At 49.5% G+C, this 60,948-nt stretch overlaps 1 protein-coding gene across 7 annotated transcripts; it reads left to right on the forward strand.

The window, feature by feature from the left end:
• Window positions 1–7,084: 7,084 nt before the first annotated feature.
• Window positions 7,085–49,907, forward strand: ZBTB40 (zinc finger and BTB domain containing 40). Of its 7 annotated transcripts, none has more exons than XR_012635026.1 (19): window positions 7,223–7,337; window positions 14,810–15,597; window positions 16,225–16,358; window positions 23,174–23,369; window positions 23,901–24,043; window positions 29,343–29,535; window positions 32,361–32,497; window positions 33,001–33,190; window positions 34,250–34,383; window positions 35,344–35,512; window positions 40,861–41,268; window positions 41,760–41,966; window positions 42,711–42,875; window positions 43,324–43,538; window positions 44,115–44,277; window positions 44,548–44,634; window positions 45,610–45,830; window positions 46,584–48,811; window positions 49,752–49,907. XR_012635026.1 is itself a non-coding variant. In XM_074924921.1 (18 exons), the coding sequence occupies exons 2-18, from the start codon at window positions 14,871–14,873 to the stop codon at window positions 46,773–46,775; spliced, it is 3,681 nt and encodes a 1,226-aa protein (XP_074781022.1). In that variant the 5' UTR covers window positions 7,085–7,199; window positions 14,810–14,870; the 3' UTR covers window positions 46,776–49,653. The 7 variants fall into 7 exon arrangements, 3 of the variants coding, with proteins under 3 accessions (XP_074781022.1, XP_074781021.1, XP_074781023.1); XR_012635027.1 differs by lacking the exon at window positions 49,752–49,907 and having other exon boundaries at window positions 46,584–47,078; window positions 47,937–49,653; XM_074924921.1 differs by lacking the exons at window positions 7,223–7,337; window positions 49,752–49,907 and adding an exon at window positions 7,085–7,199 and having other exon boundaries at window positions 46,584–49,653.
• The last annotated feature ends 11,041 nt before the right edge of the window (window positions 49,908–60,948 follow it).

Genomic DNA, 60,948 nt, shown 5'->3' on the forward strand with positions numbered 1-60,948 from the left:
AACCTGCCACCTCTGGAAATTGCTCTTACAGAGAACGGGGTTACAGGCATGGAGTCCCCTTCCCTTGTGTTATTACGCAGCACATGATACATGAAACATTTTGGCAACGGTCAGTCTAGGGAGAGCTGCAGCAAGGGAGGGAGTGAGATTAATAGGAAAACAAATCAGCACCTAGAAACGGAGCAAACGGACAACATGGAGGGACACAGACCACCGGGGATGCTGGATCGCAGACAAACCCATGCACATGCATGGAAGGAAAAACAGGCTGTGAGCAGAGCTGGCCACCAGGAGTAAAGTCAGGAAAATGAAAGGAAAAGCCTGTATTATCTATATGGGGATATAATTTCTGGAAGAACATTTCAGCTCAGGAATGGTGTCTGAAGCACTAAAACAGCTGAGAGAGCTGTTGATGGGTGCTGTCACCAGAAAAAATGAGAGTACAGAGATTCTGTGTTTTACCTAAAGCCAAGACATGGGGGAAGAAATAGATACTTGATTCTGGGGTGGGGAACTCTGCATCAGCATGGGCCTGCGGAGGTAGTAAAGCAGAACATGTAGGGGAGATGCTGAGAGAAGCAGATCTAACAGAGAAGAAATGTCACAAGACTAACAGCTATGAGAAACGATCAATAATGAGTGGCAGCTGCTGGTGTTTGAGACATGCTGGCTGAGAGTGATGTACAAGGGGCACAAGGGAATAGAGTGGACAGAAAAATGTGTGGCTCTGGGCAGCAGCGGAGGAACCGCTCTGTGCTCAGTGCAGTCTTCAGCTTGCAGATTGAGGAGCAGGGATCCTGCCAGGGCAGAAACTTGCTGCTTTGCTAACAGAGCGTCTACAGACAGGAAGGAGGGTGTGCTCAGACAGAAAAGGAGCTGCTGACTGTGTCCTCTGGAAGGGGATGGGCCCTCCAGCTCAAGGCAGTGCATACTGCCATAATCCCTGGTCACCATGAAGAAGCCCCTGCTGAGGAGCTTTGGAGATCAGCTCTGAGAAAAAAAAAGAGTTCAAGTGAGTTGAGCTGGGCTTACTTTGCACCACACACGCAGATGGATCTGCAGTCTTTTAGCCTGTTACAGCACTAGCATGGCTGGAAGGAGAGGCTTAAGGGATGTTACAAAGATCCCAGCAGAAGCGGGTACTGAGACAGGACAACAATTAGTACGGCAAGGTTGGTGAGATCACAGAACAATCAATGTGACAGATACCAGCAGCTCCTACCAGCAGGTGAGGGGTGAGTTCTGGGCCACATTTTGGGTGGGATTTTGCTTAAAAGAGGCCAGGCACTAATACCAGGGGACTGAAGAGCTGACATCATGGACAGATGCCTAGGCATGCTGAGTTGAGCATGAAGGCATGCCTGGAGTGGTTCCAGGGCTGGATATTGATGCTCAGCTGAAGACAAGTGCTGTGCCCCATCTTGAAAGGAATATCTGCAGCCTCCTGAAACTCCAACCTGTCTGTAGAAAGACTGGGAGAAACCTGATCACATTTAGTAATGGATCATAGATACGTGATTGCTGCAATAGCAACCACAGAGCACGGGAACTGGACTTTCTAGAGGCCACTGGAGTCAGAATCTAATAGAGAAGGTGAAGATGCACTGAAGATGCACTTCAGAAAGCCTGATGTTCTCAATGTGTTCTGCTCAGACACTGGGCCACCACACTCAGCAACAGAATGGAGACAGTCTGACATCCTGTGAGAACCTGGACACAAGATACGTTTCCTCACATACCACACAGAAGAGAGCAGAAATGGCAAATGCCAAGGAGATAGTCCCCCTAGGGAATCACTGCAGTAAAAAGGAATGAAGTCAACGCCAAGGAAGCTGATGAACCAGAAACTACGAGAGGACATTAAGGAAGTCAGTTTGGGTGCCAGTAGTCCACCTCTTAAGTGAAAATTCACTTGGGCTGGAGAAACACAGCAGTGAAATATTCCAAACCCATTTACAGTCCCCTCTTCCTAATGTGAATGTCCCCTTCCCCAAAAGACCTCATCAGACTCAGTTCTGAGGGCAATTTAGCTGGAATAAGGAGGGCAACTTACAGCCTCTGACTGCAACCCTGGAATGTGCTGGCAAAGGCAAGAGGATGGGGCAGAAGTGGGGACAGAGACTCCTCTGCCATGAAACAGCTGCTCCCCTGGGAGGAGGGGGAAGGACTGGGGTGGGAGGAAATCTGGAGTCTGGTACACGGAGAGTGCACTTTGCTTGGTAACTCCCAGTGTCTCCTCTGGGACAGCTTGGAGGGGTTGTGCATGGTGTTCCACTCCATTAGTAATTACTTTATGCCAGCACATGTAAATAATTATTCTGGCACAGCTTCCCAGCAGAGTGCTGCGTGCAGTCCTTCTGAGCCGCTGTAGCATTGACCCCGGAGCACAGCCTGCTCTGCTGCCTCCCTTGGAGGCCGGTACCAGGAGTGATGAGATTTGTGTTTGCACATGGACAGGCTGCAAGTCCTTGCATCGACAGCACGTTGGAAACTTCAAGCATCTATCTGTGCAGGTGAAGTGTGTTCCCATGGGATCAAACTCACTGCTTCCCCTCCAGAACTCATTGTACAGCCCACACCTTTCCCTGAAATCAGACCCTCAAGAGAGAGAAGCTTTGGGGTCAAAACCATGGAAAGGAGAAAGGCTTACAGAAAAAGGAAGACAAAAGTCTCCATCACTTGATATTTTCTGTGAAAGGTTTTGCCTGAGACAGGACGTTCATGCCAAAGTTATAAACCCCTGTGAACGGCAGGGTTTCCAGTGGAAGCCAGAGAGTCCTTGCAAAATGATGTGCCTCTGCATGGTATGACATGAAACAAATCTTTCGCCCCAGAAATCTGCCTCTCTCCAAACTCCAACAGTGCCCTCAAGTGCTCAAAGGAGAATCCGCAAGCCAGGGACCAAGCTTGCTGCCACCCAGGCTGCGGTGCAGAGCAGAGATTATGAACTAGGAGGGGGAAGATGCAGTTGCCTGTCCTTGAGCCCGGCTCACTGCTGTGCTTGTCTGTGCTAAGCCGAAATGGTTGCATGGCCCTGTCTTACTTCTCCTCCCCTGTGTGGGCAGATCTGCGCCCAGCTGTCACCAAGAGATGCTCCAAGAGGATCCAAAGCAAATCTGTGATGCCTGGAAAAGATGCACAAGTCAAAAGCTTGTGAAAACAGTGTGGTTTGGATTTGATGGGTGGAGCGATCTTCCCCAGCCAGACCTCCTGGACCCACCCCTCCCGAAGATGTGACCTCCTCTGGAGAGGAGAGGACTCAGTGTCCCAGCTTTGGAGTGGAGGTTGTGTTTCACCCCATCTGACTCCCTGACGGGAGCTTTCAAAGCTGTGCGGAGACAGTTTTGGCACAGCAAGGCAGGGCAGTCCTCTCGCCTGTCTGGACCTGTGGAACCTGTGCCTGCTCCCAGAGAGAGAGCGGGAGCTGGAGACACTGTACATGCTCACCTGGGCTCCTTTGTGTGACACAAGTGATCCCTGGCAGGATGGTGATCTCAAAACCCGCTCACCTCACTCAGGTCTCACCCTGCGGGTTCCCTGGAGAGTCACCTGGTGGAGATTTATCCTACGGTCCTACACTTCGGGGAAAGAAAACATTCAGTGGTACACCTCCACCCACCAGTACTTGCTGTACAAGAATTAAGACATTTCCAAGGGACAACAGGGGGTTGCTGTGATGGGAATTGACAAAGCTATATTGGGACATTGTTCTTGTCCCCTGTTTCCTCACCCTTTTCCTTACTTGGGGAGGCTACTCTTAACCTGGGTCAAGGCACTGGTTTTCAAAGCATGGCCTCAAAACCTGTTGAGTTATGCAGCAGAAGGGACAGAAACAGGCAGATGGGGAAGGGGACTTCTGAGTGTGTTTTTGTCCCTGTAGTCAGAGTATCATGGGACCGTCCCCTCTGAGCACCCTATATTCAGCCCATGGAGGAAAGCCTGCCTGGCTTCTCTGAAGGTGTGTTTGTTGTTGTCTTCTGCCACTTCTCATCATGCTACTGTCCTGTCATCTCCATATACCACCTGTGATGCAGGAGACAGTAGCTGCTCTCTCAGCTGTCATCATTCCATCAATCTACCCTGAACCACAGACACTGCCAGAAAAACAGCGGTTTTGACTCCAGAGCTGGTTTCAGCAACAAGCCACCCTTTTATCACCTTTTACTGTGCTGCCTTGATCTGGGCATGATGGGCATTCAGCTTTTTCTACTCTATAATTCTGGCGAAAAAATGCCTGCTCCAGGTGTTTGCTGGAAGTAGAACCATTTAGGTTGGAAAAGACCTTTAAGATCATCAAGTCCAACCCTAAACCTAGAACTGCCAAGTCCACCACTAGTTTCCCTACATGTATGCAGAAATTGCTTCTGAGAAAATAATCTATGGATTTCAAATGCAAGGAAAGGACAGTGAGGGGGAGTTGGCTTTGCAATCCCTTCTAGTTAGGCCATCTGTTGCGTTACCATAAGACAAAGACAAACCAGACACTACACAGGCAGGCCCACAAACATGGAGCCAAAACTTCATGCCCCACTAGACCCCTTTCAGTGCTAGACCTGCAAGTTACTTCCCCAAGGGTCAATTCTCAAGGTACCAGAACATCAAGAGTCTTCTCTGCCATCCTAGGCTTTGCAGGAAAGGTTCTGCTCCGGAGAAGGTACCTACTGCAAAGCACATCTCCTGCTCTGCTGTGATACATCACTGCCTCAGACAGCACATGATGGCCCTGCCAGCAAGTACAGACCTGATGGCGATGAGGATGGTCGTTTTAGTGTGGTGGGCAGCACTCGCTGCCCTTCTCACCAATGCTCCTTGGCAAGTGCCAGCCTCTCCCTGAGGCAGATGGGGAGCAGGTTTTTCATCTGACACAGCCTGGTCATCATCTTCAGGCCAGCTGCTGTCAGCAGCCACAGAGCAACAGACATGAATGACTTCTCAGGGCTTCAGCATCAACTCGCTTTGATCATCACTGGCCTGAGGATAAAAATAACCGGATCTGGGTCCAGCACTTTTTTACAGGGAACTCTTCAGCACATAAATAGGAACACTTAGGAGAAAACTGGTAGGGTGGGAATTGACAGCTGTAACAGAGACAACTAGTTGCAGGAGAGCAGCAAAGGACCATAGTCTGAGCAGGTCCCCAGGAACCTCTCTCTACACCTCCACACGAAAACGGCCTGCCCTGCTTCTCCTGCATTCACCAGAAGTGACCTTCAAACCTGCTGCTGCAATGCCCACTCTATTCTACTGGCCTGAATAGCTGGCTGTTGCCACTCATGACTGATGATCCCGGACAAAAGGCACTTCCCTGGCAGAGCACAGAGGCCCCAGAGCAGAGCAGGTCTCATCATGACATTGTGGGTTTCTAATTAATACGCATTTGTTTGCAAGCTGATCTGCCTGACCACACGCCAGCCCCAGAATTTCATTGCATCCCTGCAGAGGCCTTCACAGTCGCCAGGACCCACAATCCCAGGCCCTGCCTGCCTGCCTGCCTGCTGCTCTCTACTGGGTCACACACAGCCTGGTCTCAAAGCTACATAGCCGGGGATATTACTCTCCTCACCTCCATGCACTTCTCCCGAAATTAGCACTTTATGCAGATGAGTCGGCTCATTAGGTCTCTCCCTCAATCCATCAATAGATGGCAGCAGATAGCCCCCTTCCAGGCCTGGGAATACAAATGGCAATGCCCGAACCTGCTACTCCCTGCACTGTCTGGCGATTTTTTTTTTTTCTTCATGCACAACACAGTCCAAATCTTTCCACTTCCACAATGACACGAATCAGACAAAACTTCCCCAGAGCACTGTCGGAGCTGTGCACAAAGCTTTCAGGTGTGCATGTTGGCACTGTGCAACTGTACAGAAAGCAGAAAACGCCCCATTGACGTTAACACACGGGAGAGGGATCACATCTTCTCTGGCCGGGGCATGATCCGAGCACAGCCGTGATTTAGCGAGGCCAGCAGGGACACTCGGTGGCCTCTGACTGTTCGCTGCACTGACTGTTTGATGGCAGGGGCAGTTCCACTTACTGGGGCCATCTGGAAGCTCTCAGAGCCTGCTGAAATGAAACGCACCCAGAGGCCCTGTCTGAGCTATGGGCTGGGTCAGGTTACTGACAGAGAGACAGGGAACGTAAACAGACCAAGGTCTTGGGGCGAAACAAGGAGCACTCCTGCTATGCCGGTGCGTGTCTGCAAGAAATACAAATTGGGGTCATATTGCTCTGCCCCAAGAGCAGGCTGCCTGTGCACAGGCTCAGTGAGGACAGCCTGCTCCTACCCCTCGTCCTGCCATACGCACGGCATACATACACAGGACCTTCAAAGGCCCAGTGGCCCTCGGTACCTGCCAGCTCCACTGTGCTGGGGACAGCCATACATCCTGGGGGTCCCTGCTAGGATTGCTGGCACCCCCCCCCCCCCCATTCACTTTCCAGACCTGGTAACCCAGGTGGCCTTCCCACCTGTGGCAGGGCTGCGAGCTGGGCTGCAGGCTGGCTGGCAAGGCTGCCCTCGGGGTGGCTAGGGAAAGTGGAGGGGATCACCACAATGTCGAGATGGCTGCTAGGAGGGAGCAGGCAGCCGTGCCAGCGGTGTGTTGTGAAGCCAAGGGCTAGCAGCTGGGCAAATGGCTGAGGTGGCAGAAGGAAGATCGGGACCCGCTGCCGCCCTCCCACAGCCAGCGCCCCCAATCCCATCATCGTGGCTCCGGAAGGCCAGCACGGCCTAGATGGATCCTCCCCCAGCCCAGCCCAAGGGCAAGTGACTCAGAAGCAGAATTCGCTCCCGCCGGAGACCCCCGCCTCAGCCCGGGCGGGCCCCGCAGCCACCCTGCGCCCTCCTCAGGAAGCGCACCGCGGCTCTACGCCAGAGGATGATGCTTTATGAACCCAGGGGGCTCCGAGGGCGCCTGAGGCGGCCGGCGGGGCGGGAGCGGCCCGGCGGGGCGGGGCCTGGAGGGGCGGGGCCGCGCGCGAGAGCTGCGCATGCCCAGCTGCCGCCGGCCGCTCGCGGTCTTGCCCGCCCCCCCCCCCCGTCACGTGCCGCGGGAGCCGGCCCGCTGCCGCTTCAAGATGGCGGCGCGCGGCCCCGCGCCGCGGCGGGGGGTGGGGCGGCTGTTGTTGAAGCTTTATTGTTCCCGCGGTGGCGGCCGCTGCCGCCGCGCGCCGTGTCCGCCGCGCCGCTCCCAATAAAGGTAACCATGGCGACGGGGGCGCCGGCCGGGCCGCGCCGCGCTGGGGGCTGCGCTCAGGGGGCGGCCGGGCCCGACCCGCCTCGCTCGGCCCGTCCGCTGCGGCTCCGCTCCCCGTGGGCGTCCCGGAGGGTCTCAGCGGTCAGTTCCCCCGCACCGCCCCCTTCCATCCCCGCCGGGCTGCCCCAGCTCCCGCCTCCCCCGCCGGGGCTCGGCCTCGCTTCCCCACTTCGGTGCCAAACCCGCGCGGGGGGGCCTTGCTGGGCCGGGGCTCCGCCGCGCCGGGGATGGGGCGGTTTGCCTCGTCCCGGGGAGCAGGGGAACGGGAGCAGGGAGGGACCGGCTCCCGCGAAGCCTTTGCAGGCGGGTGAGGAGGTTGAAGGGAGCCTGCGGGCTGCCCTTGCCTACAGCCTGGCCGGGAGGTGGATCCCCCACGGGAGTGCTGTGTTAAAACGAGGTGTGCTTGATAGGTGCTCCACGGGAGGCCAGAAAATTGAAGGACTGTCGTCCCTATCATTTAGAACACTGCATGTGTTCCTTCTGCCGAAGGGAGCTGCCTCAGTGCATCACTGCTGTGGAGAACATGGCAGTAGTCTTTCCTTCTGTAACCTACGCTGACACGCAAAGATGCTCCCACCAGAATTTTGGCTTTCAGCTAGGTACTACTAACCCCCCAAAGATGTTTCTCATTAGATCCACTTTAGGGGCTCTTTGGGTGGTGTCTCCTGCTTGGACAGAAGTTCTGAACCTTCCAGAAAATATTTTAGACAGGGAAGGGAATTACCTTGCTCTTCCATGCCTTTTTTGCTACAGATTTCTCTTCTTTGCTTTGGATCAGTACTCATGTCTGTTCATATGATCGGTTAGAAGACTGACTCATCAAGAGACAAATAAATAGTTTTTTTGCACTAAGCAGTCAGCACTCTGATCCAGTTCCTTGTTGATCACCAGCTCGACAGAGCTGCTGCAGAGGAGCTGGGAGGAGGGAGGAGCAGGGCTGCCCCTTTCTGTAGCAGCCTGTTGTCTGGTTGATGTGTTACAGGAACGTGCAGTGATGGGTCCTGCTCAGTAAAACCCACCTCCTCCCCAGGGAGGGACAGGTTTGTACGCGAGTCTCAGGGGTAATTTCTTCTATTGTGGAAAGGAAGGCTGGCACACCTGGTTTGTTGGCCCATTAAGTCATAAGGCAGCATAATTCTTCAGGGTTTTGGTTAAGATGTACCAAGTGTCCTGCCTTTGAAGAGGAATTTGGGTTTCACACCTCGGTATGAGGATTGGGTGGTACAGGAATAGCCAGTTGGAGTACGGACCAGAGCAGAGGTCCTCTCCCAGCTGACCACCCCAGCTTATGTGGCCAGCTCATTCGCTCTTGTTTCATCTCTCTTTCCAGTATATTTTGAGTTAACTGCCATGACATAACCCTTAAACAAGGTGCTGAAAATGCACCTGTGTTTGCCCTCACTGTAGCTCAGCAGTTATAGAAGTTTTCCAGGAGATAAAGTGAGTTGGTTTCCTGGAGTAAATGCCGTTACACTTTTACATTGCAGTATCCTTCTCTGTCTGTGTTTTAAAGCAGCTGCACACACATTTGAAGTTGTTGTAGGTCCTTTTGCCTTAATGGAGTTTCGGGGCTCTGGTGGTGCCTCTCTGCTGGCCTAAAGCAGGAGATGACAGTAGTGGAAGTCCAGGTCCCTCCTATCTGACTGTCTCAATAGATTCAGGGTGATTCTGTGTACTTTACTAGTACTAGCCCCATTTGGGCTGACCACACTTGAGAAATGTCATTCTAAAACTTTTTTTTTAACCCTGTGTGCTTGAAGAAGCCTTTGGATCAAGGCACCTTACAGGTGCATTGTGCCTTGTCTGGTTGTAGGTGTAGGAACAAATGTCTGCTGCACTTCTGCTGACAGCAAAACCGATCAAAAAAGTTGGTCAAAGCAGTGTGGTTTATTTTTTTTAAACCACTAATAAATGACAACATGCAGTCTTCTCTGGTGTAAACCTGCCTGACAAACAGGGATTCAGATGTCCAGCTTTTGTTTTTTGAGGGTGTTATGGGAACCTGTAAAATACAAATGACACTTTCACTGTTGGGCAAAATGAGACATGTATGAGCAGTGACTGGAGCAAACTTTGGCTGTTGCTTTGGGTTTATGTTGGTTTTCCACTGTGTGATTTCATTCTTTTGTTGGGGCAGCGCTATTCCAGGAGGGATAGACAGCAGCCCTCGCTTCGAAGAGTAATGGAAAACGTGCTGTTAAGAGTTGGAGCATACCTATTCGTTTTTCAATCTATTATATTTCCATTCATAGCATCAGTGGAGAAGAGATAGCCAAAGTGTTGCATGTTTTTTGAGTGGTATATTCTGCTGCCTTTGGAGACTGTGGAGGACTGCATTTAGTCAAAGTGTTGCTTATTTTCCTCTGTTATCTGTCTGCACTGATGCTCTGAACTGAAATAAAATAGATTGAAAAACAAATTGGTGTGCCCTGGCTCCTTGTACTGGATTTTACATTATCTTCTGGGAGAGCTGCTTGCTCTGGCTCTTTGGAGCACCCCAGAGAAAGGTAATGACCCCTCAGCCTCTTTCAACACTTCAGAGACTGAATTACTTTTGGTGGGAGAGGTAAGAAAATTGAATTGCAGTACATGATTTTCTGGCTTTGCAATAACCCTCTTTGTAAGGTCATTATCTTAGTAACAAGAAAACAGGAAACTAGTAAACACGCACAAAAAGTATTCAGATTCTGATTTAGGGCTGTCACTGTCCTTAACTCCTCAGAGCTAAACCCAGAAAGTTGCCCATCGCTTGGAGGCTGTTATTGCACCCTAGGGACTGCAGGTCCAAGGAACAGGAGAGAACGAATCTCAGCTTTCTGTCCGGCTGCATTTACTGATGTACATGGGTCTTGTGCAATGAGCCTCTGAGTAAGTGCAGAATGGGCAGTGGTGGGGTGAGCCCCTCTCACAAGGGCAGGGAGCCTTTCCGGGCTGGGACCTGCGCTGACTGCAATGAGCGCTTTGGACTGCAGCTCCTTTGAGCAGAAAGCTGCGAGTGCAGGGAACAGGCAGGTTGTTGGGCTGCTCCTCTGAGACCCTCCAGTCAGCTCTAACAGAAGTAGCATTTACTTAAGACAGAGAAGTTGGATTCTTCCATTTTGCTTAGCGCTTTCTGTCCACATTAGTTCTTTATGCCTGCTTTATTTTAGCTTTTTAGAGCTTGCGTAGGACTTGCTTTCTTCTACTTTTGCACCGCGTGTGCAGGTTGCTTTTAGTTATTTTTATTACCGGTCTGTGCAGTGCATTGCACTGCGCGGTGCTGTCAGCAGAGGGAGCACAAGGCTGTGGGTTTGTGCTTTTAAAAAGCAGTGTGATGGTATTGTTTAATTTCTTGGCAGGGCAGCAATAGTTGTTGGGGTTTTAAAAAAAATTTTTTGAAAGCTAAAAAACGCCTGCTCCATGTGCATCCCAAAGAAGAATTTCAGACATGGAACACATCTTCCAGCTGGCTACTAATCAATGCAGGATGTAGCTTTTGGTGTTATTTTATTAATGCCCAGCAGGTGTGTTGACCAACACCTTGTAAAAGCCCTTAATTATGACAGTGAGAGTTATACAGAATCCTTTTGCTAAGGCCGTGGTGGCATTAAAATTCGCTCTGTGCCTTGTGATGGACTTTCTGATGATGTGAGGTACTGCAGCAGCCTCGTAACTGTAAGGGAGGGATGGTGTCACCTGGGCATCTTTGGAGCACCTGTCTCTGTAGGCTCTAACTGCTAAAGTGCTCAGTCCTAAATAACAATTGTCTTTTGATGAACCTAGTGATGTGGATGGCTTCTGAATCAATTGAATCTGGATTGAAGTAACTGTATGAATGATGAAGAGAAGTAATTTAGTTTGGAAACTCATATTCAGTCATGTAGGTAGAATTGGGTATTCCTGTTTCCTCGCCCTCTGTGAAGAATCATTGTTGCGATCAACATATCCTGTTCCTATTCTAATGTAGCTTAAAGAAAAAGACATGATCCCCTTGAACTGTGGAGGTGTACAGGATAGAAGTACTTGGGGAAAGGAGGAAAGAGCTGTAACTGGATGGTGGAGGGTAATGTTTGGTGCAGACCTGTTCTGGATCTCCTGTACTTGGGAGGTTCAGAAGAAGGGGCTTCTTTGCTGAAGTGGGTGACCTGAGAGCAGTCTCAGATGATAATGGCTGCTTAAGGAGGACATTTTGATAAATGTGGTTAAGCAGAACCTTAGGAATATTAGACACTTTTGAAAATGTGACTCAATTTGATTGACTTTGCAGTCTCACTGGAAGTCAGTGGAATGAAAACTCCTAAGACACCTTAGTGTTCTCCCTGAGAAGCTGGTAGGACAAGGCTTAAGATGTCCCTTGGTGTTCCTCAAAAGATTTATTCTTCTTTTGCAAAGCCCATCTGGAAGGTAGCTAAGCTGAGCAAATATCTCTGTCTTCTCTCTCCCCCCTTCTGACTCCAGTGAGATGGTATTTTGTCATAGTGCAGTGCTGTTGTTTCTCAGATGTCAGAGACCCCAGAAGCAGCCCACTTACCTTAAGTTTGAAATTCATAAAAAACCCCAGTGATCCTGGCTCCAAAGAGGATGTGGAGAAGCAGCTTTAAGCTGAAAAAGTGTTTTTTTTCTCACCAGTGGTGCTCGCAGAGGCAGATGGCTTGTGCTCTGTAAGCACTCATTGCTGCTGAAGTATTAGTTACCTGCTCTCAGAGAGATTGTCAGTTCAGCTCAGTCCTCCAGCCAAATCTCCCAAAATCCGTCTTGAAGATGCCTGGGAAATGAAGCCAGACAAATTCGGGTAAGAAACAAGACCTGTAATTTAACAGTTAGAATAGCTCTGGTGGTGGAGGCTCCTCCCCCTAAAAAGCAGTTCTTACCGTGACTGGGAACCTTGCTGGAGGAGAAGCTTTAGCCAAACCCAAGTTACTGAGTCCGGAAATCTAGGAGGCAGTGACGGATGAGAAATCAGATTGCTGGTGGTGATCCCTTCTGCCCATCAGATTTGAATAAAACCCTGAAGCATGTTCAAAGTAGGGGGCACTTGCCTTGAGGATCGTCTTGGCCATCACCCCTCATTAAAAAATGTCTGTTCTCTTTGGCAGTACTGAATCTTTGGGTCCCCATAATTAAAGAAGTAAAATGTATTGAAACAAATGTGGGTGATCTAATTGCTCAGGACACATTTTCCAGTGCTCTGAGTTGCTGTAATAAAAGGGTTGTGCTGCTAGGCTGCTTAGAGCTTTACTGTTTTGAGCTGTCATGGGCAAATATGTCTTCTATATTCTTGCCAGGAATAGAGGGAGCAGACGGTGCTGCTGCTTCTTCCAGCTTGCCATGATAGAAGCAATAGGTTTTATGCAGAAGGCTATTCATGGCGAAGTGAGCAGACAGCTCTTCCAGGACATCAATGCTTCTTCCTTCTTGCCCTTTTGTAGGAAGAGCCACAGCTATTATTATTTAACCACCAGACCCAATTTAATCTCGGATACTGGAAGTCCTTCAGCTCCAGGGAAGGAGTGGGTGGACTAAAACTGCTATTACATTGAGCCTGGCAAAAGAAACGTGTCTCTTTCTTCTCCCACGACCAGCAGCAACTCCACTGATGGCAGCTTGGTTGCTTGTGGTTTACAACAACGTGGGAGAATAACAGAGCCCGGGTGTTTAATAGGGTGGAAGTGCAGGTGGCCAACCCTGTGCACAGGCGAGGGGGTAGATCTGGTACTTGTGCAATAGCAGAGGTGACCTGCAGACCAGCCAGCCTTTGGTAGCGATGTGCCCAGAGAAGCTCTCGTTCCTGGGAGGCTGGAGGGCGGGGTATCAGCAGCTTGTACTGGGTCTGGCTTCGCTTCACTTATATTAAAACTGCTTTTCTTTTACCCACAAGGGCTGGTTTGGGTTTTTTTTCCTGTCTTATTTTCTTTGCCCTGTTGAGAGAAAAGGGGGAAAGGGAGGGAAGTGATAGAGTGACTTGGTGGGTACCTGGCATTTAGCAAAGGTCAAATTGTCACACAGCTACTTAGGTTTCCTTGCCCTCCAGAAAAGGACTCACCTACCCCGTGCTTTTGCTTCAAAGGTATTCAGATGGGGAGCATGACACCTCTGCTCTGAGGTGATATCAGAACCATCTGTGATCTTATCCTGTTGAAAAGCAAATTACATAGTACTTCATCTTTAAAGAATGGGAGAGCTCTTGGCTGAGCAGGAGAGCTCTCCTGCATAGGTGGTATCCACCAACCAGTTGCTCAGCCGTCTGTAGCTTTGGTATGAAGTGGTGTCTCTTGGCTCCCTCCTGTCTTCCCACAGCCACCGCAGGCAGTGCCATGCAGAAGGACAGCTGGAGTCCTGCCCGCCTGTGGGCAGGAGGTCCTGCTTCCCACAAAGTCTGAACTGCAGAGGGGTTGGCGCCTTGTGGGCGCGAGGCGAGATGCCAGCTCAACCTGCACCCAGCGTCTGCTTGCAACTCACAATTTGGTGTAAGCTGGGAGTTGCTCCGAGCCTGCTTTCGTATGAGGCAGTGCCTCAAGTTGGTGTATGAGCATTGGCTCATTAAAGCTTGTGCCCTAACAGGCAATATTACTCCTGTTCTCTGCAAGAGAGTAGGAAGCTGAGTGTGAAGATGTTAAGCAGTTGAATGTCATGTAAATCGTGTCCATCCAGGTGCTCTTCCCCTAGTGCTCACGCTGTTTTGTTTCAGCATCATTGCCAGGACCAGTGTTAGGCATCCTAGTGTGTAGACAAGGCAGTAACATCTTTATCTTGTCTAGCTTGCATAAAAACTCCAGATATCCCGCTGATAAAAATTCAGTTGGCAGATGTCCTATCTATTCTCACTCCTGCAGTGGGGTGGGGAGAAAAGTAAAAGTGAGGCTCTGGTAGATGGGATTAGGGCTGTGGACTTAAGCAAGAAATTACAGCTTGGGGGAAAGGACTTGTAAATTGATGAGTCAGGACCGTGGTGTGCTGAGAAGGGAGATGCTGCAGGCCCCGGGCTGCAAGCAGCTCTCTATCTAACACTCCCGTGCCTCTGTTGACCTTAGCAGTGATGTGGGGAGAAAAGGAACTGGTCCCAAACCACTTAGTGCTTTGCAGGTCAAAACCAGGAGCTCAGATTCTCCTCTGTGTTTGGTAGGTGTTCTGAAGAGGTCTTCCTGCACTGCTTCCACACCTGCCCTGTCAGAATCCAGCTTCTGAATTCAGTCTCAGCTCCGGCTTCTGGAGGCAGGGAGAGCCTGGCACTGCAGTGCCTGATCTCAAGAGCATTCACACCTCCTTGAGCTCTGTGGCAGGAGGCACATCAGGGAGTCGCTTCACCCTTTTTGTAGCTCCTGGGACTCAGCACTCATTCCTCAGCTCTTTCTGAAGTACTTGGAACAATATCTAGACTCTCAAGCTCCTCTAGGATAAGTTGCTGAATTTGGGGAGTGTGAGTTTAGAATGGGGCCTCTTGCTGTAACCATGAACTGTGGCATAGTAAACTACTAGGAGGTGTAAACTGAAAAGAAATTTTTGCTTACTCTTTCTTTCTGTCTGGCTACGATCTGAGCAAAGTGCTAACGGGATCCTTTATTTTTTTTCACTAGCTGGACTTTGTGAAAGCGGTGTGGAGACCATGTCAAGAGGAGGCTAGTAGACCCTGGTGCCATGGAGCTTCCCAGTTACAGCAAGCAGCTGCTGCAGCAGCTGTACGCTCTCTGCAAAGAGGAACAGTTCTGTGATTGCACCATCTTCATTGGGAATGTTCATTTTAGAGCACACAAGGTGGTTTTGGCTGCTGCCAGCCTGCTTTTTAAATCCCTGTTGGACAGCACAGACACCATCTCCATCGATGCTTCTGTGGTGACCCCCGAGGAGTTTGCACTCTTGCTGGAGATGATATACAGTGGCAAACTCCCACTGGGGAAACACAATTTCACCAAAGTTATCTCCGTGGCAGATAGTCTGCAGATGTTTGATGTGGCTGTTAGTTGCAAAAACCTCCTCAGGGACCTCATCAGCTGTTCTACTCAGGGCCAGGTAGTGAGAGAAGTCTCCAGCCAGGCAGCAGACTCATCTGGAAACTGTGCTGAAGCTAATAACCTGCCCCAGTCTGAAAAACCTGGTGAAGGAGAAACAGATATTATCCTCCCTCGGAGAGTTTCCCCTTTTCCTGGTGCTGTAGAAGCAGAAGTAGAAGCAGGTGTTTCTCCTCCTGGCCACGAATTTACTGTGAATCACACCTGGGTTCAGCAGGACATGATGTCAAGCGACTCCAGATCCCTCCAGGAGGATTCAGGCTCTCGTCCTGACCAGCCTTCCCGTGACGAGCAGGGTGGCTGTGTGGAAGAGGAGCTTGCTGAGCCTCCAGAGGAGAAAGGAGTGAAGGATTTAGGTGAGACTTCACAGGTCTGGGCACAGCATTGCCTCTTATTTGCAACCATGTTGACTCATGTTTTCCTGTTATGGGGGATCTTTTCCTTTTGTGTTTGTTCTTTTTAGTTTGCCCTGGGTTGGCAGCAGCACCAACACGTACAGTTTTTCTGCAGGGACTTCCTTTCTTTGGCACCTTGCAATACTCTCCTTTGGCCTTTGCAGCTGCTTTACGCTCACCGCTTTACCAGAGCTGTAGTGAGCAAAACTTTTCTTACCCGTGTACCTGATTGCATCTGACGTACAGTGGGATCTGCATTAGTGCAGGACATGAGGTTGATAAGGCAATCTTTATCACAGTAAGTGAACAGAGTTGTCTGCTAATGCTACCTTATCCTTTAAACTCCTGTTCAGCATGGAAGGAAAACAGAGGCTGTACTGGGTTTAAAATAAATGTTCCATTTATAACTGGTGTTAAATAAACTGTTGGTTTTCCCTCCAGGCTGTGCGATATCTTTAGAAGGGATTTGAGAGTCACAGTTTCCCTATTATAGCCAATGTGCTGGTTACAAACTGATGCCTTTCAATCACATCATGCTTTCTGTGAATCCCTTCAATTAGCAAATAACTCATCTTGTTTCTTACACAGAAGCAGAGAGCAAAAGCTGTAAACTGCATTTCTTTCTTCAATATGAAAGTGTTTTCTCTGAGGCCCTTTCTGATGCCCGAGCTGTGCTGAAAAGACTAGAAGAGTGCAGAGAAATTGATGCCTCTCAAAAGGAGGTAAGTGTGTTTACCTGGGTAAATGATACAGATTTTTTTCTTCACCCTGCTGAAGGCTGGAATAGTTTGTGCCCTGTTTAGGAAATCGTTTCATGAGCAACTGGGGAGCCAGTGCCTGGTTGTTTGAAGGGCAACACGTGCTCACCTGAACAATACCCTGGAGAGAAGCATCTGTAAGAGCAAGCTGCTCATGCGTGTAGGTAAAGAAGTGTGTGTCCTACCCTGAAGACATTGTGTTGTAGGAGAGCTCCAGCGCTGATTTCTCTTCTGTTTATGGAATTTGCTTTGGGAACTGTATCGACTTGTAGATAACTGACATATGAAATCCCAAAATAGACTTCCCGAGCCCTCAGTGAGGGCTTGCTGTGGAGCATCTGCTCGGCTCTGCGTATGGCAGCCTGCTCGTGGGGAGTGTTCTGGGAGGGCTACGGGTGCTGCCCTCAGCGCTTCTGCTGGTGGTGTGCTGCTTTAAAAGCAGTTGCTGGTGAATGATGCTCAAGTTACTGTTACAGGGGATGTTTGAGTCTGGTGCTTGGTTAATGCTGAAGGATACTCTGGGCTCTGAAAAATGGTAGCCTGGTACCAGCTGTACACACCAGCTTGAAGCCACCACAGAAACAGCAGGTTATGTCCGTATTGGTGTAGCTGTGGCGCAGGAGGATGCGGAGCTTGGAAATGATTGTGGTGGCTCCATGTGGGCACTCATGCTGGCTGCATGCTGCTGCATGATCGCGGGGTCTGGGAAAAAAGCTGTGACACTACAGAGTAAGGGTGGAACTGGACTTGCTCTCCTCACCCGGGTGTTTCTGATAGAGCGTTTTTCATACCAGGGTGCATGAACCGCCCTGTGTACTTTTTCTGTGTGTGTAAAAATGAGAATGTGACTGTTTTACTGCTGGCTCTTCAGTGGCTCCATGGTTAGCTGGGCCTTTGAAGCCAAGAAATGCTGTTCCCTTGGTTGGGGGGCTGCGATGCTCTGTAGGTTCCCATGTGTTTGCTGGCTGGGAAGCTGTCTGGATTTGAGTCACTTGGTCCCTCCAGTACCATTATGACCATGAGACATGGGACATTCTGGCTGTGATGGCATTCTCTTTTAAAAACCCAAGGCAACCTGTTTATTAGACAAAAACCTGTATTACAGCAGGGAGAATTCCCTTGAGTTGGGGAGTGCAGGTTTCTTTTTTGATGAGCCTTTAAATGTTTGTGGAGGAAGGCTCATGTTCTTTTACCTGCTGACCCTCCTGGTGGTGTTGAACTTAACATCTGTGGGGCTTTAGGAGGGGGATGTGTGTTCTAATTCGTGTTTGTAGCAGCAAGCCTGAGTGCATAGTTCTCAGCATGCCTGTGTGCCCCGAGAAGGATTAGGTTTTCGTATGATTATTCGTCGCCCTGATCAGAAAAATATGTCAGGTTTAAAGTTTTACCTATTCTGCACCTTGGCAATTGGAGCGGTGCTGGGGAGGGTGCTGGGCGATGCGGATGAGCACTGCCAGAAAGGATTTGGCAGCTCCATGCACTCATGCCGGCAGGGATGACCCGTGCTGGCCTGCCTTCCCTTGCCCACTTGTGCTGCCTCCACGGTCACAGGGCAGAACCACACCTGCAGAGTGCTCAGGCAGCGTGTGACCTCGCTTCTGCTCTGCCTAACAGCCCCATTTTCTATTGCTTTGTGGTGACTGTTGCTTCATGTTTCCTCAGCACCTCCAGGACCCAGCAGGTGAGGTTCACAGACTCGAGCCTGGCCCTTTATGCTCCCAAATGAGCTGTTGCAGCAGGAGCCAAGCGAGAGGTTGTGGAGCTCAGAGACAGTTCGGGTGTCTGACCGCAAAATGGCAGCTGGACAATTTTTCTGCAGCTATAAATAAATGCTGAATAAATGAGAAATGGATTTTCTTTAAGCCTTCCTGAAAAATCGCTTCTCAGCTGTGACAAGCATGAAAAGTGTCAGCCCCAGGGCAGTGGGGGGCACAGACTGCAGCCTGTTGTGAGCAAGGGCTCAGCCAGATCTGTCCCTCTGAGCTCCCCTCTGAGACAAGCAGAACCTGTGGGCACCGGCGCCGAGCCTGGGCTCTGTTTCCAGCAGACGGAGCAGCTTTTTCCCACAAGAGCCCAGTGTTTTCTTCAGGGGAAGCACAGCAGTGTGTTTTTTAAAAAAGTCATGCTTTAAAGTGCAAGTTCAGCTCCAAAGAGCCCAGCTTAGGATGCGTAATTAAGGCTGAGATTGTGCCAGTGATAGATGTCAGTGGATTTTACTTTTTTCCTCTCTCCTTTTATTTTTCCCTCCCCCTTTTTTGTATTATTTCACTAGTCATTTGCTTGAAGTCTCTTGGGTGCCTCGGGGCAAGTAAAAGTCTGGAAGCCTATGAGATGCCATTTCTTTGCACTGAGCAGTCTTGCTGTGCGTGCTTGCCCTGCCGCAGGGGAGATCTCCCATCCCTCATGCACACTTCTTTCTGCTCAGGAGCTTTTTGTGTGTGGCTTATCTCTACAGGCAAGCAGCAGTATGTTTTGGACAACAAAGTCTGGGCAGTGTGGGGGCTTGCAGGTGTTTGTGGGGGTTTTGCAAGCCTGCCTGTTGACAGCGAGGCTGTCCTGGTGTTCAGGCTCCTCTGGTTACCACAGGAGTTTACCTTGGACATAGCCTCTGTATTTGTATTCCCTTGCTCAGGAGCTCATCCCTGCATGGGTGCCTTGTTCTGCTCCCCTCTGGTCTTGCTGCCTTATTTCCTGCTACTTCCAGTGGAGATTTGTTAGGTCATGGGGTTTTTCCCCAGGGAGGTTTGTGGTGCAGGGCTTGCTTTTGTGAGAATTATTACTTTTCTCCAAGTCTGATGTTGCATTCTGCTCCCTGGGCTGAAAAATGTGGATGAGTTGCTTTTCTGTTTAGGGAGATGTGATTCTTGTTTTTGTTTTAGAGTCTCTCTGTGTATCTGACATAAACTATTCCTATCTAATTTGGCTCTGGCTTGGATGAAACCTGCTTGGAAATGAGAACAAGACTGAAATTGCAGTAATTTGGGGAAGCGTAGAAGAGCTTTGTTGGTGTCAAGTCTTATCTTCCTGTGCTCTCTTAGAGAAACTCAATTCAAATTATTGCACAGCTCATTTGTTCCTTCTACTACTGGGTTCAGATGAAGTGGGGGAGCGTTGATTCTCCCATGTAAAAATAAATGTCACCGTGCTTATGGATCATTACCATTGTCTGTGGGCCTGTCCAGTTATTGTTGTCCTTCATTTGCAGCTGCAGGGATTTCTGGATGCGGCAGAAGAAAGAAGTTTCCCATTATCTTCTGCATCCTGATGGGAAGTAATAGGTTGTGAGGGTTCTATTTTGTGGTGGCAGAACTGGAGAACATTTTTCCCCCATTCTAGTGTAGTTGTGTGGAAGTTTGGACTGAACTTTTTCTCCCATTATGTGGAGCAAGCAGTGGTCAGCATTCTCCACAGAGCCTTCCTGGTGCTGGTGTCTCCCTCACCAGTCACATACAAATGCAGGCTTGAAAAAAAAGCACTTAAGATATCTGAACCAGAAATGGGAACCTAGTTTTCTCCAATTATTGTATGCACAGTGATAGCTGACAGACTTCATGACACGGGCATAGCCTACGAGCTTCTCTGTGGTCCAGACGTGTAGAGCCAGTCCCTGTGCGGTCTGTGCCGCTGACTCTTGCGGGCAGCAGCTCTGTCCATGCAGGTTTCCAGTGGCTTTTTTTATATTTGCTTCCCCTTACACACATCAAAAATGAATCAGTAGAAAAATGCAAAGCAGTTTGTGTTCACAGAGGACTGGTGGCTATGTCTCTGGAAGTTTCCCTGTGGTGACCAGCCTCCTGTGGTCAGGGACTTTGCAGCTCGCTGAACAGCCAGTGCAGCTCTCCTCAGGGAATGGAGGAGGCATTGAGGTGCTGCCACAGGAGTTACCACATTCAGGGGTGAGTATTCTAACTGAATGTGCCTCCCTTGTGAGGGAGGTGTCTGAAGGGAGCTAGCTTCTGTCAACCTAGACCCCATGGCTTTCCAGCCTGTCTCTTGCAGATCCCTCCCCACCACCCTTTGGGTGCTTGCATTCACTCTAAAGCCAGTGTTTGAGGGAGATCTCTCAGTAGTAGCCACTGAAGTGGCTTTTTGCAGAGATGTGCTCTCACAGCGGGACCAGAAGCATGGATAAGGCACAAAAATCTGCTTGCCCACCTGCAGGGAAGAGGCTAGTGTCTAGCTGGGCTAGTGGCTGCACTGACCTGCCCTTGTTCTCTCCCCACATCCCTGGGTGAAATCCTCAGGGTGCCCGGGCCATTGCACTCCCTGGTAGATTGTACATTACTTGCCCATCTGGTTGAGGTCCTCTCTGGGTCCCAGGATGTGCCCCAGCATGGCACACCCGTTGAGTTGAGCCCAGCCCAGGCTCAGGACTGCTCCTTGCAGGGCCAACCACCAGCTGTTCTTCGAGCAGCCCTGTCCCCACCCAGAAAAACTTTATCTCACCATCGTGCTGGAGGGGGAGGTGGAGGTCCCAGAGGCACTGTCTTCCTAAAGGGTTGTGGATTGGTGTGAGGAGGGAGATTAATGCCTGGCTGGGAGGACACAGTCCTGATGCAGCTCCTGCCCATTTCAAAAGCAGGTTGTGGCTCTGCATGAGCAGCGTCGTGCATCTTCCTATCCAAAGTGGCAGAAGATCTTGGAAGGAGGAAGCAGAGGATAATAAGGAGTGAAGGGACAGAGCTAGAGGTTCTGTTGTGGGGCGAAGGAAGACAACAGTGTTGGAATCAAATGTATTAGGAAATCTGGAAAAACGTGGAAAATCTGGAGATCGTATGAAGATAGGAGACCTGTGGGGATTCCTGTTCGGAGCTTGCCTTGGAAATGGGGAGGTTTGAGATGAACTGGGAGGGCTGTTCTATGGTCTGTGACTGCTGGGGAACTGAGGAGTGCTGTGGCCACCAGAACTGACACCCCCAACTGGGACCAAACTTCTCAGTGAACATTGAACCTATTTGGTGGCACAGCTTAAGCTTAAGATGTGTCTTGGTGACTCAGTTTCCCTGCTCAGAGAGCCTCTCTTGCTCCAGTCTGGAAGTTGGATGTGTGCTAATTTCTGCCAATTTGGCCACGAGCGGTTTTGGAAGCATGACGGATCGGGTTCTGATGTGTGGGCACACGATGACTAAGTGGAAGCTGGGGTTCCAGCTAATACCAGTATTTCTCAATTTTTTTCCAGGGTCTTTGGGAATTGTTAGTGCTTCAAAGTCTAAAATGTGCTGTGTGCTCTTTCAAAACACTGCTGAAAGGCGGCTGTTCCCACTGAGCAACATGTCCGAGGAAAGGTCTTCCGGAAAGAGACTATAAATAGCAGAGCCTTTCAGTTTCTGAAAACTCATTTCCATTAACCAAATCCATGCACTGAGGAAGGGATGTTATCTGGAGTTCTGGGTAGCAATGCTATGCTGATTTTAATTTGAAAAAATAAAAATTAAAAAAATATTGTGACAACACAAGTTACTTTTCATCCCTATTAGTAAAAACATGTATTTGGCAGAGTGCTGAGCACCTTTAGGATGGTAAGAGTCAAGATATTTTGCATTTTACAGGATCATTGTGATCTGGAAGGGGCCAGGCATGCAAACCTTAAGAACAAACATGATCTGGTTATCAAGTCTCATTACAAATTAATGTTTGTATTAAAAAAATACCTTTAAGCTTGTTCTTCAGCACGTCTGCAGCAACTCCTTTCTTCCTTTATAACAGAGTCCTTCATGTCCACGTCTCTCTGTTCAGCAGGAAAAATGCCGTTAGCGGGTAAGAGCTGGGACTCCTGCAGCTTCCCCTCTGTGGATACTCTTTGCAATAGGTCACTGCACTGTCACGCTGCCCTAATATATGAGCATTTACACCTGCTAGGAAAAGCAAGTCCACCATCCCCCTGGTGCGGCCCCAAGCAGTTGCATTCAGTCTTTTTATCATAGAAATAAAAATGACAATGACAGCAGAAAATGGCCGCTCTCTCTGGAGCTGGGCTAAGCTCTCCACTTCAAAGGTACTTTTATAGCATCCCTGGAGTCTCTAATAAAGGACGCCTGCTCTGAAAGGCTGGCATCTCTCCTGGAGAGCTGGGAAGCCTGTGTCTTTAGGGGCAATATTTACAGCGTTAAAGGGCTCCAGGGAAATGGGAGCAAGAGTTACAGCTTATTTCTTTTCCTTTTATTTCCATAACTGTGCAGGCATGTTTGCCTCTGGTTGCTGTTTTGGGTCACTGGAGTGGGTTTTGGAGCTCTGGGTGTGATTGCCAGGTGTGCTGAGAGCCCACGACAGTCGGAGTTTGCGTGCCTCCTCTCCAGAGCTTTTGCTAGGAGACGTAGCTCCATTGTGACTTGAGGATGGAGATTCCTGAAAGTCCATTTAAAATGCTCTCTGCTTTCTGTGAAGTGATCTATCCTTGTTGTGCAGTGAAATATAGTGTCCTCTGCCCTAGCCGTGGGTTTCCAAAGTAATTAGACCATGTTTTATTAGGTCTCTTAGACTTACTGGCATTTTGCTGTTAGGGGGAGAAATGAAAAGATGATTCAGCTCTGGTTTGTGGGACTTGCTGTAAAGATAAGGGCTGGCAGTCGTGGCTTGCTGCCCTCTTTCCCAGGACTGGTGGCTGCACACTGGAGCTTGAGTTCAGTGATGTGTGTCTATGTGATTATTTTTTTGTTTTGTTTAATTTTTTTGTCCCCTGAACAAAAATCCCAGGATTCTGCTTTTCGTGTCTGTTTGTCTAGGGCAGTTGGCTCTGTTATTAAAATCTTCACTGCGTTTACCTGCCTGTTCTGTTGTAGGCTCTGGTTGCCTGTTTGGCAGAGGCAGGGGATCAGTCAGTGTTCAAGAAACTGCTGAGCAAAGTGAAGGATGCTCAGACCCTGGATGCTCAGACCCTCATGTCTTTACTGAAGCTGTTTCAAGACGGAAATCCCAAGCTGAGAGCAGCTTTGCTGGAGAGGGAAGAGGGCAGTGGAGAAACCCTGCAGCAAACAGGTACAGAAGTGGATGCAGCCTCTGGCAAAGTGAGCAGGCAACCTCACAGACAAAGCAGGTCTCCAGAAACCCGTGTCCTTGCTGGGATGCAGGAGATTTATCATATGCTGGCTGAGATGCTGGAGCTTTTCCATCCCCCAGCAGCGGGGTGTGGGCAGTGCAGGGCTCTCCCCATTGCTGCCTGGAGGGCTGGATCGATGGCTGCACAGCCAGCGTGAGTCAGAGCACAGCTGAGCCTCAGGATTGAAAGCTCCTTTCTTACTTGAGTCTAACACAAAGCAGTGGCCTTGCAAACCTGGTGTTAACCTCCAGCTTGCTTTATGGCTTTGTGCTCTGTTAGATAAATGAGACGTTTTCCTTTCATAGAGTTTAAAGAGAATAGTAAAGTGGTTTTCCTCTGCTGCTTGTGCTTGGGATGAGCTTTGCTATTCACTTAGATCTTTCACAGAGTCTCACTCACTTCAGGAGCCTGTCAGTTCCTTCAGACTGACTTGTTTCTTCTCTTGTGTTTCTGAATCCTTTTCTCCCCAGAGAGCACAGATGAGGGAGAGACACTGACCGCTCGCTTGCTGGGACGCAGGGAGGAGCTGATCCAGAGCGTGACACAGCTGAGTCCCATCGTAGAGTTCCTGGAGGCAGCAGAAGAGGGATTCCTGACTGACTCGGAGAAGCGGGTAAAAAAAATCTGAAATAGGGAGAACTTTGAGGGCGAGGGGGTGGGTGCGGTATGTCTGCAAGGAAACATCTTACCACATGCTTTGCCAAGTGATGTGCTAGCCTCACCTGGCAGTTTCACCTCCCTTTTGCACAGCACGGACTGCACATGTGTGTTGTCTCAGGTCCTTCTGTGCGGAACCGTGGGAACAGTGAAAGCTGAGCTGTGAAGGCAGCCTCGAGACCAGGAGGAACACTACGCTGCCAGACACAGAGTCAGGCTGCTCCTGCAAGTGGAGCCTGGCGCAGAGGAGGTGCCTGGTACTTCCCGTAGGCCCTGAAAATACCTTTTTGCGAGCCCAGAGAAGGCTCTGTGATGCAGTTTGGTTTCAGCAGAACCACTAATACCTCTGTGCTTGCCAGTTACCTCCTTGTGTACATGGTCCTCAGTTTGCCTTTCAGCTGACTCTCCCAGCTTTAACTCTTTTCTTTAACTCTTATCACACAGTTGCCTGCAGGAGTAGCACATCCACTGACTGATTTTTTTTATTTTTTTTTTAATGTGTTGAATGCAGCAGTTGGTGGGGAGGATTTTTGCTTTCCTGTAAGCAATTACATTATGCGCACTGATTTGCAGAAGCCATAAAGGACAAAATACTGTGTATAACCTGCTTTCCTTTGTGTTGGAGGGAGCTGGCTATACCCTGCCTGTGCAGCTGAAACTTGCAGGGTGCCCTAGCATGCTGCGCTCCGTACGCAGCTCGCAGACCTCCTGTCCTAGCTTGTCACATCAGTTAGTTCCCCTGACGTGGGATTATAGTGAGTGGAAAGCACTGTTGTGCTCAGCAGCATGAATGATGTCTGCTTTCTGTCTGAGTGAGCCTGACCAGAGCCATGACAGGTGGGCTGAGGATCTCTGCCCATCTCATCAGTCCTTCAACTAATGCTGTGCTCACTTGCATGCAGTCCCTGACCAAGTGTCTGGTGTGGAACATCCCCAAGCATGGGCACAGCTCGGGGCAGGAGGGTCAGAGAAGGTGCTGCCCACAGAAGCATCTGCCTTGTCCTTGTGGGCTAGGGTGTGGCAGCTGATGAATTCTCCCCTCTGAAAACAGCATGGCTGAGCCTGGAATGTAGAAGTGAGAGGAGAGAGCAAGATGTGAATGCAGCAAAGGACTCAGCATCTGCTGGGGATATTGTGGCTGTCAGCAGAGACCTGTGCAGGGTGCCTGGCGCTGAGCTCCTGGCTGTGAAAGCTGCATCAGCAGTGGGGAGATTAGGATTTTTCATATATGCCTGGTTATGTTGCAGTGTGGCCTTTCTTTTAAAGGCTGCACCTTTTCCCTGGCTTTTCTTTTTGTCTTTATGGAATTAGGTAGTAAAAATGCAGCCATTTTGTTTGTCCTTCCCATTGAAAAAGAAAAAAACAACAAACCAACCTTTTCTGCCATCGCTATTCTGCTCCTTGGCCACAGGATACAGCCTTTAATTGCATCATCATATACTACGGGACTCCTGCCTCTTTTGGTGAAAGGGCAGTGTTATTCAGTATTTCTTTTTATCCTCTTCAGTCACTGTATGATCCATTTGCTGCAGAGCCTCCAAACGCTGCTCCGAATACAAAGTCCTTCTCCTATCAGATCTCTTCATGCTCTTGTTTTGGGCCACAGGTTCCCAGCAAATAACAGATGTATTTGGGGGGCACTCCCCTGAGGCTGGGTGCATTGCTTTTCCCATGCTGTGCCACAGGAAAATAAGGCAGAAATTACTAAGTGTAGGCTGACCTTGGGGGGTTCCCTTTTTTTCAGGCTTGCTTTATTTGTTTTTTTCCTCTTCCCTGCCCTCCCCCGCCCCACCCCTCAGACGAGTGGAGAAGTGCTTTATTATTTCAGAAGTTAAATTGATTAAAATGATGGGCCTGTGGCATGTGTGCAGCTGACATCTCTGGTGTCTCAGGTGCAGTACTGGGAAAAAGAACATGGAATTAGTAGCCACCTCTGAAGGTTTCATCTTACCTGATTCATCCAGCATTGCACTAGAGCTCTTGACTGGAAGAGGTAGGATCTCGTTCTCCAAGGGTTCATAAAGATGAGGTTTTACTTTTTCTTCTCACAGTCACTGCCTCATTAGCTACACATTTATTCAGCAAGACAAGCGCAAGTTTTACGTGTAACAGCCTTTTTTTCTAGGCAACCGGGTTCTTTCTGTGCCTGGTCCAAGCTGTGCATGGAGCAAGTCTGATTTTCTTTGCTGGAAAAACAGTACCTGATGTGTTGTGAAGCCTCTTTGTAAATCCCTGTTTTTTTTACCTACCATTTCTATTTTTTGAGTGCTTAACTTTGTGGCTTTATTAGTGTTTCTGTAATGTGGGGAGGTAGGGTGGAAGATTTGATGCTGATTATCACTTAACTAAACTTGGATACAGAGGAAGAGCAGGTAACCTCTCATGCATGGTGTTCCATGGCTTAGGTTGTTGCAGAGTTCAGAGCAACCAGTCCACAGTACAGCCCTGAACCCAGAGCATCAGAGTAGCGGTAGAAACATCTGTCCTTCTGTCCAGGCTCTCTTCTAGAGGGGACTTTGGTATTTTGAGCTATGTGCTTTCTCTTCCCTTTGGCTCCAGTGCCTCCATAGCTTGATGCTCAAAGCAAACTGCTCCAGAGTTAGGACAGGTATCAATGACAGCACAAGCAAGGTTACTGGCTGTTGTAGGAGCGGTCTTAACGGGGGATGGAGAAGCCCTGTTGCAGGGAGAATGGGGGGATGTTTTCTGACTTTCTCACCTGGTGTTGTCAAAATGAGTCTTGAAATGTCAACGCTCTGTCTCCTGCTGCCAGGGACATCACTTCTGTGCCTGTCGACACTTGCCTGGGAGCAGTGGTAGGTTACAACAGGAGCTCCCCAAAAGGATGCTGCTCTGATACCCCTTTTTGCATCCTCTTAGGACTTCAGACTGAGTGATCCAGAGTCAGCTCAGTGTGAGTTAGATGGGAGGATATGTCAACAGGTTTAACAGAGTTTTGGCTATAAAAGGACAGATCTTTAGAAATGAGAGAAACTAATTAATGAGATCAGTTGCTCGTAAGAGCACAGGAGGAGCTGCTGGATTAGTTTCTTTTATGTTGAAGGTAGGAGAACTATCTGAAATTTGCATCCTCAACGAGAGAGAAGAATTTGTATGAGAGGTTACCGACCTGAGTGATTGAATAACTTGAGGAAGAGTATTAGGACCTGCAAGGAATGGCTGAAATGGCCAACAGGCAAAGAAATGTGCTTTAGAGGTATGAAGAGAGTCCTGTGGTACGTCAGGCTGCTGGGCATCACAGGCTGTATTGTGGCAACCAATGTTTGTCTGATCCAGTAAAGATAAATAATAATGAGAAGACATGACCATCAAACTCACGACTGAGCCGAGGGACAAATCCAAGAGACATACAGAAACAGGAATTTCCTGCAGCTGAAGTGAAACCACAAGTCAAAGGTCATCCCCCAGCAGACTGGAGGAGCTGACACACATGGCTGTGAGAGCAACGACAAGGTTTATTGCTGTATTTTCCAGGTTGAGAGTGGTCCCTACAATTGATGGCCAGGACAGACACATGGGAGTGATCCAGGCAGCCAGCTCTGGGTTGCAGAGGAATGTGTGTTGGGACAGGCTGGAGGGCACATGCAGCTGAAGCACTGCATATAAGCCAAAAAAATGGGATAAAATGCAGGAAGGGTGTTCAAGTAAATTGTGACTGCCTGACCTGGAATCTTTGTTTGATGAGATAAAAATGAGTTTTTCTGCCCTGATCTAAACTTGAGCAAAACATTTGAATTTCATGTGAGGAAACTGTTAAACTAGAGAAAGCGGTGATATTTAAAAAGGGTGTATGTTATTGGGAGATAACTACAGATTGTGCTGAAGGCAGGACTGATGGGTTGAAGCAGTGTTACCAGTGAGATGCTTGGCATGCACTGAATATGAACACTAATGTTATTGACGCAAAAATATCAAAGCATGCTTAGCAAAACTTGCTGAGGAGCAAAACCGGGATCTTTTGTCCACACAGAGGAGGATCTGCAAGGGGGAGAAGAATTACATGGCTGCAGAACTAAGTAGTGAGAATTGAACGAGGTGGTAGTATACAGTGAAGGGCGTGCGTTTAGATGCAGTAACAAGAACTAAGAATTAAGACCTCATCTGAAATTTCTGTGTGCAGTTCTAGTCTTCCTCAAAAAAGATGAATTTGTATCAAAGCAGAGACAGCTGCAGTCATAAGATCAGGGGAATGGAGAAACTGTTTTACGAGAGGAGCTGCCTTATTTAGACAAGTGAAATGAAGACTAAGAGGGAATATGATCATGCTCTTATAAAGAAATTGGAGAGGAAGGGTAGGGTAAACACCTCAGAGACTTCAGAAGGCTTTTTAAGCTAAAAGATAATGTTGGCACATGAACAAATGGGTATACACTGGCCATGAATAAATTTAAGCTGAAAATTAGAAGAATCAACAGGGGAATGAGACTGGAAGAGCTTTCCAACCAGGGGAAAGGGAGCAAAAATGTAACTAGTTTTAGGACAGATCTTAATAATTGTATTCATGGGACTGTGTAGTGCAGTGCTTATGACAGCAGGGAACTGGGCTGGTGACCTGCAGAGTTTCTGCCAGTCCTACATTTCAAATGCTCAGGAACACAGCGTTTGCAGAGAGGAGGTCAACCTGTATTTGTTAACTGGCTTTCTGTTGTAGGAGCCTTGTAGGTATTATACTGACATACTAGAGCTTTTCTAAGCTACAGTGACTGCACCTCACATAAGAGATGTCTCATGTGGCCTCATCATAGAAATAATCGTTCAATTAATAGGATGCTTATTTAAATAACAAGTCTTTTATTTTTTTCTGTCCATCTCTGTCTTTTGATGAGAAGCAGAAAAATTGGGGAGACAAGGGAAAAGACTCTGCCAATTTAAAAAGTATTATCTAAAAATATTAAAAGAAATATTGTTTTGAACCCTGTCTTTAAGTCTATTTTTGTTTCCTTTGAATAATTTTTTTTTGCTTGTCAGCCACTTCCAAGAGCTGAGCTTGGTGGAAGAACCTACCAGGGTAGTTTTCAAGGTGACACGTCAGACACACCTGGGACATGTTTAGATGTTCCTGTAACTAGCACGCCATAACACCTCCTAGTTAATCAAATCTGTGGAAGCAGTGGATATGGATTTATTGCAGTACTGTGGACTGTGGTACTGTTCCTATTTCTCCAGTCTCTATTCAGATCCAGGAGTTGTAGAAGGCTCTCACAGACAGGTTCTTGTCTGTTTCTTTGTCACAGGTAGTTTTGGATTGCTGTGAAGACAGCTCTCAGAGGGAAGCCATGGACAATCTGCTCAGGAAGGTGGATGAAGAGAAAACCCTGAAAGCAGAAAGCTTGGTCAAACTTCTGGGGGCTGTGAAAGCATCATTCCCTGGCCTCCACCTTCTGCTAGACAACTTGGTGGCAACAGCAAACATCTCTGACAGCAAAGGTATGGGTAGACTAAACTTCAAAGCCTGGGGGCTCAGAATAGGAAATTTCTAGGATGTTTGGATGCTTGTCTGGACTGCAGCATGCTTCTGTACCCTTACTTTCACATGAGGGAATGAGATGGCCATTTTATTCAAACAAAATGGTCTGGGAGCACTGGGGTAGGAGGACTATGCCAGTGAAAAGGCCTCTGCTTTGCAGTGAAATGAGCAGTGTGGGACAGAAGCCTGTTGGGCTCCTTCCTTGGGTTTGACAGGGTAGAAACCAGGACGTTATCTCTGGAAAACAGAACTGTTCCCTCCAGTGTCAAGTTACTCTTTGGTTTTGAGTCACTTAAAAGCAGCAGCAGCAGCATGTGTCTCCATAATAAACAGAACAATTTCACATATTTGATGGTTCAGAGGTAAAGGCATCTTTACCAAACTCGGGTCCATTGGTGACTTTAACTTAATGGTACTTGCTGGCTTTGCAAGCAAATACGTAACACTTCCCCAGAGTCGTAGTTCTCTTGACATTAAATACAGACAGTGTCTTACCTGACTGCTGTCTTTGTGAATTCTTTGTGATTGAGAGAGACTGGAGAAAATTCAGTTGGGCTGTGCTCCTGTCCTTGATCCAGGTAGCACTTCTGCACATCATGGTCATTGATTCGTGGTCTCCTGTGTGGAGCGGAGAGTGCTTCTGGGAGCCCCACATTTAGTGTCCCCATTAGACATCGTTATCTGGGATGGCTAGTCCCCTCCTCCTTTTTCTTTTGGGGGGGTTTATTGTTTGTTGTCTCATCTTTTGACTGGTGGGACAGTCTTCCAAGTTCAGTGGGTTTAGGCACACCCTGAAGCAGGTCAGATAGAGAGGCGAATTTCACCAGCTCTGAAGTCACATAAAAATTAAAAACTAAATTAACATGCAGTGAAATGTAAATGAGTGTTTAATAGAAAGCAAAACTGTGCTCATAATGCTGATAATTTCCTCTGTAGCAAACATTCCCGACAGGCAGTTTGCTTTGTCATTTGTTAAGCATGATTGCTTTCTTGAAACACCAGACTCCCAACATGGTTAATTATCTAGTGGTAATACCCATTCCAAGGAGGAGCATTCCTTAATTACATAGAGCCGAATCTCCTCAAATTGCAGATTGAACAAACAGAAGCACAGATATTTCTTATCATGGAAATGAAGAGGGAGGGAATTGTTTGAGCCACTGATGGCAGCCTTTGATGTCCTGTGCTGTCCTGCTGACAGAAAGGAGGATGTCTTGTACGGTGGTGCAGGGCATGCCCTGGTTATGGAGCTCACCTTGGTATGACTTGGAGAGTGATTCAGAACAACTCAGATTTGTGTAATAAAATCAGAAGCATTCCGATGGGAGAAGAGGGGAAAATATTTTCATTTGTAAACCATCCCCTGATCCACGTGGGGCACATCCAAGTCATACCTAAACCCTACGGAGCTTAGTGAGGTTCCCCTAGCTTTGCCAGGGAGTAGACTCATATCTCCAAGAAGTCTTTGCCCAGGGAATTTTTCATATTAGCTCAAAATCTTCCATTGATAATTCTCACAGCCTGCCCTTGCCTCTTCACCATCCTGGAGAGCTTACCTGGCACTCTGTGTCTTCTGAGTCCCAGAAACTGTATTTTCTTCTCACCAGGCTGGGTGTATTAGCTGCTTTTCTCCCAAGTAGTGCTGTGCAAATAATAAAAATAGGTTCTGTTTGGTACTGAACCAAAATAATGAAAAGACCTAAGCACACAAACAAAAAACACGCACAGATGTCTGGATGAACTACAGTTTTTTGTTTTGGTTTCTCCTACAAAAGTATAACAATGCATCTTCTCCAATTTAATAACTCCAGCAATGGAAAAAAATCCTTTTCAGATGCATCTATTTGGCAATTTTCGGTTTCATTTATCAACTGATCTGACAACAAGTACAACCAAATACTGCTTTTGGTACACAGTATTTTTTTCCAAGTCTCTTTGTTATCCCGAATAAACACTGTTCCTCTTTCCTGAATTAGTCCATTGTGTCCTGATATTGGGGTGTTTTTAAAGGGTTGTGGTGTTACTCTAGAGTCATTGTTTCTCAGATTCATTGGGGCAAACCTCAGTAGACCCAGCTTGGAATTGGATACGGGAGGAGGAAGGAATGAGGTTAAGGTTGCATTTTTTTAGTGTAAGGGAGAGAAGAGGGTGTCACTGCTGCTTTGCAATCACAAGTCTGGTTTGTGTTCCCTGTAAACCTTCATGAAGGACAACTCAGCCTGCTAAGTTCTTGATTACCTTGGACCATCTGGGTGTTTGTAAAATGTTAGTATGTTTGATAGCCATACACCGCTGAGATGAAGCATGTTACGGAGCTCCTTGGTGGAGTGGATCAAAGACTCTCACTTACAGACTTCTTTCAGTGAAAGTACAATTAAGAGTCAGTAATCAGGTCTCTGATTCCAGGACATGAGAAGAGGTTGATGAACATCTCAAGGTCTTGTTTTCACAGACAAGGCCTCATGTTTATCTGCTGAATGTGGCTGAAAACTGAGACTTTCTTCTTCTGGGCTCAGACCAGGACTGAGACTTGAAAGGCATTTGGGTGTCAGAGATCTATTTCTGTAGGCATGTATGGGCAGAAAATATATTCTGTCTTGTCTTTGATTTGGAGAAGTTTTGGTTTGTCATGTTCATCCTCTGCTTGAAAGTGAATCCTGGTGTAATGAGCGTAAGGCCCTGGGAAAACCAGCTGCCTTGGCGTTTTCATTCTCCCCTAGCTCTGAAGCCCTTTGGGAAGATGCTGCAAGCTGAGCTCTTCTTATTTTCATTCACTTGCATTCAGCCAAATGGAGCCCAGAGGATTACGGAGCCAAACTGTTGAGACGATACCGTGAAAACCTAGTGGAGCTCCTCACAGACACCCAGACACTGCTGCAGGGCATCTCTGCTGCACAGAGCCTGGCTCCTGCTGAGAGAGAGGTAAGCAGTCTTCTGCACATGTGCAAGGAGATACTGAGCTTTAATTCTCATCTGGGATCCCTGTCAAGTCCTGAGGATCTGATTTATTGTCTGGCTTGGTTTAGGGAAGGCCTTGAGTGGGAATTGGTTTGATGAGTCCTTTGTATCTTGTAGAGGGAGTGAAGCAGGTAACATGTATGGTTGGACTAGATGATCTTCAAGGTCTTTCCAACCTTGATGATTGTGATTCTGTATCACGCCGAAGGTTGACACATAAGAGTGGCTGATTTGGGCATTGAGGAGAGATGCTCAGCTTTGGAGCGAGTTGAGGAAATGGCTGATGTGTTTGGGTGAGGAGCTGGGCTTCCAAGTGGTCACCGCTTGAGTTGTGCTATGAGCCAGGTCTTTGGCAGGGTGGGAGCAAGAGAAGGCTGCGTCTGGGGTAAGCCACGGTCCTGTCCAAGCATGATGCAGGGCAGGTGGATGGTGTCCCTCGTTAGTGCCTCGCTGTGGGTCTTTCCAAGGTGATGGAGCAGGTTGTGAAGCGCGAAGGCGGCGGTTTCTCCTCGCTGGTGTGGGCGGCGCTGGAGGAGCGGACTCTGTCGGTCTCTGCTGTTTGGCAGCTGTTGCTGGCTCTGCGGGAACTGGCACCGCTGAACCTGCTCATGGAGGAGATCCGGAAACAACCCGGCGCAGAGTTTTTCTTCCAAGCAGGTAATGGCCTTGGTGTCCACCCCAAGCTCTTCCTGAGCTGCTCTCGCTGCTGGCAGGAGCTGCTTCTAACTCCTTCCCCTCTCCCTGGCCAGGAACCTCTTTTTTTCCAATGGGTCTCAACACCCATGTCCTCCGTGAAACAATTCATTGGTTGGAAAAGCACTTTGATCTACAAATGTGGCTGCTTTGTTTGTGGCTCTGTGCCTTCAGGTTTTTAATGAGCAAACGTTTTGAGAGCTGGCCACCATCCTGCACTAATGACCATCTGGAGGCCCATCAGACTGAAAACATGGGTTTCATAGGAGGTCTGTGTGCAGCCCCCAGCCTGTCCTCCTCAGAGCCTCAGCCTCTGGCTTTGAGTTTTCCTACTTTAAAACTTAAGTTGTGCTTTTCCCCAAAAATCATTGTCAAAATTGCATGTATGTGAGGAGCGCTCAGGTTGGTGGTCTTGTGGGGCAGGAGAGGGAGTTTGGGCAGAGCCCAGCTGTGTGTGCTGGCCCTGCAGGCAAAAACCTGTGGGGTTTGCCTGCCTGCAGTCAGATGCCTGCAGTGTAGCTGCCTCCATCTCAACTCCTCCATATCCCCTCTGTGTTCAGCCTGGAGAAACCAGCACTTTTGGTGCATGGTGCATCCAGCCACTTCTTACTGTCCCTAGATGAGGCAGATTGTGCCTAGAAATGCTTCTTTCTCTGCAAAAGGCAGAGTGGAATGTCCATAACTGGGGGACAGAAGAAATCCTGAGTCTTGGGAGAATCATGCCAGCCTTTTGAGGTTGTCATTGTCTCTTTCAGCAATGTGCTTTGGAAAACCTATCTTCTCACCCAAAGTTGGACAAGCAGTGATAAGTGAGGCCTGCTAGGTCTTTATGCTGGATGTCAGGGCTGCAATTAGCATAACCAAAGCTTGCCTGTAGGTGTTTGCTGTTTCCTTTGCACCGAAGAAGTCACTCCAGCTGATAACAGCTCAGCTTCAGGAGCAGGCTGGACAAAGCTAAGGTAAGCTAAGACGTGTTCTCCTTGGGTTTTGTGTTTTTAAATACCTTTTTATTTTCATCTTCAGTGGCCACCAGCGAGAGCACAGCCATCGAGATCATCCTGCGGCACAGCAAGCTGATCTCAGAGGCCATCCAGCAGAGAGGGGACCTGGAGGGCTTGGCTCCGGGTGAGGCAGGACTCACAGAAGCAGTAAAAGAGGTACGAGGAGCTGGCATGGTTCAGGGCACAAAGGATTTCAGCATACACTGAAATCAAGGGATGTTACTTAGGTTGGGGAGGCCATCGAAAGTTGTAGGTGCCCCTCTGCTGAAATAAGTGTGTTGAGTGTTTTATATAAATGCTGTGGGAGTTCTTAGGTGAAAGAAATTGCCAGTGAGATTCTCAGTCGGTGAAAATGTGGGTATTCATACACAGCAAAACTGCTTCAGTTCTGCAAGAGTACTGAAGTCCTAGAGAAAGCAGAGCTGCCAGGGAGGGGGTTTCTATTTAAGTTGGCTGTTCCAGGACATAGGAGAATGAAACACTCCTAGAAAAAGCACTGAGGATGCCATGATTGTGTAGTGTCCCAGAGTGCTTTGCCTGTTTTCCTTTGAGATGGAAAATGTCCTAGAAAACTAACTCTGTTAATGAGTAATGAGCTGGCCTTTTCCACCAAGCAGTCTGTGGTTGCTCATTCCTGCTTTGCTTAGCTGCTGCTGGAGATCTGGAAGGGTGAGGTATATATGGGCATGCACAGATCCTTGCTTTGCTTTTCCTTGCAGTGACTGACTGAAGCAGGTTTGGATTTGGAAGGGAGAGAAAAGCTCAGAGTTGTGTATGAAACACAGGTTTATGAGTCAAGTAAGCTTGTAATGTTGTAAGGCATTGAGGAACCACTCTTTCTGTGGAAAAGTGGTTTTAAGTGAGCTAATACCAAAACAGAAAGTCTGAGAATTTAATTTGTTGTAACTTTTTTTTTAATCCTGAAATTCTCTCAGCTCATGCACATACATCAGTGGAAGGGCAAAAACCTGTATGGAAAGGGATTTCTTTTCTGGTGTCTCAAAGCAGGTTCCCAGCAGTAGAGATAAAACAAAGATGTGCCCTCGCTCCCAGACCATCCCAACCTTTCACAGCCCAAGATCTCTGTCATGTGATATTTTTTTCTTCCTTTTCCAGCTACTGAGTATTTCTGCTCAGAAGGAAAGTTCAGAGGCCTCCTTGAAAGCAGCTCTGAGCACAGCCCAGGAGAAATCTGTTCCAGCCATCAAGATCTGTCAGCTGCTGTGCAACGTCCATGAGTCCTTCCCAGACCTGCAGCCAGTGATGCAGGAGCTGGGGCATGTGGGTAAGAAAAGCACCAGCTTTCATCCTTCTGTGGTCTTTTACAGATGGTTATGGGGGGCTTGGGCAATTTGGCAGTGGACCTCGGTGGCCTGGTGGCCTGAGGTCATTTCAAAGAACTACCCCTGGCCAGATGTAGGATTCACAGGGGTGACCTCTGGATCCAAATGCTGGAGTGCGCATTTCTCCTGCTGGTAAAACTCACCATGTTAAAGTTTTGTATGTTATGAGCGTTGTGGAGACTGTAACTGACCCCGTACTGCTATTCCTTAACTGTGTTTGCATTTCCCCACCCCAGCCATTGCTCTGGAAGCATTTAAGCGACTTAATTATACAATTTATATCAGGATTTTGTTATTTTTCAGGATTATTATCCTTAAGCTGTGGAGTTTCTTTGGCTCTTTCTGTACTGTTGGATCTGTATTAATTTGGACTTATTACAATCCCTTGACTGTATCTGTGTATGTGTGGATACCTCACAGGCTGATAGAAAAAAGGTCCTATCAGAGTCCACTTGTCTTGTGTGAAGATGACTGTGACTGTGCACTTTGCCATCCCAGACTATTTTCAGAGTTAATTTTCTTATGATGCCTTAATTTGGTCTTGCTATGTATACACTTTACAGAACAAATGATCCCCTGGGAGCGTCCCACAGCAGTAGGGGAATGGTACATACTGGACTAGTTTGGCAAAGGTAGAACAAAATGTATGCAGATAGCAATTTGGTGAACTCCAGAAGCAAATGCATAGCAATAAGCATGTGAGACCCTGCCTGGAGCTGTGAGATGCTTTCCAGCTGAGACGAATTGTATCTCTTCATCCATCATTTGAAGGAAGAATGCTTAACAGAATTTGGTGCTTTAATGAAAAAGATAATGGAGGGCCAGGAAGCTAACTGCAGGTTTGCATTCTCTTGAAAAGGATGCAGATGCGACTTGCTTGTTCTGTTTGCTCGCATACATTTTTATGGCATCGTGTTTCCCAGCGCATCCAGATTCTTCGGGCTGCAGAGCCCACTGGGATGTACACAGTGTGATTTTTATCTGAGCACAGGCGCTGGTTCAGCTCAATCCATCCCTGTTTACTTGTAGTGCCAGAGCTGCTTAGTTTACGGTGCAGTGTGGAAATACTAGCAGATTGCTAGGTGGTTAGAGGAAGCAGCCTGTTATTGATGTCTCATCTTTATTCTTTTAGGGGTAAAAGGTTTGATTGCTTTGTCTGAAAACTTGGGTCAGGGCCATGGTTGGTCTTTATGAATGAACACAAGCCTCCTGGCTTTGACACTTGCCATTGTTTCATGTTCGACAGTCACAGGCCAAGCCAATGTTCCTCTTGTGCTGGGAAGGGGCAGTGACCTGCTCCTACGTCACTCTGCACCCTTGGTTCATTAGCTTGCCTGTGTTCTTGAGCAGTGGGGAAAACTTGTTGGGGTGGTCGATGGGGGTGACTGGGAGCAGTGGGGGTGTAGAAGCAGTAAAAGATGTGATGACTAGCTGTAGGGCTCGGGGGGTGAGAGCATATGCTCTGCTCCCCTTCTTGGCACAGTGGACTCAGTGGTCTCCCTAAGAGATGCCCTACGCTGTAGGTGCACAGTGTTCATGCCTTGTTCAGATCTAGGTCCTCTCTTCTAACTCCACCAAGATCTGCCACCAATCCAGTTGGCTTTTTCACCTGGTCATGGTTCTGATGAGGATTTCCAGTGAAGAGGTGATTCCTTCTGATCTACCATGCCTTCTCTGTCTCCTTCTGATGCTGCAGGCGCTTGTCTCAGTCCCCTTGACCCTGCCTGACCATGGGATGTACCAGGGCTGATGTCCTGGTGACTCTAGGGAAGGTAAGCCGACAGCAGTTGAAGCCTGTGAATGTGCAGCCCACCTCAGCTCCTGGACACCTTGCAGTGCTTTCCAGCAAGGGACCTGGGGAGTCAGCTAGATTGCTCTGGCAGCTGCGTGCTTCTCTGGCACCACTATCAAAGAGAGTAGACTGCTGTTACTAAGTGTCTTCACAGGGCTTCAAGCCAAGGTTGAGACAAAATCAAGCAAGAAGCAACATCAAAAACAAGAGCCCTGGAAAAATGGTATTTACTTGGCAAATACATATTCTGTATGAAGTATTCTGAGGAGGATTGCCGGTTACCAGCCCTTTTTTGGCATCCTGCAGCTCCTTACACCAGATTTCTGTATCTTAAATTCTAGGCCAGTCTCCTCAGCTCTGATATCACTGCTTACCAGCCCTAAATGTTGCAGGTGTCTTTATGGATCAACAGCCATGTGGCTCTTGGCATGAGATATGAATGATAACTGCAGGCCTCATGTTTGAGGGATGTGAGCTTCCACTTGAAACAGAGATCTTAGATCTCTGAAGAACATATGTGCTGCATGGAGGTGCGTACAGTTTGCATTTCCACTTGAGAGCATCGGGTTTTACATCTCTAACACACAAAAAAAGAAAGGAAAAAGATTCTGATACTTAATTTAGGTGAGCTGAAGCAGTTGGAAAGCACTAGACATCCTTGTGGAGGAAACTGTCTGCATCCATCCCCATCAAAGTAATGGGCTGGTTTCTTTGGTGGAGGTACAATATGAAATCTGTGCGTTTCTCCTTGGGTCCCTTCTGTACTCAGAGCACTTTCACTGTTGGCAGCTGATGCTTGGAAGGATGAGGTTTGGCTTTTCCAGCCAACTCCATAACCTCCTCTCTAGCCAGCTGCTTTTCAGGTCTCTGTACAGTCACTTTTTGGGAGATCATGTTTGTCAAGATATGCCTCACTTTTAGATCTCAGAAATGTGTCAAGAACTCCAGCAAAAAGGCTTTTCCTCTACATAGTCTTGTGTTTAAAAAAGACAGCATCTAACTTAGTCTTGAGTCAGCCTCTGGAATTATTAAACTGGAGGGTCTGCGAGCAAAATGCCATTCTCCCCTGTAAAAGTTTTGCATTAGAAGCCACTGTGTGTGCCAGCAAACATCAGAATGACTTTCAAGGTGCAAAGGAGTAGGTGAAATTTTCTTCCAGCTTAAGCTGAAGAAGTGAGAGATGGGATGGTCACACACCAGGAGATGATCTTCTGGAGTTCTGCAGGGAGGGTAGAGCAGCCACCGGGATTACAGACTCAGTGGACCGCTTTAGAATTAGAACTTGGTGTAAAATATGCCATAATTAACAGCAGGGTTTTTCTTCCAGTGCTGAATGTCTTTGTGACCAGAGACTGGAACGTGACACAAAGCCCAGAGTCCCAGAGGACCCTGCAGTCAGGAATTCCTGTCTGGGACCTTTCTGATGTACGTTTACCCTAGGGCTCTGTCTGCTCCCGAGAGGCTCAGCCAGAGGCATGCCCAAGGCATCTGAAGTTACCACCCCTCAAACTTGATGTGCAGTCACTTCTTCACTCTGGTTTTATTTCTTATGAGAGCTCTCAGGTTCACCTCCAAGCTTCCTACATCTACAAGGATGGAAGTTGACTGGATAATGGCCATTCCTCAGTGCTGGTCTAATGAGGTATGAAATCTTGTCTTCACCCATAGCAGGGTCTCTGAGAGACATCCTGGCTGCCAAGTGGAAAGGAATTGCTATTCTGACAATGTAGTGCTACATGTCCCCTCTTCTGTCCAGATAGCAGCCAGCCCATGGTACTTGATGCTGTTAAAGAAACCTGCAGGTTAACCTGACACCTCCCTTTCTGTCCCATCAGTTTTGTGTCATGCAGCTTAGCATGGCTCCTTTCTCCTCTCTCATGGTAGCCAAACTTTGAAAGCTTTTTGAGGGTGTATTCCACCGTCAGACAAGGTTTCTCCTGCCATCCAGGATGTATATATTACACTGGCACGTACCTAGCCATTGATTTCATGTGATCTGCTTCAGCTTTCTTTCTGAACTCTTCTCTAGGAGTAGTATCATCCCCCTGGTGATGGGAGAGCTGTTCCTGGAGCCTCTTTATGCATTTCCCCATGAAGGTGGACCGAAGTTGAGAGCTCCCTCTGCCTTTATACCATTATAGTCTTGTGCTGTTGTCTAGGCTGAAAGTTCGTAATCCTGATCAATATTTTCAGACAGGAGGACCATGAGCCAGCTCTTGAGGCATTGGGGTCTGTGGCAAAATTCCACTTCATCTGACTCAGGTTACACCCCTGATGTCATGGCACTTTCTAGGCATTTCCAGTCCTGGTTTCCTTAGTGCTCATATCTTCATCCACGTTCCTCCTGCCCAGCAAGATGACTCTTTTTGACATTCAACATTTCTGGGAGGTTTAAAGATACTTCTTCAGTGGGGTCAGAAAAACTGAGAGTGTTGGGTTGTAGGGATGTGGGAAGAGACCTTAGAGGTGAAAGGTGTGTATTGCTATTTTGACAGAGCAGGACAAACTGGAAACCAGTCTTTCAGTCTGTTTTTCTCCTTGGTGAGTCACCACATGACATCTTAATATTTCCAAGTCTGTTGGAATATGTCATCTGGTTTCGAGTTGGTTGGAGATCCGGGGCAATAGCACTGTGCAGGGGGACACTTTGCTGAGCTCTTCCCATAGCAAAGGAGGCAGAAAACAAGTTTTGCAAGCACAGGCTGAATTTCCTGTGCATTGGGAAAAGGAGAAGTCTGCACTGGTTTCCATGGCCACACAGTTGCATGGTTCTCATTATAGCAAAGAAGCCAAATATATCTGTTTGTATTTTGATTTCTTTCCTATGTACATTCCCTGTGGGTCTTTTCTGTAGATTGAGATCCTAGGTGAATTTTTCCAGCTTGTGCTTTTTGAGATGATGGTGTTACAGGGACTCAGAAAAGCATTAGACTTTTTAAGGAGTGAATGTAATGAGCGATTTAAAATACCTCAGGGCCCTAACCAGAAGACTCAAAAGGATCATAGCAAGATTATCTGTTCCCTTTCAGAGAGTTTGCATTTAGGAAGTGTTCCTGAAATTTCTTGTAATTAATGGCTGGATATCCACTCTCAGTGGTAGACTTAGCATCATACCTGAGGCTCAGATCTTCAGACATTTAAGTGTACCATAACTGTTGCTTCCAAACATCTGCCTCTGTCTGAGCAGGAGGCAGGTGTTTGGAAGCAAGAGTTGTTCCTGCTTGACGGGCAAGATCTTTAGAAAATTTGACCCTGGCTCTTGCCATGTCATCCAGCCCCTGGTATGTGTGGGTGGAGAAATTCAAGGACCACTCTCATGCGTCGTACCATGCGTGGCTGCAGCCACTTTTGGGCAGAACCGTGTGCCACCGTTGTGATGGGGCAGCGTGTCTGATGTGTCTGTTATTGCTGTGTAGGAACATTCAGGAGGTGGGAGACCAAGGAGCTGGTGCATAGTCCTACTAGTCACCACTGAAACAGGAATCGCTCTTTCCATAGGACTCTTGATTGAGGGAAATGGGGAGAAACCTGGGATCAGAAAGTGGAAGGTGAACAGTGAATCCCAAGTTGAAGCTCTGGACAAAGATGAGGACAAGGCAGGAGGTGCCGGTGCCAAGGAACCAACGGAACCCCAAGAAAAAGCTTCTTCCAAGAAGAGTTTTGTTTGCAAAGCCTGTGATAAGACCTTCCACTTCTACTGTCGCCTGAAGGTGCACATGAAACGTTGCCGCGTGGCCAGAGGAAAGCAAATCCAGTGTAAGGAGTGCAGTGAGGTCAAATCAACAAAGAAGGAGCTGGAGAAGCATCAGCTGGAGGTCCATGGGGTGATGGGGACAGCCAAGAAGAAGAAGAAGCGGCTCCCTGTGGCATGCGACATCTGTGGCCGAGAGTTTGCTCACGCCTCAGGTAGGGTTTGAGGGAGCAGGGTGGTAGAAGGGGTGTTTGGACAGAAGTCTGGACAATATAATAAAGCAATAGCCTGAAATCTCCACCTCTTCCTCCTCCCTGCAGCTCTGCAAGCGCCATGTGTGAGAAATGCAGCTCAGCTCATTTCTGCTGCCCCACTGAGCGCAACCGCTTTCTGATTAGTTCTTCCCTAATTGGTTTTCCACATGGCTCATCAAGGAAAAGTGGGGCTACTGTCAAATTTAAAAGCCTTCAAAAATAATCAAGCTGTTCCAGTTCTGTGGCCGGTTTAGCAGGATGAGTAAGAGGTGTTGAATCTCTTTGCCCTCCCCGTGGCAGCTCATGATACCCTGGTGGGGCTCCGAGCTGGAGGACACTGGCGGAGCCCCAGTGTCACGGGCGGGCTGGTGGACCTCCAGGCTGGGTGGAGTGGTGCCTCTGCAGCAGGGTCAGGCACCAATGCCACCTCGGTGTCCTGCCTGCCTCCCCAGGGATGCAGTACCACAAGCTGACAGAGCACTTTGATGAGAAGCCCTTCTCCTGCAAGGAGTGTGGGGCCAAGTTCGCAGCCAACTCCACGCTGAAGAACCACCTGCGACTGCACACGGGGGACCGGCCCTTCATGTGCAAGCACTGCCTGATGACCTTCATGCAGGCCTCGGCCCTCGCCTACCACACCAAAAAGAAGCACGCTGAGGGTGAGCCTACCCTGTGAGAGCCTGGCTGTGGGCTTAGCTTGCTCTGTCCATCCACCCCTTTGTGCCTAGTTCCTTTTATCTGCCCCCGGGTCCTCTGGGAGAGCCCTGGGCAGCAGGCTGCTCCCAGATCTCCTTCACCTGCGTGGCTCTGCCTGCCATTCCCCACTGCCTTTCACCCATCCCCTTCTCCTGGTCCTCCATTTAGCAGTTTGCTCTCCATTAAGGGGATCTTCCTCTTCATCCTCCTTTGTTTTTCTCCTGAGTAGCTCCTCTCTGTCTAGACTCCTGCAATGTGCCCTTCTCCCTCTGCTTAACCTGCTTTCTCCTGTCTCTCCTTCTGGCTGAATTTCATGTTGTTTTTCATTTTTCACCTGTGCAGTACTGGGGCTTAGGCCTCTGCCAGCTCACGGGCACAGAGGATGCATCACTGTGTTTGTAATAAATACACTCGGGTGTATTTCCCACTGTTGCACGAGTGTGATGCAGTTGGACAATTAGTTTTTAGCCAGCGTGTGGTATCTCTAGAAGTTTGTAGTATCTCCGTATACTTGAGGTCAGTGGTAATGCAGGTGTCGTTTTCTCCAGCACCTCCAGGACCTTTTTGACCCTGTGCTGAGATGCTCTGGGTACCCCAGCACAGCCTGTCTGCTTTACAGTCTCTTCCCTCTCCCTTTGAAATCAGGCATAGCCCAGACAGAGCTCCTGTCCGTTAGGTGCAGGCGCTCACCCCAGCTGTCCCTGCAGGGAAGATGTACGCCTGCCAGTACTGCCACGCCGTGTTCGCCCAGTCCATCGAGCTGTCGCGCCACGTTCGCACTCACACGGGGGACAAACCGTACGTCTGCCGGGAGTGTGGGAAAGGCTTTCGCCAGGCCAACGGGCTCTCCATCCACCTCCGGACCTTCCACAGTGAGTGTGGCCAGCTGCCTCTCTGTCTTTGGCATCCCAGCCTGTGTGGCGTGGCTTCTGCAGGGTCATGGCAGGCCTGTCTGTGCCAGTGGAGGCTTGTGTGGGTGTTACTGGTGTCTGCAGGCTGGCTGGGTGTCTTGTGGTGGGATTTTTCCCTCCCAAGAAGGGTGAGACCTCCGCAGTGGTTTGATGCTATGAGTAGGGTTATCCCCCAAAAAATGGCAGGGATGGCTTCCAGCAAACTGCAGACTGCTGGGAGCTCACTGCAGGAAGCTGTAGGTCAGCAGGAGCAGCAACATCTATATGCAGAGCCAAAACTCCACTGCTAGCTTTCATCTGGGGAGTAAATTTCTTTCCCTTTTCTTTCCTCCTTCTGAATTTCCCTCAATTCTTTTTTTTCCCTGGTTTCTTTGCCCCCTGTGGTTTTTGCTGCACCTCTGGGCGGCAGGCATCGAAGATCCCTACGACTGCAAGAAGTGTCGGATGAGCTTTGCCACCCTGCAGGAGCACCGCAAGCACATCCACGAAGCCCACTCCCGGGAGTACCACCCCTGCCCTACCTGCGCCAAAGTCTTCAGTGCCCCGTCGCTCCTGGAGCGCCACATAGTGACCCATGTTGGGGGGAAACCCTTCAGCTGTGACATCTGTGACAAAGCTTACCAGGTGAGCTGTGCAGCAGGGATTTGGTCTCATGTGCCAGAGGTTGCTGTTGCCTGCTCCTGCACCAAGATGTCTCTCCTGGCCGCGCGCACTGAGTGCAGCAGTCTGTGGTCAGCAGAGGGAAAAATTGCACAGAGGAGGCAGAGTCTATAGGGAAAAGGCAGGTCCATGGAGAGAGATGGGCTGTGGCCGCAGAGGGCTGCATACCTGCCTGTCCGCACCCTCACAAATCTCTTTCACCTAAGCTTCCAGCTCCCAAGAACTGTAGGAATAAAAATACTCATGTTGCCAATGGCATGCCTCAGTGGGAGTGTATGTGGGAGTACATTCCTACAAGGGAACAGACATTCAGTGCCAAACGGGGATCTGCAGCGAGTGAGTCAGCAGTGTTCAGCTCTTTGGGGGCAATGGAGAAACAGAAGTGAGGTGTTAGCTCCTGTCCTGTGGGAGGATGAGCAGATCTTGTACCTGCTGAGCACAGCCCCACTGTTCCTGTTGCTTTCCACACGGTTTCTTGCTGTCATGATGCCCCTGGAACAGCTTGGAATTGTAACCATGATCTGATCCTTATCATTGCAGCAGTTGTCAGGTTTATGGTATCACAACCGGACCCACCACCCTGATGTCTTTGCAGCTCAGAACCACCGCTCCTCCAAGTTCTCCTCCCTGCAGTGCAGCTCCTGTGACAAAACCTTTTCCAGCACTGCTGCTCACCGAAAGCACGTCAAGGCAGAGCACACAGGTAACAGTCAGTGAACAAAACCATGCGGTGACTGCTGGGAGAGATACAGTAATAACTGATAGGACAAGGTTGCACATCCCATTTGCCTGCAGATCACAGTAGATTCTTTGTATCCTATATCAGTCTCTTCTGGCAAGTCTCAGTATCTCCAGAGTTGCTCCTCATGTTTGTGTGTATGTGTGGTGTTGCTGAAGTATTAACATAGCTCTGGTGCAGATCTCTTGTAGAAGACCTTGGGTGCATGTTGGCTGTTCTTGGCCTTGTTTGCAGATGTGAAGTTACACGAGTGTGAGATGTGCAAGGAGCTCTTCCCCACGCTGACTCTCCTGCAGGTCCACGTGAAGTGCAGGCACTCAGGTCTGTTACATTTACTGTTGTTCATGTTACCTTGTGAGGGGTGACTGCTCCTCTCAGTGAGTGATATCTGAGCTGTAAGCAGGAGAGCGAACACGGACACTTTAAGGAAACAGAATGTGAAGGAACAGAAAATAGGGGTGAACTGGAAAAGCACTGGTTTTGGTGAGGCTGGAACATGTTTGTTAGGTTTCTGGAGCCACTGGAGTCAAGGAGGGATGTGGATTTGCTTCTTACAGCAGAGAAGAAAGCAAAGTGCAGTGAGGAGACATCATCATAGAGAAACAAGGAACTGAACCCCGAGCATTGGGGTTTGTGGAGGGTAGAGCTAGTAGGAGGCTGAAGAAAAAGGGAGGTTAGCACCAGAAAGATCAGAGAGGGACCTGGGCTGAGGGAGACCATGTCAAGGGCCCTCTGGTAAGCGGGCAGGCTGAAGCAGTGCTGTGGAGGTGGAGTGCACCGGCAGACCAGACTGCTATGAGTGGTGGGCCCTCAGGGCTGTGCATGGGATAGCAGAAGAGGAGATGGGTCAGGAGATGTTGGAGAGGGCAGCCAACAGCAGCCTGGAGAGTGAGGAAGGAGAAGACCTAGACATAGCTCTCTCTGAGAGGAGAGAGCCTCTGGGGTGGGTAATGGGTTTGCAATAGCTGAATCAAGAGGCGCAAGCAACTTCTCCAACAAGGAGCAGGGAACAGGAGTAAGGGAACAGGAGGGAGAGATGTCTGCAGGAAGGGACAGCTGCAGCTACAAGCAGATACGCCATCCTGGTTTCTGAATGCTAGAGCTGACAGATCTGAACAGCCACAGCCTGCTTGACAGAGCCAAGGTGTAGCCAGGAGAAGGGACACCGGCACATGCCATGCCTCAAGTCCCTGGTGGGTTTCAGCCCAGCACACTGTGGCTGTTTGCAGCTCCCTGTGCCCTTGGACAGGCTCTGGCCATGGCAGCCCAGGCTCAGGGCAGTGCTTCTCCCCGCAGGCTCCCACCCGTTTTGCTGCTTGTACTGCTCAGCATCCTTCCGCTTCCCAGGGGCCCTGCAGAACCATGTCACCAGCGAGCACTTCAAGCAGATGGAGAGCACCTTCACCTGTGAGCTCTGTGGGGAGCTCTTCCCCTCCCAGGGCGAGCTGGAGGGACACTACAGCACTGAGCATCCCAAGGTGGTCTTCTCCCAAACCACCACAGCCCAGATTGTGCAGGTAAAGACTGCTCTGTGCCACTGCTCTGTGCCACAGCCCCCGCCGTTGTTCATCCATCCTCCCGCTCCAACCCTCTTATTCTTCCCAAATCTACCCTGTGTCTCCTGTCACCCCTTCTGCTCCCTGATTCCCCCTTCTTAGAAGGGTCCAGGATGCAGGCCCCCCAGCCCACAGTGCTCTGGGATTTCCGTGCTGGTGTGAGGCAGGCTCACTGGAGGGGAAGCAGCTCAGTCCTAGTTTTCAGGAGCCTAGGAGGAGGGAGTGACAGTGTGTGCAGAAGTGCCTGTTTACTCAGAGTCTATTAAAACCCAGACGACATACCCTGTGAGATTATAGCTGTTTTGTTGGAGGCCAAATACTAGGCTTGAACCTAGACTCTTTCTTTTCAATGTTTCAGCCATCAGTGGAGAACAGCTCCTTGAATGAGGGAGCCCAGTGTGCAAGATTCCCTGGGCTGGCATTCCTCCAGTGGATAATCACAGAGTGTTCCTTGTCTGTGACTGCTTGTGGAGCTAATTATAGCAATTTTGTGGAGAAAAATATTTAAATTACTCTCCTGTCTTCTCTTTTGCATCATCAGTGTGTGTGTGGTTTGGTGTTTCCCATTAGTCTCACGCCTATTGTAATTGCAGACCTCTGGCGTGAAGGTAAATGTTATCACCAGAGCTGGGGCTGGGGCAGATGTGGGTAGGAAAGTGCTCATGCGGGAGGTAGTGCTGTAAGTGTCTGACTCTTAGGTCATGTTCCACACAGGTGATTCACACGTCGGAGCAAGGAGCAGCAGAGCACATCATCTCTTTTGATGACACCCAACTCGCTGGCTCCCAAGTCTTTGTGACATTGCCTGAATCCCAAGTGAGCCAAACAGGCTCCGAGCTGATGGCAGTGACTATGGAGGACTTGTTTGATGACAAAGTCACTCTTATTTGTGAAGAAACCAAGTGAAAGCGGTGGGTGCCCGTGCATGGCACCTGGTATCCACTAGACTCATCTGGGAGCTGGACCTCAATGTGCTGCTCCAGCAGGGAGTTTCAGGATTTCTTTGGGAAAGCAACCCCGGGTATGTGATGCTGCAAAAGAAATGGCATGCAGCAGGCACAGCATGGCCAAGAAGAGGAGAGGTTTGTAGACATTCACAAGGGCCTGGGAAGTCTCCTTGAGAGAGCAGCTGCCAGCTCATGTGAACTGGACCACTCATCCCTCCCAGCTCAAGAGAAATAAAGAAGCAGAGGAGAGGATGGGAATGGGGTGTGTTCACGTGCGTTCCTCCACTTCTGTGAACAGAGACTAGTGCAGGATGGAGTTGGGGTGGTAGGAGTATGTGAAACCAAAGAAGGTTGAGATTTTGATGTGCTTGCAGGTATCTGCTACTCTGCAGGGTGAGTAAGGGCTGCTTTGTTTTCTGTTGCTCTCCCCTGTACCTTTGTGCTGCCTGTTGTGCCAGCTGGAAAGGTCCTCCAGCACCGAGCTGACATCTGGCCTCTCTGCTCAGACTTCTTGGGAGTTGTGCTAAACAGCTTAAGAGCTGTTTAGGTAATACCTTGTGTAGCACAGATCTGATCCCATCCATGTTCTTGCTGTGGCTCTGCGTTATGAAGAAGGGTCACAGGCAGGTCTATGTATCCACATCCCCTTTGTGAGCAAACAGCCCAGAGATCTCCCACCCCTCCTCTAATTCACTGAGAACAGGCTGAAGCTGCCACATCTGAGGAAGGAGAAGGAGCTGTGCCTGTGTGCCAGGGCCCCTCGTTGCTGCTGTCAGTGGGTTGGCACTAATGGAGGTATTTCTGTCTGAGTGTGCAGTAGCTGCTGTGAGTGCACGTAGACGTTCCCTGTGGCACGCAGGGCATTGCTTTGTAAAATGTGTTCATATGCCTACTGTAAAGTTTGCTTCTCTGGTGCCAGCGTGATGCAACAGCTTCACTGCAGCACACTGGCTCCTTTAAGGCTAAATTTCATAAAGCTTTTTATCTGCAGTTTCCTAAAATATAATCTGATAATTAATGGTTTGCTGAATCCATTATGAAGTGCAATTAGATAGATGCAGGGTTCCTGTGGCTCTGAGGGGACTGGTAGCATTTATCTTCCTTTCCCTCATGCCAAAAGGTTGAACTCTGCCACTGGGATATTTACATACTGAGCAGCGATCCCAGCGCATCTCGCAGCCTGAGACCCTGCAGCGAGCAGCACCCATTTTATCACACTACCCAGAGCCATGGGAGTGCAGGAGATGAACAGATTGGAGTTTTCCAGCAGGATCTTGTGCCGGCTGCTCACAGCCACCAGGCAGAGATGGACACACAGGAGCGTACCCAGGTGATTGTGCTAGTAAGAGAGTTTGTTGTTCCTGTTGCAACCTGGAGAGAAGAAGTGAACAGCATGAGGTGCTCCCAGGAGAGGAGCTAATATTCCGCGTGGCATTTTGTGTGTGTGAGTGTGGCAGGAAGCATATGACCTTGTTGAAGAGTTGCACGTGTCTTGAAGGGCTCCCACCTTTCTCTGCCTCAGTTGCATGCAGGGTTTGTCCCCCAGGCTCTGTGGTGATGGTGAAATGAAGCGTGAGGTTACGTTGCCACTGAATCCAGGAATGACCAGGAGATGGTGCTCAAGGTCTTGAGGATTAGTGCTAATGGCCAGGTGCCTCTGCACCTTTGCTGGAGCTCCTCTTAGCCTTCTCAGGCCTTCCCCAGCTCCTGGGCTGGCAGGAGAGCCTTTGAGCCACCGCGAAGCTGAAGCACAACTCCAAGCCCGGGACAGGACACCTTCAAACCCTGGATATCGCTGCTTAAAGAAGAGCCAGAAACCGGGCCATGGCCACCTGTGGAGAGGGGAAAATAACTCTGTTACAGAGGTGAAGCAGTGAAAAAACCTGGGATTCCTTTTGGCCTGGAGGAGAACAGGGGGGGAACTGCTGGAGACCATCTCATGCCTGCCCGGACACAGGAGAGCAGTGCACGGCACTTGGGATAATGACAGAACAGGCAAGTACGTCTTGATGGTATCAGAGCAGATGTGTTGGGAGATAAGGGGTGGATTTTGTCCTACAGGCTGGTGGAGATGGAAGCTTTCTTCTGGCTCCCTGGGGCATGGGAGCTGTGGAAATCCTGCCCAGGCTGTGTGAGTGCTCTGGAGCAGGGGATGGATTGTCCAGGTGATGCTTTGTAGGTGGCCGAGCCTTCATCTGGGAGCTGGTATCTTCAGGGAGCGTGAGGATAAGCTGATCTCTCTTTGTTTCTGAAAAACTTTGGAGGAAGAGCAAATGTTTAGCAGGGTTTAGGGAGAAGGGGCCTTATTTATAGCCCGCTCAGAAGGCTGAGGGGAGCTTAGCTAGGGGAGAGCATGCAAGTGATGCATCTTGGTTTTGATCCATTAGGTCTCTGTTGGCCAAGTGTTGGCGCAGTTGAAGGGGGATGGTGGGGATCACACATCAGGCACAGTTCAGGCTTGCATCTCCTGTTTAGGGCCATCTCTCCTGCCTTTGTGCCCTGCCAGAGTCTGCATGGACGTATCCTCAGCAGAGTCCTGCCAGGAGTATACACCCAGTGAGAGCTCTGCAGCTGTACAGAGACCATCAAGGCATCTCCTGTATCATTATAAGAAGATCATAACTCAGATCTCCCCATTTCAGTTCCTTCTTGATGGATGAAATATGCACGTCAGAGCAAATTGCAATGTTGTCAACACCTCTGTCCTACCCAGAAGGAGGATGCATTTCCCAGGGCACATCCTGGTCTAGTGTGCAAAACGCTGAAGATGCTGATCACTAGTGATTGCTTCTTATGCTGCATATTCTTTGGTTTTTTTCCTCTGTAAAAATAAAACAAGGAGAATGAAATACAGAGCTACAGAGTGAAGCAATTGATTGGAAGGAAAATGCGATTTCTTGTTTCTGAAAATGTGAAATTTTTTTTTTTTTTCCAGGTCTTCTCCCAGGTGCTGGGTGACCCACTGGGTTTTGTGGGGTCCTGTGCCCCTCTTGACCTTGGTGCTGTCCTCTGTAAGGAAGCAGAGAAGCTATTGTCAGGCCAGCCTGGAGCATGGGACTGTCCTGCCCTTTGCTGTGTTCTCCTGTTGCAGGTGCCGGATGCTTTTGGAAAAAGGGCAGAATGCCTGTAACAGGAGCCTGGGGAGTAACATCCCATGGAGGATGTTAGATCAGTTAATGATTTATATATCTCCATGCATTAATTGGTGCCATTTAGGGTGCAGGACTAAGCTTGTGACTGTTAGGAAATATCTGTTTTCTGTGCGACTTTCATTCTGACCTAGTGTCTGTCCGTCCTACTGAAGGATCCACTGGAAGAAGGCAGGGGGCCGCTGGGTGTGGCAGCAGCTGTGAGCAGTCCTCACTTGGCATTTTCCAGTGTAAAGTGTAATCTTGCCAGCCCCAAGGTGTTATTTTAACACAGCATATGCAAATTCTGTGCTCTGGGCTTTGGTTTTGGTTTGGTTGGGGGTTTTTTTAAGTTCAGCCCATCTGTGATTAGGTGCAAAGATGCTTCTGCCTTGCTCGGGAGCAAGGGAAGGAGGCGGTGGGAGTACGGAGGGAGCTTGGACACTGCTTGAAGCCTCTCCCGGGGAGAGGTGGGGAAAGCAGGTACCCGCAGTCTGAAAACCCTCCGTGTGAGCTGGGCAAGCCCTGGCAGCCCCTGCACCCTGGCTGATGCTGATGTCTTGGCAGATTTCATTAGCGGTCTGGCAGGCTGCTAGCACGTCCCCAGCGAATTCAAGCCCTGGAAAATGGAAGCAGTGTTTTCAACAGCCTCCAGCTCAGCAAATGCTGAGCGGCGTTTCACAGGGCGGAGATGAGACGCTTCAGCAGCCAGAGGGAATTCCCTCTCCCTAACAGTGGTGGTTTGCTGCAGACTCTGAGAGCTGAGGTGCTTCCCTGGGAGATGGGCTCAGTAACCTTTTGTTATGGGGAGGAGCAGGCTGGCTAATGGAGGGGGCTCGGCTGCCCCTCCAGCATCAGTTAATGCATCTAATCCCCCAGCACAGTCAGCTGTAGATGCCTTGTTGCAGTAAGTCACCACAATTCCTATTTTCCTGCATTAAAACAATATTTTCTTTCATCGGGTCTGCATCCAGCCTTTGGCACACAACGAAGAGCGCCAGCAGAAGCTCTCACTTTGCCCTCCCTGCACCATTTATGATCACTCAGAGCCACAAACCTGCCCTGGCTTCTAATCATATTTAAGCAAACATGATAAAATGTAGCTCTTAGTCCATTTGAGATACGTGGATGCTGTGTAGCGCCTGCTGTTCAGTTATTATATACAGCTCTCATCTACAAACGGGACTGGGGCTGGGAAGCACCTACAGGTTGGGCCATGACACGGGTTTCTGTGACCTGCAAGGAAACAGAAAGTCCTTGCCAGCAAAGCGTGCTGGTGAGACAGAGGTTGAAGGAGCAATAAGGAGCAGTGGGGATCCAAATTGCTTGGCATGCGGGCGCAGGCGAGCTGCGTGCGTCTTAGCATCCCGAAATGTCAGGCTGTGTGTCTGGGAAGAGGTGACGCTGGCCGTGCAGAGAGGAGGGGACTGAGGTCAGGATGTCTGAAAGCGTCCTGATGTCTGCTGGTTGTAACTGGGGGCGTGCGGAGCCTTGAGCCACGTTTGGGGGCTTTAGTAGCTGCTTTTGGCAGAAGGCAGGAGGTGTTCGCTGCTGGCCTCTGCTCTGAGCATTGCTGCAACTAGATGTCATTGCCATACAGCTGCTCACCCACAGCAGTGTGTGACAAGTAAATGACAAACTGAAGGCTGTGCAGGAAATAACTACCAGCACACGTCAAGAGCTGGAAAATCTGCCTTATTGTACGAGAGCGAAGGAGCTCTGACTGCTCGGTGTGGCAGCCTTCACCCCCCCGTGCTGGGGGACTGCCTTCACTCTTGTCTCTGTACTCTAGCAAAGGCAAAGTGCTGAAGGGCATCAACACTAGTAAGGTTCCATCTGTACAGATTAGCCTTATTTCCCTTCCCTCCTTGGACACCCTTGAGATGCCTAGCATTGAGTGACCTTTCACTTCTAATAGGAGCAAACAGTCCTTGTCTTGTTCCCAGGAAACTAAGGGTCAAGTTTGTTGGCCGGTATTTCCTTCATCCCCTGGATAAGGGATATTTAGAGCCCTGCAGCATATGGGAATCCTGGTCTGGGCAGGCTGCCTGCTTGTGTTCTTTTCTGTTCTTCCCAGATCTTCTCCCACTGGCCTGAGAGCCTCCTGCAGATGGGGAGAGCTGGCCAGGATGGATCTGTTGTGCACATCCTCACTTGGAGCACAGAGTAGCTACCAGCAAATGGGTCTGTCCAGAGAGGTTAGATCTAGCTTGGTGCCGTGCAAAATCATCTCGGCACACAGGTCTTCTGGCCACCAGAGGCTTCCTGCCAGAGAGGGGGTTTGCTCTCCTCCTCTTGGCTGTAATAAGGTGAGCAGAGCTCTGCCTCAGGTTTCAAACTGCCTGTGGAGATAATCCATGTCCCTCCAGCTGTGCTGAACCTGCTACCAGGCATGATGATGGCTTTCCCTGACACGTGAATCTGGCTTTCTCTGCCCAAGGAGGCCGAGGCCATATGCCACCTACTCCATGGTGCTGGCCTTCTCAGCCAGCACTTTGGTGGGGAAGAGCTGAAGTCCAGTCCTTGCCAGCACTGCCATCCCTCTGCTCTGCTGTGCTTCACCTGGACAAGGTGTCCCTGCACGTTCACCCCAGCCCTCCACCCACCTTCACTGGGTCAGTCATCACCCAGAGCACCTTCCCCAAAGCTCATCCCATGGAGATGGTGCATCCTGACAGATGCCTGCCATGTGCTGAACCCCATGCAGGGCTTTGCTGTCTGTAGAGACTGCACGTGGATGCACATCCAGAAAGTCTCCAGTTGCTGGTAAGAAACTCTCGTTCTGGCCTTCTGCAGGAGTTGCAAGGAGGGCTGTGTGCTGGGGGGAAGATGGGTGGGATGGCTGGAAGGACCCCTTGGCAATTACAAACATATGGGTCGTTCCCTTTATCCAGCTTGTGGTGTTTTCATTTCTTCCAGCTCAGAGGCTACAGCTGAGACAGTATTTAGTGCAGGACTGCCCTGTCAGTTGATACTTAATACCATAATAATACTACATTTGTTTAGCCCATTGCACTTCAAACCTTAAGTTGTTTCTTTTGTCTCTGAGCATTTAATAGCTGTTGTTACTGAGCTGTCCAGTGACACACAGGGCTTTTTCCAGCGTGGTTATAGATGATAGTGAATTGGGCGATACGCAGGAGTAGGTCAGATGATCCCTATGGCGTGTGTGAACTTCCATTTATCAACACTAAGTTTCCCTTGCAGCGAAACTGGTCTCTGTTAGCAGTGAATTCCCTCTGCAGCTCCCTACAGCCTCTCTCATCGACTAACCCAGATAATCCTCTGCTATCTGCCACATCTCAGTAGATCTATTAAACACACAAAAGTTCTGGTGTCCTTGTGCGTAACCAGGGTAGGTTGCAAGGTTTCAAATCCCCCAGTGCAGGATACTGTCAAAGTTTTATTGAAAGTCTAAATAAATAAACCACTTTTACTCATCCATTTCCCAGTGGTTCAAGAGGGCTTTTCTTTAGAGAGGAAGCATTGCTATTCGCTTGATGGGCTCGTTCAGAGTGTTGGTGATAGAGCCAACCAGGACTTGATGCAGCTGATGGCACCCTGGGGTAGGTGATTGGATGTGGGATCCCAGGAGCTTTGCACAGTTGGGGTTGGGTCTGCTTACAGCTCCAGCAGAGGATGAGGACAGGTAGGATTTGCTTTGGGGGTTCGCAGTGACTTACTTTCACACTAAAGAAACCAAACCATCAACCCTGCTGTGTGTCCAACCTGTGTCCCGCTGGGATGTGTGCAGGGGACTGCTAAGCTTAGTCTTAGCAGGGCCAGCAGAGTAGGTAGCACAGAGAGCACCTTACTGCTTATATTTCTCCTTCCTCGTGTGTCAGTACCTGTCCCCCCCCTTCTCATTTTTCCCTGCAAAAGGCTCTACTGCTCCTGCATGCCTAATGCAAACACTGCAGAAGGATGATTCAGCACTTGGTGAGGAATTGAAAAGGCCTGAGAGATTATTTTGAGCATCTTGGAGTGGCTCTGGGAAGCGTTGGGGTGACCAGGGTCCCTGCCCTTCTCTGCCTGTCAGCCGTATCCCCCTGCGGGCCTGGGGCAGCCTGGCTGCTGCCTGCCTGCCTTCCCCTGCCAGAGCTCGGCAGCCCCGGGCAGGACCTTGAGCTCCTCTTTCCCCCCTGGGAGCCCGCAGCTCACCTTGCCAAAGCGATCGAACACAATTTCTTTTTTCTGTGTCACAAGCCCATTCCTGGGGCTGTGCTCGTGCCTGGTGCTCACAGGGCGAGGGTTGTTGGGAACAATCACTTCCCCTGGGCTGGAGAGGGGATTGCTCAGACCTGTAATTTGAGGGGGGACTAATTGGTGTTGGTTTCAATGTGAAAGGAGCTGGCCTGTCTGCCGCAATGGGAAGCAAAAAGAGTCTGAAAGCATCAGGGGGGGTGTGATATTCATCTGGGCTCCAGCAGGGCTGTAGGATCTGTCCGACCCTCGGGACACTGGCTCAGACATCAACATCTCCAGTGCTCCCTGAGCTCCTCTGTGCTCCCTGATCCCACCACACCATGCTGTGGGCCTGCTGGGTGGTGTTTCAGGGCGAAAAACACACTGCTGGTGATTTGGAGACCCCAAAGAAGCCTCAGGGCCTGGAGCCCAGCAGAAGCCGTTTGGCTTGGAGTCCCTGTGATGAGGGCTGGGGGGGGTCTCCCTTCCTGCACTGTGGGAGCCATCCCCATCCTCTGGTATCACTTGTTTGGGGCACTTCTCTGCATATTGGTGGGTTGCTTCGTTTTCTTCTGGCCCTGCCCGCTGTGCTGTGTCCCTCCCTGCCTTCAGTGAGCTCTCTCGGTGGCTCTTCCTCCGTGCTCTGTACACGGGGCTGTGTGGGCCGGGCAGACCAGGACCAGGTTTCCCCTCCCAACCCTGTGCGAGTGTGGCCAGAAGAATCGTCTGCTGAGACCGAGCGCGTCCTGCCTTGTCCTGGCGTCGCTGACTGGCCCCGCTGGTGCTAAGCACAGGGAAATCAGCCTGGAAACTCTCCCCGGGAGGCAACGGCGCAGAAGGGGGGACCCAGGGTCTTCCAGCTGCCTGCCCAAGGGGTGGTCTAGGAGAGCATCTCACAGGCATGTGTGGGTGCCCTGGTCCACCCCCCTGCTCTGCTCTAGATGGCTCCAGAGGAAAAGGATGAGTGCAGGGGCGTCTTGTAGGAGGGGCAGTGGCAGAGCAGAGCAGCTGTTGCTGGGCAGGATGATGGAAGAAGAGGATTATGACAAACAGCATTACCAGGGAGCGCTTTCCCCCCAGCTTTTTTTTTTTTTTTTTTCTTTTTCCCAAGCTCAGATAATGCAGAACACATCCACAGAGATTTCGTCTCAGTTTTCCCCAAAAAACCTTTCCTCTGTGATGAAGCCCGAGACATGTCCAGCACAAAGAATTCTTTTTTTTTTTTTTTTTTTTAAGTTGTTAATGTGTAAAAAGAGGGGTTTAGGAGAGAATGACCTTCGGTGTTGGTTATAATCTCACTGCACGAGTCTCTAATATCCCTTGCTCACATGAATATATACACGCAGCTTCCTCCAGAGCATCCTTCAAGAAAATCGATGAAGAAATGGGATTTGCCATGCTGGTCCAGGTCGCTTAGAGTCCTCTCTTCAGAAGCGACCAGTCTCATGCTCCAAAGGTGAAAATCCTCTGCCACCCCCACAAACACTTCTGCAGCAGCCTGATGGGGAAAGAAAGCCCTTAGGAGCACTGTAGCCTCCTCAACTTTTAAGTAAATGTTTTGGTCATCCCTGTTGGAGTGCCAAACCCTGTTACACTGCTGCAAAGCCTATGAGTATTGTTCAGGTTGAAATTAATTTAGGGGTGAGTTGGCAGAACTTGTTCCAAGCCCCTCATGTCCCGGGGAGCATCTGGACGTAACGTTCTCCAGGATGTTCCACCTGTGAAGTCACGGCCTCAAACGGTGAAGCAGGAGTCCTGGCTGATGGGCGCTGTCGATGGGCACCCAGAGAAGGATGCTGGCTGAATGTTCTGCTGTGCCTCTGAGTGCTGTGGGGCCCCGCCTATGAACCATCTACACTAGCATGGCATCTCTAAGTGCTTTGTGATGGTGTGGAGGAAAAGGCACAGCAAGGATTTGAGCAGAAGGAGTTTGAACTAGATGATCTTCAAAATTCCTGTCTAACCACAGCAATTCTGTGATTGCAATTTTTTTTGCAGATCTCTCCCAATTTTTCCTCCAAGGATTGAGTCCATGGCTTTGTCTGGGTAGCCCTACTGTGGCACAGAGCAGTATTAAGCAAACCTAAAACTCAGAGGGCTGCATCCATTTTCCTGCTGGAGAAAAAACAGACCAAACCCAAGACACCTTTGATGTGGGCTTCAGTGCAATCCTAGTGCCAAGATAGGATGGAGCAGGACAACTCAGGGTGGAAAATCTGTCTCACCTACCTCCTCAGGGAAGAATATCTGACTCCCAGTTATGCTGTGGACCCAGAAAGACTGGGTTATGGTACTTTGACCTCTCTTTCCAGAGCCAGGGAGGTTTTCTTCCTCTGGTTCAGGTGCCCATTTGATAGCTCTGTGCCCACTGCAGTAGCCCCGCACTGTTAAAACTGCTCCTACCTTTGTGAAGAACTGAAAGTGCAGTCTCTGACTTGCACTTCCCACAGGTCCCATCAGCTGTATCTCACTGTGAATGCAATTCTGACCCAGCTCTGGCGGTACCAGAATGATGGGTCCCTCCATCCTGGGCCACACTGCTCTCTTGTCCCTGTGATAGTAATCTGACCTTACTCTTTTCTCAAATACCCAGACAAATGGCTGCATGGCAGCCCCATCCTGCCAGTATTGCACTTTTGGAGACTCAGGCCTGTTGTCACAGCTCAGGACACCACAAGGCATATCCTACAAGCAGTGAGACCACACACCTGACCACACACCATTATGGTGAACACCCTAACTGGGAGCAGGCAGAGATACCAGCACCTCTGTCTTTGTGTCCAGCCTCTGGGCTGGCCGTGGCTGTTTGCCAGCCTGATGATGTTCTTCCAGTGGTTTCCTTTCTTCGACGAAGCTGGTCTTTCTCGGTAATGCTTGATCCCTGTCCCCCTTTCCCCTGGCAGGGCCAACTATGCCCCCCCGCCCCCCGCGCAGTTGCTGCAGCTCCAAGCCACATGCTCCATCTGTGCAGGGGACACGGCGTCTCTTGTTGCCTGCAGCCATGTCCCAGCATTTGCAGACTTGTTTTAACTTTGCCCTTCTGCCTTCTGTTCACTGTCTTCTAGATCTGCCCTTTCTGATTTTCTCCACGCTGCCATTTCCAGGGCATCTCCAGCTCCAGGGTGGTATCTGGCTTCACGGACAGGACATTCCTGCTCTGTCTGCATTCCAACTCCAGTCTGTCCGCAGTGGGACTGGAGAGAACTCCCGTGGTACCAAGGCAAGCAGCCTGGTAGCGTTCACTTTGAAAACCCCTCTCTTGTCCGGACTACAACGCGCGGAGGTCACCATTATTCCTACTCAGGAACCAGGCAGCAGGTTAGCTTGACTTCTTTTCTTTTAGCAATCATGCTGCTTAAAAAGCAGGTACTTGAAAGGATGCTAACTCTCTGTCCATCACAAAACAGGGCTGCAAAAATCAGCCCCTTGTGTCCCACCACCACTGTACTTCCAGTGGGTAAATCCAGTCCACTTGCAAGATTTTCTCTCTCACTGGATGCACAGAGGCTTGCACATCTTTTAATGACAGCTGAGATTTGTGAGTATTGACTTCATTATTCAGTGATTAAAATATTCCAGCTTCATTGCGACACAGGGGTGCATTAATGATTTATAGTATTGCATTTTGATTCGACACCTTAGCAAACTTTAAAAGCATCTTGTGCCATGGATTCTGCTGAAATCTGAAAATTAAATCCGAAAATTTAGTAGTTCATTGACTTGAAAGATAGGAAAATGGGCTAGTTGCACCATGGAGAAAAAAAATCTTACAAGTCTTTGAAAAGTGACTGTAACCCAGCCTGGTGCCTGGATGCACCCGCTGCCTGAGGAGGTGGCGCTGGCCCGGGGGGGACGGCATCCATCTCCACACATGGCAGGAGCCTGGCGCCTGGCTCCGCTGCTCTGACCCTCTGTCATTCTTCTTGAGGCAGCTTTTGCAGAGTTTTGAGTCTCTTATACTGTGATGGGTCCTGGGAGCAGGAGAGCTTCCAGGAGCATTTCTGGGCCATGGGGGCTCCTATCCCAGCACGTCTGTCGATGCTGCTGTCCCACCTCCCCGCAGGACACTGCCCTGTGACCGTCTGTCCCAACAGACCATCCCAACCCCTTCTCTTGCTCCTCTCGTGTAGGAGGCTGGGACTGAGACACAGTTGTGTCTTTTCTGTCCCTGCAGGGAATCCAGCATCACTGAGCATCTATCTCCATCCTCTGCCTCACCTGCTATTATCAGCAAACACTTTTGAGACCTGTTTGTCTGAATCTCTTGTACACAGTGGGGTTCCTCATCGATCGCTTTATTTCTTACCTCTGCTCTTAGGAGACCCCTGGGGCTCTACCTTTCCCTTTTGCCTGTGTCCTGAGGCAAGCAGGAGGGCCAGTGACAGGGGAGTGCGACCTGCTCTGGATGTGGGGTGTTTCAGAAGTAAGAAGGAGAGGAGGGATGTTTCATTCCAGACCTTCCCATTGCAGAATCTGCCCCTTGAATTGATGGCTGCGGCAGCCTCAGCCCCCGGGGACCCCCAGGTCCCAATTGGGGGTGGTGTCCCCATCCCCTTTTATCCCCATTCCTTTCACAGCCCAATTAGCTGTTTGCTTAAGGTACTGCAAACCTCACTTGATAAGTTTACCTAATTGCTTCACTTAAGTTAATTACTTCTTGGCTGAACAAGAAAGCAACATAATTGATGTCAAGGCGTATTTGTCACTTCGATTAATGTCCTGGGAGTGGGCAACTTGTCACTCCCCACCTTGCACTCCTCCTTCCTGGCTGTGGCCACAGAGGTGGCCACCAGCGCTCTGTTCCTGCGGCTCCCAGCTGTGGCGGGGGAGCAGAGGTGGGTGCTGCACCTTGGGCAGCCCTGCCATGCCTGCGTACCCTCCCGGGGCAGGCTGCAGTACACTCATGATGCTGCCTCCTGCCCCTGCCTCTTGCCAGATCCCAGGCGTAGGTAAATCCTTCCCCGATGCACGGGCAGGGGACGTAAAGGCAGGGAGGCTGCCCAGTGCGTCGGTAGTGAGTGCAATTACCCATGGTGTGGGCAACAATCATCTTTTGCATTAAGCAATCGATGGGGAAAGAGATGACCGTGGTGGCTCTAGCCTGCCGTGTGCAGTGAGTGGCTTCATGGCAAGAGCCAGCCGCCAGATCCAGACCGAATCCTGCACAAGACTAAATTCAGCGCATCCTCTGGCTGCTTGCAGGCTGGGGTTTGGGTCAGGACACAGCCTCAAGTGACTTCTTCGAGTCCTGGTTGTTTGCTGGTAGTTAGGGTAGCCGGCAGGATGCTGGGCTGAGGTCTCTCCTGCTAAATGAGGCTGGCAGAGAGTTTTCACCCGCTTCTTTCTTTCAGAGAGGTTTGTTTGGGTTTTTTTTCTCTTCCTTTTGCATCTGAAAAGATTTGAGGCAGTAGGTTAGCTCATAAAAAGCTTTCCCTGGGAGTGGCTGCCTGCCGGACCTGGGGTGAATGCCCCAGAGAAAACGCCTCCCACTCCAGTGAAATCTTCCTCCTGTGACCTGCACCAGGAGGTGAACTTTTGTGCGAGAGAAAGATAATCCCCTTTGCTCACCGGGACTGAAGGCTCTGTGATAAAAGCTTTATTCAAGATCAAAGACATATGCTGCTTTTTTTTTTTTCCCCCTTTTTTTTAACTACTACCTTAAACAAAAAGTTTGGTTTATGCCGGATTGAAGCTCTGAGCGGTGACAGCTCCAGAGCTCATCTTCCCGGCCAGTGGCGGTGGGGAGCAGGACAGCGCAGGGATGTGAGGCACCATGACCATTATCCCAGCACAAAGAGGGTCTGGGGGCTCAGCTCTGTTTCCCGTTGCACAAAACCACTCAGGGTTCAGGTTGCCTTTCAGTCTGGGGGATTATCCGGGCAGCTGGAGGAGGCGGGGGGGAGCCTGGGGAATGGTTCACGTTTGATCTTGATCTGCAGTTTCATCTGTACGAGTGTCCAGCGGGGGCTTTACTCAGGGGTCCAGGAAACCTCCTGCGATGGAGGTGACACAAAAGGCTGTGGGCACTGGTCAATGCGGGGGGTGTTGTGCCGGTTTGCACTTCAAAAGCTGTGGGATGGACTTCCAAAACTGTGAGCTCGGCTACAAATTGCAGGGCTGTTTCTTCATTATTGAAGCCTCAGCACTGGGACCCCTTTTGTTGCTTTTTTCCCAGCTGCAGACTTTTCCCTGCAGCCAGCCAGGCTGATACCTAGTAAAAATCAAGCCAAAGTGCCTCTTTTCAGGGTGCTGGGTGTCCTGTAGCAACACCCACATCCTCAGGACATCCCACACTGTGGGGTTCCCTGTATCTGAGGACACTGGGTGTGTTGGTTATATCACAGGGCACCCAACTGCAGGACTCCCCACAACATGGGACACCCCCAACAGTGTACCCTGTGTCTCCAGACACCCTTTATTGTAAGACACTCCATACTCCAGCCTGCAGTACAGAAAGGCAGCTGTAATGTGAGAAGCTCAATTGCCAGTACCACATATTTCAGACAGTGAAGCAAGTCCCATGTAACCCTGCTTTCACCTCCAGTACTGATTTTCACATCACAGCCAAGTCCTCCTGTGTGTGAAATGGCAGAGGGTCTCTAACTTCCACTGCTATATCCTCTCTGCGTTTAGCCCTTTGTAAAATGAGGGATCACAGGTCGAACTGTATGCTCAGGATAACACCTCTGAAGCTAATGGACTTATTATGGTCCCTCATTTCAGAGCTAAGCTCAGCAAACCTGGTCTCAGTGGGAAAAAAAATAAATCTCTCCAGGAATGAAATTCACTCTGTCAAGTGCGACACGTTTTGCACGGAGA

The sequence above is a fragment of the Athene noctua genome, chromosome 22 (genome assembly GCF_965140245.1).
Source record: "Athene noctua chromosome 22, bAthNoc1.hap1.1, whole genome shotgun sequence".
Classification (NCBI taxonomy): domain Eukaryota; kingdom Metazoa; phylum Chordata; class Aves; order Strigiformes; family Strigidae; genus Athene; species Athene noctua.

Bases quoted from the DNA above. Each gene is read 5' to 3' on its own strand.
- ZBTB40 (XM_074924921.1), top strand. From the start codon at position 14,871: ATGGAGCTTCCCAGTTACAGCAAGCAGCTGCTGCAGCAGCTGTACGCT. The intron at 41,967-42,710 runs GTGAGCCTACCC...CTGTCCCTGCAG, and splicing joins CAAAAAGAAGCACGCTGAGG to GGAAGATGTACGCCTGCCAG. The intron at 44,635-45,609 runs GTCTGTTACATT...TTCTCCCCGCAG, and splicing joins CGTGAAGTGCAGGCACTCAG to GCTCCCACCCGTTTTGCTGC.